The sequence below is a fragment of the Necator americanus genome, chromosome I, assembly GCF_031761385.1.
Source record: "Necator americanus strain Aroian chromosome I, whole genome shotgun sequence".
NCBI lineage: Eukaryota > Metazoa > Nematoda > Chromadorea > Rhabditida > Ancylostomatidae > Necator > Necator americanus.
Window position 1 is genome coordinate 4,347,426 of NC_087371.1, and position 71,127 is coordinate 4,418,552.

Genomic DNA, 71,127 nt, shown 5'->3' on the forward strand with positions numbered 1-71,127 from the left:
GGTAAAAAACGGCCCGGACGATACGGCTTCGTGCGATCCGGCACGCTATTTTCTACGAGTTCGATTGTAGCGCGCTAGCTCTTTGCACGCGCCGCATCTTCCGGACCGTTTTTTTTACGGCAATTAGGAAGAAATTGACGGAATCATCCTCCTCTCCATAATCTACTATCCCGCATACGAATACTCCACCTGAAATCCGTACCACCTCAGATTCGTGGGGTGACGCCTTTGAACCCTCCCGGCTCCATTTACGACCCCCTATAGGAAAATCCCATCACAAGCTTGACGCTGACCGCGTCCCAAAGATTGTAGTAAGTCTCTCTGACAGATGACGGATGTATTCAATTCTCAGCTTCACTGCAAAATATTTATTGCTACAGTTTAAGGAAATTTTTCATATGCAAAGATAGAAGTGTTGAATTGCTTGATTTTGTTCTTTTCGTCATTATTTAAAACGTAGCACAGTCCCCACAAACAAGTCGAATTCGGGTAGAATGTACAGCCGACGCCGCCAACCGAGGAACACGGTTTTCCTGTTGGCTGCTGTTTTTTAGGTTCCCTAACAAGAATGAAAAAAATACATAAGTAATGTTGAGATTTAACGTGGGTTAAATTTTCCGAAAATTATCTTGAGGAAAAACTTACCCATTGTCATACAAACAGACAAATTCAACTTGAAGAGGGCCATTCGGACGAGGAAAACGGAAAATATGTCCCCAACATCCATATGCTGTTGCTTTCGGGTTGGTTATCTGAAATATCCTGGTTACAAGCGGCACTAATTAAAATGTTTTAGTTTTATTAGGCTGGCAAGTAATTTTTGTTACACTTGGCAACATTGGCGGGTAGGGTGTAGCGTAGTCGGTAAGAGATCCACTGTGGCTGCACCGTGGATGGTTCGAAATCGCCTTAGTGCCAACCATGCCCTTCATCCGTGTGGGGTCGGTAAATTGGTATCAGACTTGTCTGGGAGGATAAAAACACTGACTTGATCACCAGTTGGGTTCCGTGAAACGATTCCTAAGTGGATTGATACGCAGGAGACGTGATCCTTTTTTTGTTGCAACATTTCATTTGCGAACTGTTTACTCTCAAATATTTAGTTTTCAATTACTGTCATTTTCAATTACTCAATTCAATTATTCAATTATTTTTTTTTAATTTTCAATTACTTCAATTACAGTTATTATTTTTAAATTATTAATTTTTTATATCTTCCATCGGTATCGAAGACATATTGCGAAGGTCCAGGCAGCTTGTGGGCTCCCTCCTTTTAGAAGTCTGGGGACTTGCGATTAAAGAATGACTGAATGTTCGTTTTGTGCTCATTAATGTTAACGAAGTGGCGTTTTTTCAGGTGACGAGCCAGATATCGGAACAAATCGTAGTTCCCAATGTTTTCCCAATGTTTGATGAGCAGTACCTGGATGATTCCCTCCAAGACCTTTTACATAACACGGAGCGGTGGAAGTCCTTGATAGTTTCTTGGATCTGTCATCGATAACTTCTTGTTAACTTCGAAGGGGAGAAATGTTCTTGCTGTATGGCGGATGGGGAAGAATGGTCCAGTCAAGGCGGGGCAGCTTCATCCCAGTCAACTTCGCGACATGCGGGAGCGCGTAGTTAAGCAAGAAGAAGACTTTCTCCCAATGTAGGTTTTGCCGCCATCCACACCAGCTGCTCGCAGAACTTCTCAGAATTAATGGTAGAACCATATGGTAGAGGTTACCAATAAAAGACTCTCTTGACACTCCACCAGGAGCACCACATGATCTTCTTGGATCCCGCTCGTTGGGCGTTGGGATTCCCTTCACGAGATTGAGGAAAGCACCGCCAGAAGCAGCCATCAAGAAGACGTTAGTGACAGAGTTTGGTGGACTGAGGATAGATTATTAAGTATTGGTGGTTTAGTATTGGGCTATCAAGTCAACTGAAGAAATTTCCAGAGCGAAATCTTTAAAGTGTAACAGAAATTATTGTGGTTGCCAACCTAACAGAATTAAAGGTATCACCCCACGAATCTGGGGTGGTACGGATTTCCGGTGGAGTATTCGTATACGGGATTGTAGATTATGGAGAGAGGGGTGATCCCGTCCATTTCTTCCTAATTGCCGTAGAAAAATGGCCCGGAAGATGCGTCGCGCGTACAGGGCTGACGCGCTCCAATCGAACTCTTCGTAGAAAATAGTACGCCGGAACGCTCGAAGCCGTATTTTCTAGGCCGTTTTCTACGGCAATTAGGAAGAGATGGACAGAATCACCCTCCTGTCCATAATCTACTATCCCGTATACGAATACTCCATCTGAAATCCGTACCAGCTCAGATTCGTGGGGTAATACCTTTAAATGACCAGAGATAGGATCACCTGTTGTAGTTTCTCCTCATCGTGTACTAGATCTTGAATCGCGTTCACCACTTCGATATAGATGCTGGATGTTTTGGGTCTGAAGCATTTGCTGTCCTGTAGACGTTGATCCAAACGATGGGAATAAAGAGAAAAAGTTCTTGACATCTGCTCAATGTAGTGTTGCAGCCGTGTGAAAAAATCTCTCCAAGCATATCCACCGGGACTAATGTTTTCCCAGAACACATATTTCTAGAAGTCCCGACGCTGTGCGTGCGCGTTCGACTGAGAAAGGGCTGAGCGCAGAGCGAGGAAGCGGAAATTACTGGGGAGGCGTCGCGACCGACAAGATGACAAACATAAGTCCCGGCGATTATAGTTACTGGAAAAGAATAACCCAGGAATATAACCTTAAACGAACCTTTCAAAATACATCACATCGTATCTATCGCTGATGGACCCTGGATAATAGAGTTCCTTGCGAGCTTTTTCCTCTATACCACAATCATAAACCTAAAACATCAATATTTAAAATAATCCATTAAACGTCAGAAAAGGACTCGAATTAGGCAAAACGAGGACGCATTGACGTCAAACTAGTTCAAAATGGTTCCTTTAACCCATTGGCAACAGCGCGCTTTTTTGAATAACTGGCACTTACCGACTTTAATAGTGCTATATTTAGACAAAGAAATAATAATAATAATAATAAATAACAGTAGCAAACCCATCAAGCACCAAATTTCCCTTAAAAAGTTAGGAAATCGTAAAAAATTACCGTTGAGAAGTGTGCGGCTCACCTGTGAGAGCTGACGCCTGTGCCAGCTCATCGGTCGTTCAGAAACCCCCATAGTCAAGAACTAAAGAACATCTGAGAAGATTTCACATGGAAATTTCTATGGGAATTTCCTTAAATTTCTGGAATATTAAATAAATATGGTTAAATGTTTATCAAATTAAATGTTGAGCTGCGCTGTTGTCAAAGGGTTAAAAACCTCTATCTCTGCTTCCGGTAAATGTTCTGGAAGAATTCGATGAAATAAGGTTAATTTTATCAGTCTGAGAAAACTCGACGAACAATCGTTTCACGTTCTGGGTCTATTAATCCAGTGACGGGGTTAATCTGTTCTACTAACGCTTGGAGATATTCTCCTGTCTTCTGTCCGCACAGAACAAACTGTGTAACCATTGGATAATGGTTCTTCAACTCAAATTAGTACATTGAGGAAAAAACAGTGTTTTAATCAGGAAAATAGTGAAAGGACTAGGTGAGCTTAAAGCGTCAGTGATGAGATCAAAGAGAGATTGAGGTCCCATTTGTGGATGTCTTAGCACTTTTCCTATGCCGAGCAACCCCTACGCTCCTTCGTCTTCGAATTTAATGAGACCATGAATTTTTATGCTTTCGTGACGTCAAAAAGTGCGACCAAAAGCGAAACGATTAACTTTATGGTTCACTCCGTCATTACCTACAATATCAAACAAAGTGAGCATAATTAGGCAGCATCTCGAACATTCCATCTTCACATTTAAAGGCATCACCCCACGAATCTGAGGTGGTGCAGATTTCAGGTGGGGTATTCGTATACAGGATGGGAGACTACGGAGAGGAGGGTGATTCTGTCCATTTCTTCCTAATTCCCGTAAGAAACGGCCCGGAAGATGCGGCTTCATTCGTTTTGGCGCACCATTTTGTACAGGAGGTTCGATTGGAGCGCGCCAGTCTTGTGCGGCGCCGCATCTTCCGGGCCGTTTTTTACGGCAATTAAGAAGAAATGGACGGAATCACCTCCCTCTCCGTAGTCTCCCATTCCGTATACGAATACTCCACTTGAAATCTGCACCACCTCAGATCCGTGGGGTGATGCCTTTAATGAAAAAAGATTTAAAAACGGTATGAATCGAATGGGGACGCTTTTATATTCCATGCTCTACGCTCTCATGTATATGTTTTATTTTTTTTCTATATTTTCCTACTTTAGTTAAGTTGGATAACAAAATTAGACTATGTGAAACATTTATGAGTAGTCTCCTCTGAGGTTTTTCACCAGGAAGTGAATAACTAAATGTATACACCAGTTCCTTCCTCACTCGTTCCTTCTTCTTCGACAAAGCTGCATTCTAAAATAGAACACGCACGCAAAAATAGTGTGTATAGCTGCCCAAATAGTACTTCCCTGTGCGGATAATCAGATGTAAAATGTTCTACGTCAGGACGATGCTGATTCGCACATCGTTCTCAGACAAGATTAATTAGAATAAGGAAGATTATTACGAATTATCTAAGTAGGATCAGAACGAGACTAAGATTCATGAGTCATGAGTTTTTTTTTAACAGAATTATCCATACTGCCTCTAGGGAATACTACTATGGGATGTGTTTAGTTTTTCTCTTAGAATGAATGAGTAGCAATCCAAATCTTGATCATCGAAATGAAAATTCGTGATCTTGATCATTCAGTGATCTTCTCCAGCCTAAGGTGAGCATATAGTGCAGTCGCTACGTTAGTGATTGAAAAAGTAGCCTCAGTATTGTCTATATGGTTGTAGAGAGATTTGATCGCTCAGTCAATTGCTCGAGGATAATCACTGTAGTGGTACTGTAGGCCAGAACTGGTTAAAATAACTGCACTATAGGTTTGTGAATCAAACTGTCCGCTAAAGGTTCTGAAGAAGACGATTTGTCGAAACGTCAGGCAAAAAACCAATTAACAACCTCGCCTATAGCTCAGTAAAAGTCAGCTCAAAATGGAAATCACCCGCTTTAAAACTCACCAACTGGTAATTTTTCCGTCAAGCAAGTAAAGATAGTGTCGCGGATTCCACGCGACTCTTTTGCCATACCATCTAAAGGACACGTGCCGGCTAGGTCCCACAGTTCTCCTCCTTTTCGCGCGCCTCAAGCTCCTCCCACTTTCGCCTCAACAAAAGGAGCCGGTCCGTGTTTCGACACCTTATTTCAGATCCTTCCCACATTTCACGCTTCCGTTGAGCAGTGACAAAACGGAACGGACTCAAGAGCGGATGCGATCGATCAACCAAGAACAGCACCGCCACTTTCGAGCAATACCATCTACCAAAAGGGAGGAGGAGGAGTTGTTACGAGGTGGAGCTAAACGGCGTCCTAGAGGCTGTCTGGTGGAGTGAAGCACGCGCTCCTACGTCCAGTCTTTGCTCCTACGCCAGCGATTTGTACTTTCTGAGCCCGTAGTGAGTGTTTGGTTAGGCCCAATCCATTTTGTATTATATTGTTGTGTATATATGTAGTATGGGATGAAGACTGAGTAAGTGCTCGGTATTCAGTCGAGAACACACAAGCCACAGGGAATTGACGAAGCAATCCATGTGCATAGTAATATATATGTGTGTTGTAAAGGGAGTCAAGGAGTCCAGCCGCGAGCGCCAGCAAAGCGGTGGCCGGTGCTGCGATGCAAGTGTCAGAGCCTAGTGTATGAGCTGGCTTGAGGAGGGAAGTAAGACTAAAACAGAGGGAATTTGGCGTTAGCCTTAGACCCTCCAAGTGCACCCGCAAGGTAGAACGTGAACCACTGATGCCGACAAAAGCCCAAGTGGCCACGATATCCTTGTGCGTAAACTCTAGTACCTGCGATGCGTACATCACGACATCAGGGAGACAGGGTTCTGGTGCCAGTTCCTCAAGGGACCCACAGATCATCAGATCACAAATCCAGAACCTGCGGAACTGGATCTGGGACACTCTCCTCTCTGAGGCGTAACAGTTAGCGCATCAGGAAATCTTGGGAGTTTGTGTCGGGAAACATGGTTCACTGATCTATTGTACTCCTACAGTAATCGACTTTAGGGTCCCACCACGGATAGAAAAAGGTGGTTCAAGAGTACCAGAGCATCACCACGGTATCAATTCAATCTAGTAATCCAGAAAGGGCGCAAAAGCCCTGCATGATTTATTTGCTACGTTTTACGGGTAATGGGCAGAGGGGAACGCGCTTACGACCTTTCCTGGTGAGATATTGGGTGTCTGCTGCATATTTGAGCTATTTTTATTGGACGTCGAACAACGGAATCCCCTATACTCTTTCTTGTAGTATGTTGCATAGTTAGGTAGACAGAATCACACAAAGCTGTTTTTTCACAAAGAAGTTTCTTCTGCAAAAAAGTCTTCACATTGAACACTTGAAGGATCTGTCACTCCACTACCCGGGTTACTCTGCAACCACTACAACGCTAACTAAAACGCTTTTGCACTCATAGGTAAAGCTTGGGACGAACATAGGTGAAAATTAATAGATGAAAAGAAGTCTCCGCGGTCCCTCGAAAAAAGGGAAATAATCACGGCGAGGACAAAAGTCTCTCAAAGTCTTGTGAAACGGTAGTCTAAGAACTACTAAGAAACGTTTTTCTGTTTGTATTTATGGTATTTTTATTTGTGCTTATCCATGTGCTTACCAGCCCACACATTTCTTGACTCGTGAAGTTCTTCCCCAAGTACGTATGTCCGAAAGCAACTTGCTGACGAAGAAGATTATGTTGTTTATCCATGATTTTTCTGAATTCTGCTTCCATCCTGCATTTGTCTTTATTTCCTTAACAGCACGAGTGAAAAGTTTACATTTATCTCCTTGAAGAACAAGAAACTCACTAAGGATTATGTATGGCTCGGTGTTATTCACATCACCGTAGCTTACGACGAGAGTGACCTTAAATAAAGGCTTGAAATACAAAACGACAAATACAATACGACAACTAGGAAAAGATGAGCGGCGGTTGAGCGAGGCCATGCTTATAATTGTAATCTGCACCACAAACTCTATATTTGCCAACAGAGACCCTAACATCGTCAGTTTCGTGATACGCTGCCTACGCTCCTCGTGAAATTTCTACAATGGTCAGATCAGATTGCTTTTGAGGACATGGTAGTTGCCACGAAACTTACCGAGAGAAGCACGAGAAACATGTGCGCGTGTGCGTTGATGTATGAGGACTTCGACCCTGATTTATACAACTGTTTCATGACTCATGCTACGGTGAATATATTTGCTTACCCTTGTGGGATGATATCTTTCCATTCATGTTTTCAATAACAGTCATATCGATTGAACAAATTACATGTCGTGTCTGCAAACTTAGGGCATCTGTTATTCCTTTTGCACTGATTCGGTACAGAATGGATTGCTATTCGTAAAAGGTCATTTTTTGCGTCGTTCGAAAAGGTGGCAGTATTCCCAAAAAAAAGTATTCTCTTCTCAGCGACGTGGAGTTTCTTCTAAATAGCTTAATACTGAAGTCGCCCGTTTATTGCCTATTTATTTCGATAAATATGGTTTTAATGTGTATTGCATATAATTTCAAAGGCCATGATTCACTGAGTCGTTAAATGAACGCGAAGAACGACATGACTCCCAAGCAATGCAGTGGGAAACAAGCGCCTTGAGGACCGTATCAGAGCACTGAGGGTGTAGTGAAGAAGAACAAGAACATCCGCGATCCTTGCTCCCTGCTGACTTCCTTAACACCAACGTATTTCCTGCTTTGATTGATGCTTCAGAAACTTACGGTCAACGTCATTTAACGTTCAATCGATAGAAGGGTGGTTGGAGGACTCTGCTTCACAAAAGTGAGGGGTGGGATTTGAAGCTCTGCCCTACGTCAAGGTTAGAGACACTGTCACATTTGAAAAGTAAAGTTAAAGGCATCACCCCACGAATCTGAGGTGGTGCAGATTTCAGGTGGAGTATTCTTATAAGGGATAGTAGATTATGAAGAAGAGGGTGATTCCGTCAATTTCTTCCTAATTGCCGTAAAAAACGGCCCGGAAGATGCGGCGCAGCACAAGGCTGGCGCGCTCCAGTCGAGCTCCTTGTAGAAAATGGTGCGCCAGAACGCCCGAAGCCGTATCTTCCGAGCCCTTTTTACGGCAATTAGGAAGAAATAGACGGAATCACTTTCCTTCCTATAATCTACTATGCCGTATACGAATACTCCACCTGAAATCCGTACCACCTCAGATTCGTGGAGTGATGCCTTTAAGTAAGATGAGCAGAACACGTGATGCGTTTCAACGACAACCGTTGAACCAGAGCCGTGAGCGACTGGATATCGCGCGATATTAAACGCACTACAGGAAGACCGCCTCACGAAATCCTTCGAAGAAAGATTTGATGCTCTTCGACTTCACCGCGCCAGAATAGTAGCCAACATGCAGTCCTTGCGCGAGATGTAGAGCAATGGAAGTATTTTTGGTGCTCACAGAACTATGAAAGCGACTAATTCCCATCTTCGTTGGTTGAAAAAATCAAAGGGAAGCGTTGTATCGTATCCGGTGAAGAAATTCTACCGAAGATAGTGGATCGGCTCAGCGACGCGTGACCTGCACTCCAGAGGACTACGCTTAGATCTCTCGGGTGTTCCTGTTGGTCGTGGAAAGTACAAAATGGCGTCAATTAACCCCTTCGGATGCGCAAACGCATTTGACTTCAGTGCAGAATTGATTGAAGTTTACGAACGCGTACGAGATTTATACAATGAATTGCTCACACAACGCCAGTCGATGTCAGTCTAAGTCAGTCGAAGTCAGTCTTTTGATTCTTCCAAAAACGTTTGGTATCGTCGTATCTGACATCGGAGGAATGCTAATACTGAATTTTCCTTTGGTATGAGACATTTTCGAGCCATCGACCTTGCAGTTACAACAGTACCTCTCGCCCTCTACGTCATGTACGCGTATCTTGGGTTAATCTTTGTGTAGATGAAGCTATACGGACGGATTGCTATTCACCTCTATCACCTATGCTCTCGTTGTTTGTCTGATTTGCTCTAGCAAACGCCAGTGGTTGTTGCCAAAAATTCCATGCTCCCTTCAGGCAGTTGACCTTTCAGGTTATGGGCTTTGGCGGTGTGCTGGACGACAACACCTTTTTGCAATGTATGGGAATCTTTCGCCATATAACAGTGCAGCTTATATGGCTCGTTCGTTCCCAATGCGTACACTCGAACGTCTGATTGCGTTTAGTTAAAGCAGGGCCACCACGTGTAGGTAGCGATCAGACTCGTATACGCGGCCGCAGCAAACGCCAGTAATACTTCCACTTAGCCTGATCGCGCGCAGAAGTTGCCCTGTAGCTTCTCTTCTTGACAGGGACTCGAACAGCATCATATATTTCTTGAAAGAACTCCGTGAAAAGGTCCGACCACCGCGTGACCACCACCACAAGTCTTAATGCCGGGCATCCAATATCACGTGGTATCCATCCGCTAACGGCTCTTGTCCAACGATTCTCGCTGAAACGGATTACGTCTCCGTCACACCTAATTTTACTTTCCTTAGCATCAGCATCTCTAATCCTATCAAGACTTATTTACTTACTATTTACGTTTGATTTAGAATGTGCAACTCGCCAGAAATGCGCCATTCCCTAACTTTGGAACGCTTTTCAAGTAAATGTGCTGATAAGTGCTGTGATGGAATTTCTCTGTCCTTCAAGCTTGCCATTTTTAGTACAGGTGGTCAGGGATTAAGAACCAGAGCATGCGCTCAACTATCAACCGCTGACGATCAACGATAACGATAGGGATTAGATACAATTTTATGAATAAAAAAGTAATAATTACAGTACTAAAGTACAATAATGGGATATGAAACCGATGATGAAAGCCACGGTACGATAGAGCTCGCGAATAAATCAGAAATAACAGACGATTACTGGAACTTACAATACCAATACACAGTGATGCACAAGAGAGTGTTCATGTCCATATAAACAAACAAACTGAGATCACATGTATGATGAGAATAATTAATGTGAGAACGACTTTTCAAAGATCCATAGATAACGAAACAAAAATCAATAATTATGCAGTTGATCAATAAGTGCGTAATGATTACTGCAGATTAACTATTCAAATTAATATTTAAACCCGTATGTTGGTAACTAGCGCTCGATTAAGACACAAAAAAGATGCTAGTTGCCTCGAGATTACATAGTATTTCTTTTTAAAACGAGGTTTCAGTGATTTGGTGGTGGCGGAAAGAAACGTAGCGTGGTGCGTCGTACTGGCGTGGTCCACGGGGGTTTTGTCTCAATTGCCGAATTATGAGTACCGTATCCTAGACGTTTAAGCGAAACGATCATTGTGATACAGTAAGCCGAAATCAGTCTCCTTCTTCGCCGTTCTCGCCAGTTTCTGCTACATGTACTGGTGGGGCTTGATGAGGTGGTTTTAGATTATGCGTGCCCTAAAATGGAGGTGTGGCTGGACTTGGATCTCTTGAATATCCTTATATACATACATAAATCATTCGAAAAAAAAACCAAAGACGAGGATTTATGTACCTTGTACTCTTTACCCATGTGCTCGGTGGTACTTCTCCATTGTTCGACCTCCGATTTATCTTGGGCGAGCACTCCCAAATATGCGCATCCAATTATGTCGTCACCAGTGCATGTTCTAAAAAATCGAAACGCGGATTATCAGATCACAAAAAATATACGACAAATTTTTGAAAAAGAGTGAAAATCTCTGTCCTGATCTATCAACAGCCAAGTATCAACACAAGCTCACATAGCAAATTAATCACTACCGGGACTACCGCAGCAGAACAGGCGGGGAACAGCAGCGAACTAGATGCTTCGCACGGATCCGACAACAATAACGGATGTAAAACGTAACAAACTCTAACAAAAAAAAAACTTTTGCGTAGCAATTAAATTTTGTCAAATCATCCCAATAATTCAAGTCATTCAAAAAGTACCTCATACAAGATTTTATGAGGATATTTCTTCCTGATTTTAGGCTGGTGGTTACAGTAAGCAGTATTACAGTAAGAAGTGAAACCACAGCGCAAAAGAAATTCGTATGAAGGAAAAAATTATCCGGTAACGAAAATAGCAATGTTTTCACGGAATCACGATGGATCTGACGTTTTTCCGTTCTCATTCCATGAAAGAACAGCAGCAGTGAATCATGCAAATTATCCGCTTTCTATGGAATCGCATTGTCAAACGATTTGGAAAAAAAAGTCCAATTATTCTTAATTCAATGCAGGATCTTAGCTTTTTTCTTATTTCAGCATCGGAAAAGAAGGAGTCATCTAAAACCATTCACAGTAGCCTTGTTTTCTGCAGCTGTGGTTCCGACGGATTACTGTAGAAATTCTTTGAAAAGATTCTTTTCGCTTTTCGCGATCATCAAAGAGAAACAGAAACACTCCCTTAAAGGAAGCACTAGCTCCCTAGCTTATCCTTGAGGGGAAAAAGATCCAGTAGCCTTATTTTTTTTTGCTAAAGATATGCAATTAATAATGGTTGTTATTGTTATTTTACGGATTTTCCTTGGAGGCTTCCCCGATTTTTCGTCATCACCACATAAAGATTCCCTCAACAAAGGAAGGCGGCGAGAAATCGACAACAACCAACAATTATTAGAGCTGGAAAAACCCACAAAAGTAGCTTTAGTCCGAGTTGAATCGACCCCAGGTGGTCCCCTAAAATGCCCAAAATGACGCCCGATACTATGATGTTTGAAGCTTGTACTGCTTTTATGCTACCAAAGATCAAACATTCAGAGACATCGGGGATTGCGGTGGCCAATTTTCCCGTAATTAAACAAGCGATTTTGCAGAAAGCGTGCGAACGACCACATTCCAACGACTTGAATGAATTCGATGAACAAAGACAACAGTGCAATCCTCTTTTTAAAAAAAAGCGACGTTTGTGATATACGCCGTGGAATTTGAATAATTCGAATCGCAGCTATTTTAATTCCCCAGGTTGTGGATGTCATGAACATGACGGAAAAGCTGCCTATATGCTTTTATTTGTACTTTCTAGCCGTTTTCTGCAATTTCTTACATCCTGCCCTTTACTCCACGACTCGATTAACACAAAAAGAGTCATGAGCTCAAAAAAAAAACACTTTCTCCAGACATATCAACATGTTTTGTTGTACTTTCCGAGTTCTTCCAGACAGACATAAATTCTCGCAAAAATTGATTGCGTCTCGTTGCGAACAATCAGTGAGCACCAAAACCAAAAAGATTATCGTAATCGAATTCCGGCGGCTGTTTTCTTTTTTTCGCGAGGAACTTTCGTTTCGGAATCCGACGGCGTCACGCATCATTATCTTGTTGTTGCCGTGTGTATTGCAACGACAATAAAATGCGATTATTTGTCACGCGGTGATTCAAGCTTCGCCTCGTATGTACGTCTTAGACAATTACTAAACGTGAAAAACAGATTCACGCGGAAAAGATGCTAGCATAAACAACACGAAAATCGTCCAACTCAATGTGGTCACATTTTTTTTTCGTTATAGGTTTAGCGTGGCGTTTTCCCCCTGCGATAGGTTCACGGATAAATTGAATATGAACTTGCACGACCACTTCAAGTTGATGTCGTTGAGAATGGGGAAAAAATGCACCGAGATGTCAATCACATCCATCTAATATGTATGAGCTCGTCATTTAGCCTCGATATGTCACATGAAATGCGCGGTCTTTGATTTTTCGAAACAAACACTATGGATGCCTTGAAGAAATTGTCAACTGTGCAATTGCAGAATTTGTATCAGAGAAGGAAAATTGCAGAACTTCTCTATGTGGATATTCTTTTATCGAGTTTTAAGTATATATTCAGTGAATAAAAAAAACCTTCCAAAGTCAGTCAAAAAAGTTTTTTTTTTTGAATAGTTGTCAATATCTTATTAGAGTACTTCTGAAAGCTCTGCAATTTGTAAAGAAAAGTCAAGAAAAAAAAAGAGATTTACAAACACGATTTGTCAAAGCAGACTTTTTTTTACAATATCCGGGAGCTTTTTTAAGTAATTTTAGTGATTTTTTTTATAAATTATGTCCAATAAGAATAAATCGCTTTTTGCTTGAATTTGCCAGAAATGATCTCAGAAAAGTGGATCACCGAAAGGAAACATTGCAGCTTTACGAAACGCTTTGCATATTTTTCTATATTTGTAGAAAAATGAGTGGAATAAAAAGGCTTTTTACGAGAAAAAAAAACTAAATCAAAGAAGGCTTAATCGATTTCTTTTGAGGAGGAAACAAAACACTGCATTATGCAGCTTTCCCATTCGTAAATGGTAGAATACTACTTTTAGGACTACTCTATTTATAAATTCTTTTTTATTCTCGTTTCTGGATTTCTAACCATTAAAATTATCTGAGACGGAGTTTTTTTTTCCTGGAAAAAATCCTCATTCTACGAACCAAAAATAAAGACCAGGAGAGGTAGCTGGAGCTGTATACAACACCACTAGTTGTGTGTAAATAATCAAAAAAAATATGATAAATATCTGTGCATCTAAACTCATAGCAATAAAAGCCAAGTCCAAGAAAACACTAGAAATAAATAACCGAAAAAAGAAGAGTGGCGAAAATTTTCCTGCTTCGAAACAAATATGAAAAAACCAAGGGGAGGCCTCGTTTGTTATTGGGTTATGATTTCCAGAGGTGGATAAACCTAGTTGATTATTACATTGGAGCATACAGTATATTCATGTAGTTCAATTTTTCAAATTTTTCAAAAAAACAGAGAAAGTTCTCGACTATTCGAGAAAAATGCGAAATTATGCACTAGATTTAGAGGACCAATCATTTTTTATTAGGAGAAGTGAACACCACTATTCAAACAATCGAATAATCGAACATGTATGACCAATTATTCGATTGTTCGAATATATTTTGAAGATATATGTACATGTCGAATCCACGCGTCAATAGGTCAGGAACCTATATTAGTCGTACAAAATTTTTCTAACCGTAATAGTTGTCGTATTTCAATGCTTTGAAAGAAAAAAAAATGAAGTAAAACCTTAGAAAGGCGCCTAAATTATTCAATATTTTCAATTCGTTATTAATTAACAAATCCATCCGTAAACCATTTTAGGGAAGGCTTGAACAAAAGTAGTAATGTCCCTCTTGTTGGTCAAAATGATCCCAATGTATTGCTCGTCACTTTAACGTTCGTCGTAATTAGGTGATTAGCATTCATGCGAGTAATCTCACAAGATTCATTCTGACACAAAACAATGACGTCATCGTATTACTACCTCGATTCGAGTTCAGTTCAACTTTACCAGTCAGAAAGCGTAGAAATTAATCCAGAAGGCAGATTTCATCGGTTAACAATGATCTGAGTTCATCCGGAGGATATTCCTCTACCCATAAGTCATTTTAAGACGAATAGATTCGCCTCATGACATCATCAAGCGAGCCATATCCATTTATCCATTAAGACGGAGATCAATTATCGCATAGCGTCATAGACCATCGTTCTGATTAATTAAGCCAATTTTCGGGAATTATATGCAAACTTTGCGTGGGATAAATCTCCCATTGTGAACAGACACAGACAGTGTTTTGTTGTTTACTCTCGAGTAGGTTTTTTTTTCGCAAGTAAACAACGTTCCCTAAGGCTATGTTACACTTCTATTCATCCTCATAATCCCTTATAATTAGGTATGGGAAACGGATTAGTGAGAGCCTCTTCTTATTGGCCAAAGATGAAGCGCATCGACTATTCATAGCGCTTTAAGTAGATCAAAGATCTGCATTGTTTTTTAAAGTGCGTAGATCTTTGTGGGTCTACAAGGTAGCTAAAACGGACGGAATCTTCGTTCAATACTATTCCCCTGATTCAGGAGAACACAGGAAATCTTTGATTTTTATCATTTTTAAGTGGCGATAAACGGGAAATTCGAAAACGTCATCGATGAAGAGCCTCTACGCTTTAAAAACCTCTTTATCGGTACTTAAAAAAAAGGCATCCGAAGAAATAACAACCTCTGGATTTCTCTAGAAATTATTTTGGTTTGCGTTCTTTGTGCCTGTGAAACCTAATCCATTTCGACTTTTGCACTTTTCTCGAAATTCTACATCACATACCTTTGCATATCGTGCACGGATATGGTAATTTTTGTCGCATCCACCTCCTTCTTCGTCGTGTTGAACAGAAACATCACCGCTTCATTGTAGACAGCTGTCGTCGTGGATTTTAGCACTCGACTCGATTTCGTCTGTTGTTTCTCGCCTTGGATCATCGTGATTTTAATGCACACATCTGTAATACGGTAACTATACAGTATGCTTGAAATGATCATCAATCAAATTAATTTTTAAACAGTTTTTCTGAGGTTTTTCTTTTCAACAAGAAAACTTTGAGAAAATCCCTCCCGAATCCGCAGTCGGATGTCTGATGTTAGAGCATAGGTATCTAAACCACCTTCATCAACCACCCTAACGTATGTGCATAATGACTTCCCGACAACGCAGCGTAATTATTGCGATAATTCATGTTTTCCCCCACGACAATTTATATCAGATAATTCCCAACAACGTAGCGAAAAATAGCAATACGCGTTGCAACAACAGCGATTTATCGCCGTCCTTTTTGTGGGTCAAAAAAGCTGTCGTGAAAATTGGCATCCATCCAAAAGTTCAATGGGCTTTTCCCTGTTGAGCAAAGAAATTTCGAACTACTGCAGTTAAACATCAGTAATTAATTTTAATTCAAATTAACTTAAAATTTTTTGTTTGTTTTGTCTATTTGTTTTAAAACATAGTTTTTTTAATTTTAATTAATTCAGCATGTGCAAAAAAGTCCCCAGTTTAGAGTTTCCAGCCGAGTTAATGTATATTTTTCAATGTAGCCTAGAGCGAAATAGCGTTTGTTCCCCAGAAAAATTTTTATCAATCTAATAAATTACTCTACTATTCGATCCAGAATAAAATTATCTTCCAGATATAGAATTAATCCTAGACTGTTTACGACAAATAAATTTATGTCCAAATCGTTTTATAAAATATCTTCAATAAAATGACTAACCAATTTGTAGCTTATGTCAATTAATCGATTCAGTACAGAAACTGGACCCAAGAACCCTCTTGTAACCTAATAGTAACTATGAAAAATAGGAAATCACCGCGAAAAAACATCAGTTTCCCCACATTTTAAACGGCAGCCGTAGGAAATCATTGTAATTCTCAAATTTCCAAGTTTTTCCCTGCTCTTGTGAATAGATTTTCTTATAGTAATAGACAACAAATCACGACACAATTTCCCTCTACCACTATCTGTTGTTTTCAAGGATTTGGGTAGAAGCAATTAAGTTGCTTACTCGTTTTGTTTACTCGGTTTGTTCTTCGGCTGTTTATTTGAGGGCTATCGGTGTCGTAGTTCCCTCGTTCTCGCGTCCGCGCAGTGCATTCATCGCTCGCTCGCGCGCGCGCCCGCACACATGGCCCTTATCAATCGTGGCCTCTGGAGAGCGGCGATTCCTAGCCTCATTTATCATTGTCGAAACGCTATGGCAGCGAATAGAGACGTCTCGCTAGGATTACACAGCAAAATCAGCGCTGAGCATCGTAGGCGAGACGGAGACGTGCCGGAAAATAAGCCGTAGAAGCGGCGACGTGCATCACAACGACGACGATGACGTCAATCGTCGCCGGACGATGCGCAGCGAAAGGTCAAAGAATGGAAAAATCAAATGGCTACGCATTTTGCAACGACAAGGCTTCGGGAAATTCCCGGCATCCTCCCTTAAAAAGTGTCTCTCACGGATAAGGTGGCGTGAAGTGCGAAGATTGATTTTGGCACGTTGCCAGCACGAATGTGACCACTTGAGTGCACTGCTGCACTTCTGAGAGCAATGCACTTCAAAATTCGTCAGGTAAAAAGTACAACACTTGGCTGAAATATGCAATGCTCAATAAAATCAATTAATCGATCGATTAATCAGTCCAGTTGGATTTTTTGAGAAGAAAAAAATTTGTGGGTAGCGCTGAAAATGATCGAAATGATTTTATTTTCAAAAGTGAACTAGTTTGAATCCGTGAAATTGTTTTCCTTGAATCCCTGAATTGAAATTGCTCTTTAGACGAGAAATGGTCCCCATATGATTATGCTATGCTATGTCTGTCTTCGCGCTTCTGTATATCTCATCATAGTAGTGATGAAGCTTGTTCCTGCATACATAAACTCTGTCTACGAAGGAAAACTCCGCGTTTGCAAAATTTCTAGCATCATCGACGACAAAAACGTAATTTGCACTCGTTTTCGTCCCCATGTTTAGACCGAGTAACACAATTTTGGACGAGTTTTACGAGCTGTGCTCATCAATATTCGATTGCAGTTCAGTGTATGCTTAGAACTGAGTGAAGGCAGGAACAACCATGAACCCCGGACATCGCAAAAATTTGGCTATGTTTTTTTTTTAACTAGAAGAACGTACATAAAGTTAAGCAATATTCATTACCGTCCGTACCGCAACATCATGGAAAAAATTTCTGGAAGAAAAGCGTGCTTTATTGCAAAAACATAAAAGTAGTAAGTTATTGATGTAGCAGTACAGAACACCGTAATTTCGCGTATTCCTACAAAAATCCCTCGCTGACCAGAGTTTATTGACGTCTGCATCAATCATTCATTTTTTAGAAAAAATTGAGCAGACAAGAAAATAATTCTCAAAAAAAAAACAACATTGATATTTGTGATTTCACTGAATGACTAACCCCTGTCATAAAATTTCAACAATTTCTTCACGCCAGCTTCCACCTTCAATCTCTAAAAAAAAATTACCCACATTTGGACGGACTACGGTAGTATTCAACAACGGAAGTCAACATTTCTGCGTATAGTTGAACCAACGTAATTTCCCCCGCTCTCTTTTCATATTTCAGGTGTCAAAGGCTATATTTATTCGCTGGAAAGGGCAGGGGAATCAACGTACAACTGCCACCCACGTAATTACTGCATTCGATGCACATCGCATAACAAATACACATGATTTCTGACCCAGTTAACTGCCTTGTCCATTTTGTGACCTTTGATCTCCGCATAATTCCTCATCTCATTAACCTGCATTCGGTTCTTGCTGCCCCTTAATTATTTTCCACCATAATAAGCCTAAGCTGAGATTTCCCACGACCACAATATAGAGCGAGAGAAAAAAGAAATGGAAGACTAACAACCAACAACCAGGAACTGAGCAAAAATCAATAATTCGATAATTAGCAACGACGATGAAATGTTCTCGGAAAGCATACCTGGCGCGCCGAGAAAGCTCCACCTTGGCAAATCGTCCGCTTTTTTCAAATTTATCGTCAATCGTTTCGCATCTTTCTCGATACATGACGAGATGTAAAGTTTTCCAAGTTTCTGAAAATCGATATATTGATCGATGGGGAGAGGGAAATTATGGTAGAAGAGAGATGAACAAATTGCTTTCTGTAATTCTGATGCTTACTGTAATTGAATAGAATGATATTTTTTGCAGTATACTTTGTTTCTAGCTATTCCGCAAAGTAACAATGTACAAGAGTATATTCTAATTAATTAATCAATTTTTCTGCACTTGCATCTGGATCTCCGTGTATTCGATGCACTCTATTCTTCTCAGGACCACTAAATATGTAGACGGTGGTTCTCGGAAACCATCTAGACTTAGGTTCTGTTTGTTCCGAGCGCATTTCCCCGTGCAGAAAAAAAAAACACATAGCCATCCCCAGCACTTCCTTATCTCTACCAAACACCAATATAACAATTCTCTTGGGTCCTATCACGACGAGTGCCGACTCCGTAAGCAAATCGCCCCTCGTTCAACGCTGCATTCAACGACAGCACCAGCTCGACGACATATTTTGCGCACGTGCATGGTTCTTCTGTGTGTGTGTAGATAATCCTGTTGCACTCTGGATCCATGGTAGACTTTCATTCAAAGAATCCCATCGTAATGGTTACTGTTGGCCGTAAAGAGTTAATATTCAGAAACAAATTCTTCCAGATGCTTCCCTCAATGTTGCATTCGAAGTCCGGAGACATTCGTTGCCCTCCATGTGTGTGTGTGTGTGCCACTCAAAAGCGCGCACGGAATTCTTTCCGCCGGCACTTTGTTCGTTGTTCAACGAAGTGCGCGCATATTTTTTCGCGAATTCTGGACATTGTTTACGATGCCAAAACGGCTTTCCGGCAACGATCTGTCAAAGTGCAAGTCACTAACAATGACCACCTGGTAAATGGAAATAATCATTGAGAGATTTCCTCATAATAGGAGTAGCGGTTGAGGAGGACGTTACTAGTTATGTCCATAAAGTTTAAGTTAAGTTCACATTCGATTCCCTAAGAAGAGAGGCGAACAAAACGGAAGAACTGGCTCAACAAGTGCGGAATAGATGAGCTCCGATGCGCAAAGCTCGGCTAGAAAAAAAAATTACAAGGGAATGAAGGAAGTGAAAAAAAGATGGAGTGAAAAAAGAACGAAAAAGTGAGAACGAACACATAACATCAAAATCTATCATTAAAAGAACAAAGAAGAAAATGATGGAGAAGGAACGCGACCGTTTGCGGGTCCTCAAATGGCACAAGTAGTTAAAGAAAACATTACAGAGATTATAATAAAAAAAAAATTCAGCGGAGAAAAAAGGAGAAAAAAATGCATGGACATGGAAATGCATACAAGAAAGTTAGGATGAAGAAAAAAATCAAAAAAAAAATGATGACAAAAAAAAGAGGTCAGAGATGTGATTTGGGCAGCGAGAAAAGTTACTTTAAAAAAAAGAGCAGGTGTAAGATCTGAAAACGGACAGATTAATCCGGATAAATTAAGAAATGCATGGATTTGTGAGGGAAGTTTGAAAAAAAGGAAATATGTATCTGGAAAAAGAAAATTAGGAAAGAATAGAGGTACGAGTAAGCGAGGGAAAATACAAACAGTTCTTAAAGGCATCACTCCACGAATCTGAGGTGGTACGGATTTCAGGTGGAGTATTCGTATACGGGATAGTAGGTTATGGAGAGGGGGGTTATTCCGTCCATTTCTTTCTAATTACCGTAGAAAACGACCCGGAAGATGCGGCGAGTGCACAAGGCTGGCGCGCTCCAATCGAACTCGTTGTAGAAAATAGCGCGTCGGATCGCTCGAAACCGTATCGTCCGGGCCGTTTTTTACGGAAGTTAGGAAGAAATGGACGGAATCATCCTTCTCTCCATAATCTACGATCCCGTATACTCCAACTGAAATCCGTACCACCTCAGATTCGTGGGGTGATGCCTTTAAAGAAAAACAAAATAGAGGGAACGTTGAAAAAAAAAAGAAAAAAAAAACTAGAGAACAAAATGGTTCAGAGGAAAATTGGTAGGAGTAATGGAAGTAAACCGAAGTAAAACTAAACAAAGTAGCTTTAAATAATTAAAAAATGGAAAAAATAAATACAGAGGACGAAGGGAGAAGTTGAACACTAACATTTAGCAGGCAAAAAAAAGTGGAAGAAAATTCCTAACGGTGCTCGTAAATCCGGAGAAAGTCCCCGGGAATCAGCCATATTCGCTAAGATACCTACGCAGCAAATTATCCCGACTCATCAAGATTCATGACACGAATCTGTATGTTTTTCCGCTCATATCGTATGAGAGAAATATGTATATAAATACTTATCTATGCATTCCAGAACTCATAACATTTCGACGGTAATCCATGCATTTCATGCTGAAATAGCACCAATTTCATTCCAAATGCCATAAGTATAGCGCAAAACATGGCTATAAATATGTAGACAGCACAACTGCACACCAAACTCAGAATATTTTAGAATTTTCTACCAATTTAGCATTTCTTTAGGCCTCCGGAGAGAGGATTTTGAAAATATCCATGAATCTATGGATAATGGTGAAAGATTATACGCCAGAGATATCGGATTACAACGAAAAAACCCGACAATAACAAAGAAAGTAATGCGCGCGCAAGGCATCCATGTATGGAAATGTGCAGCGGAAATTTGAGCCGGCAAATATAAGAACACAGACGAATGAAATAATGATGCATTGCACATGGAATAACTGTGAACGTGGATCAAATACAGTAATCTCTCGCTTCTAAACACGTATTAGTGTAAAAAATATAGTGGAAACGACAGAGAGCGAGAGAGAGAGAGATAAATCGGAAAAAAGTAGATCTATAGAAGAAGAAAAAGATTTTCTAGGGGTTACAAATGTCAGGAATTTGATCAGAATCCCATCGAACAGCCGTATTAACCTATAAATGCACCTCTAGTACACCTTTAACTACATTACCTTTAAAAACAGCTGTGAAGAATACGGTAGTTCTAACAGCAAAAATTTGAGCAATTTGGCAAAAAAAATTTGTGAATTGAGAATTTTTGCGAATGGCTGTGCGAAAAGTGTACAGCATTAACGAAGAGGTCCAGTCCCACGATAGTCTTACGGTCGTCCAGAATTTCTTCTAAAAACCCAAACCTCACAAACGGGTAACCATCTCAATTCCCGCTGTTCTTCGCTGGACCCCGAAAAATTCGGGGAATAAATAAAAATATTCTTTATCACCATTTTTTTATCCGTAAAATTCATCATTGCTCATAGAAATTTAGGGAAGTATTACATTTTCCATATTTCACTGTAAACATCGTGTTCACACAACCATCTGAATTATTTAGTTTAACCCCTCCATACTGTCAAGAAAACAGATTTTAAAGGAATTTTCCGGTTCCATGCGTCCTTCAGGAAATTATCTACAGAATTTCATCAAGATTCCATAAAGAATCTCTTCGTCGAGTGGAAACTCTCGAAAGAGGAGAGAATCCTTGCTCGATGCACAGAAAATCCATTGAAAAACAAATCCATTCAATATGTGTTCCTAGACCACCCAAGAAGGGAACAATGAGGTAGGTTTTCTAACATAAACCAATATTTCAACGATCGTGCCGTCCCGAAATATTTCGAAATGTTTTCTTAGGATACGGTAACTGGTGAATATTTAGATTTAGGGCCGAAATTACCCTTTCCCATCCGTTAAGGTTCGCAAAAAAAAACTTCGCATTTATAATTACATGAATATTAACTATAATTGCATGCTGTACGAATAATGCATGAAGGCATCAAATTTCTGTAATTAACATAACAATTATTGGGTAAATATTGGGATGAAAAATTAGATGAGTGGGAAAAAAAGAACTGCACTAGAGTGCTACAGTATTCCGTAGAAAATGTAGTACATACCTTTGGTATTTGTTGTTTGATCTCTTCGATGATCTTCACCTCCTTTTTTGTGTTCAGTTCACGAATTTCACGAAGCGGCACGATTGCTTCGCCAATCATTAGATCCTTGCCGAGTTTTGCACCACCGTGATGGTATGCGGCTACCGTAACATTTTTCGTGTCCAAATCTTCCAATGTGACATTGTCGAAGAAGAATTCCTAGAAAAAAAAGTGGTGTATTTCCTGGGGATTACTCGGCTTTTTTGCGCGTGTTCTTTCATGAATTTTTAAATCCCTCCGCTTGAGTAGCTGGGAACGAGGATGAGGAGGAGGAGGAGGAAATCCGACTACTACTACTCTACGGGGTGCGTTGAATATCAGCGTGAAATCTCTCAACGCTCTCCATATTAACTGCGCTGTCTTGCAAGAGCGCTTCAATTCAATTCACGACTTCATTGAACCCGCTCCGGCTTTTTCCAGCCATCAAAGACGTTGAAGGAGCCGGCGGAAAGCACTCCACGCTTGTGTTGTGAATAGCTCTGAAGCTTCCCGGGCGCACACTGCTTATTCAACGATTCGCAGCAGGAAATTAGCGCTAAACGACCGTGAAAAACAATGTGAGAACACGTCAGTGTGGAGAAAAAAAACACCGACTATTCGGTCGTATTTTCTGTGATTCTGAGAATAAATAAACATAAATAAAACCACAAACACTCGCAATATTTTTATGTGCGAAAGAAGAAGCACTGCAAAAAAAAAGAACCAATTAGAAACGAACTCCCGATTGGTCCCAAAAAGAAAAATTAAGCAAGATTGTGCGGATGAGGGATTTCTTTTTGATGCTATTTTTAACGCAGTGCTAGGGATCATAAAAAAACACCTATCCACGCACTTTCATCGAATCTTCAAATTAATTTTTAGATAACAACGTTCTTGAGTTCCCAAGAACAACACTGGACCTCCAGAATGCTTTTATAGAGCCGTACTTGAGCACGAGACACTTTATTCAAGAATTCTCTGGCAAGAACACTTGAAAAATCCTTTTTATTTTCAACTTAAACAAGTTGAATATTTCAGTTTTCAGCAATCTATTTTTTTCTTCAACCCGAAAGAAACAAAAGATTAGACGCTAAAAAGTGAAATAGTATAAAATAAACAAATGTAATAATTTTCAAAAAAATATAAAATATGTAATATAAAAAACAAATAAACAAAATTTTATCTCAACCTTCAGGTCAGCTTACACTATGTATATTCGTTTTCCCCTTTAACACCCTAGGAAATCATATTCGTATATATTTTCACTTCACATAACGTCATATTTACATTAACCCTAAGTTATTCACTGAATTTTCTGGGAAAAATCCACATTTCTTTAGCCTTGTTATTGACGGTAGCCCACTCAAACATTCCTCTCTTATTCTCGTATCAAAGGTCTGGTGAAATGTCGTAGGACATTGTTTTATGACATTTCACGACACCTTTGATATCAGAATGTTTACGACATTTCACGAGTATTTAAAGGACGAAAAAAAACAACACGAAAACACGGTAGCTTGTAGTCAAGCCACCATTTTTGAGAGATTTTAAGCGGCATTTTTTCTTACATTTCTATAACAGATGTTTTTCCAAAGGTCCATTTATTTTGGGCCGATTTCTTTCAAAGTCCACCGAATAAAATTGTAAAAGGGTAAAAATAAAAAAAAATAAACAAATTGGCAAGCAACTAGTTGTACACAAAGGAAACCTGTACAAAGATGCAAAGCGCAAAAAATGTACTTACACAATCTGGAAGCAGTTTTTTCAAATTTCCCTGCTTTAAAATCTGGTCATCTTAGAGCTCACAAAAACTTAGCTAAAAAAAAGAACATTTTAACAAAATCTCATAGTTTTGTTAGAATTTTACGGAATTTTATATGCAGGTTTCTGCGCAGCCACTGCCATTCAAATTGTTCTTACTCCTAGAAACCTATTAGATAATTTTCTTTTGTAGTTTTCGTAACATTTCAACGTTCCTTATCATGCCAAAGCATCCTGAAAATTACCAGAAAATTTTCTTGCTAACTTACCGCCGTTGCGCTGGCATTCAAAACCATTTGAACGATATGACTCTGCAAGAAGAATGAATGGACGTAATTTTCCCGTAGCCAGCAATTTTACGTAACGGCTAGGATTTCTATTTTAACCCCGTTTGCAAACGTTCGTTCTTTACAAACGCATTCCAACTATTCCCCCCGGGTGGCTGTTCAAACGTAGTCACGTGGTCATCATAAAATTCTGGTTTTGTCTGGGATTTCGATGAAAACATGTGGTAATGCGCAACGTCCCGTTGTTTTGGTGAAAAGAACATTGGCAAATGATACTGAATCCTTTAATTCGTTTTCCTTCACTGAATCTCAATGAGAAAATTCGCGAACGTTATTGTTTGTACTTGACGACGATAAAGTGCAGCCGGTTCTGCGTCCGAGGTGATCGGATAAAAATATCCAGAGCCATAACGTCTGTATAAGGGTTACATATATATCCGTAATGCTTTTAGTTCTGAATTTTTAAATTAATCAATAATTAGAATTGATGAATCCTCACTGGATAGTAGTACGTCCACGCTAAGTCCATCTACTCGGCAGCGGACACGCTACCCTGTTGGACCAGTCATGCCCGATGTGGGCCTTGCACAGAACACTTTGACTACCGTACTTCACAATTTCGGATAGGTCGTTTAAAAATGAAACAGTGGAAAGAAGAGTGTGTTTGCTGATTTGTTGTTAGATTGCGTGTTTATTTGTTTGTTTGTTGAATCGTTAGTGAATATTTAACACAGGAAGGTGACAACTTTTGTTTTTGTTAGATGTTGGCAAATTTATTCAGGTCTCGTCTGGAAATCAGGGGTGTTGTGTGCTTAGTGTGGATTCGTACTTCCTCATAAATAACCAAGAACCGATTCCTCAAGTCAAATTGTAACGACGTAAACAAATGAGTTTTTGCTTTGATTAAATGGACTTTCTTCTTCGAATTTTCTTCCCGCATCAAATCCCGTTTGGAAGCAATTGCTAGGATTGAATTTCTTTGCACCGATTAATAAATTAACAACTATTACCATAATTACAAGAAGTATACGAAAAGATTGAATATGAATTTAAAATTAATTTCAAGGTAATTTCGGTAACCTGGTAAGAAAACCGAAAAGAGAAAAAGCGTAATATAATCCTTAAGCGTTCAGTTGTATTTGAATTTTGAAAAAAAAAACGAGTCATTCAGCTTTTCAGTGAGAGTTTTCGCTAGTTACTAAAACTGCCATAATTTACTTCTTTTGTTATGCTCTCCTCGATCCAGACACTCCTTATCCATTGATCCTTTAAAGGTTTTAAAAACGAAATAATGTGTTGCGTAGCCTATGTATGAAGACGTTCACTAAGCTAATCCCTTATTTTATGTACATACATCTCATTCGGCTATACTTTAGGCTATACTTTATTTATGGGATTAGTAGAGCACTTTAGCGTTAAAGAACATCACGATAGTCAGGATCAGAAAGGAAGAAAAAGTGCAGCAAAGCCAGAGATGCAGAATTGAACTTTCCCCCTTCATTTAATGAGTTTTCTCTGGAGGGGAAAAAAAAGAAATGAGGATGTATTCTACTTGATGTAAGCGGGAAGAATTTCGGGAAGAATTCGGAGGAATAGCGAAATAAAATGGAATTCACTGCAGTAAAATGTGAAATAAATCCCGAAACCCTAGGAAAATTCCCGTGTCGTTTCACATTTCGATAGGTAGTTAGTTCCATAGCTCGTTTGTCGTTCGACTAAGATATGCGTGGAATATTGAACGAGCGTTGCAAGCGGTATTATAGGATAACTGATCCAGTTGTTTAAAAGAATCAATAATCGATTGATTTCTCTGAACAACCACATCTATTTCACATTGATTTTTTTGTTGTTATTTTCAACTGTTCTTTTTCCACAATTTTCCTGAAAACTTATGCGGAAGCATTTTTGACCTTTCACCCCGAATATTAAGGATTTTTTTTTTCCAAATCCCTTGCATCCACGGCGGTTTATAAATAGGAACATAATCTTAATGTCATGCATTCACGATTTAATGACGCAATTCGCACGAAAGCTATGAATCCTTCATTAAAGTACGTGTGTTACAGCTTTGCCCTTAAACTACAACTCAAAAGAACGCACATCACAGTGAGAGAGTGATAGCCGCTGATCGATACGTATCATTTGCACAGCAAATTATTCTATGTAGTCAGTCTATCATTCGCATTTAATATGTCTTCTATCGAATTTCTAAAGGAACCATTGGACGCTCTACGGCAACATCGAGAATACATCACAATATGCCGTAATTTCAATAGTTTCGTCCGCAAGGAACGGAAAAAAAACGAAAAAAGAAACAAAAAAAGAGTGGGATTTTCAAGCGTGGGTACAGCCCCAGTCAACTGTCGTAGTTTCCCACATTTTCTCCCCCCCCCCCCCCCCCACGAACAAAAAAAAAAAGAAACCCCAACGTAGCGTTACAGCATCGTCATAATCCTCAATGAGGATTATGGGAGATTCTCACATCCCCGTCCTCATTCACAATTGCACACCTCATCGCATAAAAAATGATGCACACATATGACTAATTTATGGTTTCAACGCTAACCAACGACCAACGCGGTTTGTTCAACGAAATGTTGTATGAAAAAATTTCAAAAAAAAATAAAGGTGCAAAAAGAAAAGTCCCCTGTACAGCCCCACATGTGGTCTGATCTCCTCGTACAGCCTTTAATACCCGTAATTACACCTCACATCGGAAGCTCCTCAGAAATTATAGGATGGTTTTGAGTAACCGATGTCAACCGATGACGGTTACTATGTAATTTAGTGTGAAAAAAGTACCGTAAACGCTACCGTAATTAAAATGCCGTCCTGTTAACGCTAATCACTACACGTTCCCAACGAACGCACGAACGTGCTAAAACGCTAGTAACGTGCATATTACGGCGCTCAAATAAATATGCATCAAAAATGAACCTGGACATAAATTTATGAAATTTTTTTGTGAAATTTAAAATTTATCACACAGCAGAGTAGCGCTAAGAGGGGTTTTTAAAAAATCGCTGTGGGGTATCATGGACTCAGCCCTGGCAAGTTTTTTTTTCAGCAACAATAACTCGTCCCTATCGCCATTATTCTTTTTTTAAAACTTATTTCACAGTAGTCAGCACATGATAAAAGAAAACTAAAAAAAACTACTAAAATATTTGTTTCAAATTATTTTTTTTCAATGAACCCTTAAGTGGTTTGCAATTCAAGACCGGAAAAATTATTCTTACCAAGTTTTTTTTTCAACCTTTACCTACTTTGTACTTTTTTTGTTCCAGTTTATTTCAATGTTTTTAATTGCTCGATTTGATTTAATTATGGTTTTTGCTTCCTTTTTTTATATGAAGCGTTTTGGGTACATTTTAGAAACAAAAAAATTCTAAATTTGGAAAAATTTCATTTCTGAAAAACTTTGAAAACATATACGATTTCCTCATCAATACATAACAACTTTTTCTTTCAAAAAAAAAGGACTATCATAGGTCAAAACATCATGTGGTGAGAAAACTCGTCCAAACCTCGTCCAAACCTCACAAAACTAAAATAAGTCTATCCACCCATTCTTATCCTGGAACCTGTAGATGGCTCTGGATGGTTTTGAATAACGCTCAGCCTTAGTCGCGTGTTATAACCTCCTCAGTCAGTAAAACGTAAAATAAAATAAACTCGAATTCCAATTCCTTCTTAAAATAAAAATTTCTATGCGTACTCACTCAGAAAAATGTGTTTTCAGAAAAAAAAAACACATTTTTGTAAAATTTCCCCTCATAGCGTAATCTCTTTAAGTTATTGTAGTTATTTAAGTATATAGTATATATATTCATTTTTTTAGAGCTTATCCGTGTCGTCTTACGGGAATGTTCCAATGTAAACGACGATGCCTACAATTACATAAATCACAAGGCGATCTCGTTACTTATCCATGCAAATTGCTAGCGATCTTTGCTAGAAGAAAACAGACATTTCGCTGAAATACTAGGGACGCTAATGGAGTTCACAAAAAGCTGTAACAATTTCCCGAACGACAACATTCAACAAATTCCCCAGGCGAAGATTTAGCCATGCAATCGTTGCAGATTCGTCGTGTTGATTATGCAAAAATCGTTGCTATCACCTTGGTAACTAATTCATCGCATCGCTTTCCTTAGCGTTGTGTGGATAGCGATTAATTGCCGGATCCCCGTAGTACTTAGATTATTCTCGAATATTTGCACCGTTTTGCTTTCTTCTGTTAGGTTTCTGCATGTTGTAAAGTCAATATCGCCGAGAGTACGCTGGCGGAGAAAAAAAGAGGTAAAGACGAGGAGGAAAAAAAAGACGGAGAGACACTGCACTTGGCAAAAGGTGAATAAAAATTGGGAGCAGTAAGCACTTTTGTGATCGCGTCAGAAATGAAAAAGTCTAGAGAAACAAAAAAAGTGATCCCCCCAAAAGGGGGCAGAATAGGGAAAAGGTGCGGCCCGGTGGCAAAAATATCGCCAGGTAAGCAATGTTACAAAAAAAATCTCTTTTACATCATAAAATAGACTTATTTCCCGGAGAAAAAATGGCTCGAGAGCATAAAATTGTCTAGATTGGCAATATCTACACTATATTTTGTCCCCTTTAATTTTTTTTGTGTCCCCTTTTTGTTTGTAGAAAAGTAAGGACAATTTTCGCTGTTGTGGATTTGGTGCTATGGCAAAACTTAACCAAATCTGCTCCTTATTCATGATTCTATGCACTTCGGTACACTTCATTGCAACAATTTCACAGAGTCGAGTAATTTTCTGCAATTGCGGACTATTAGAGATGTGTGTCAGGAAATTAAATATGGCCAGTTGTACTTAGAACTATCTAAGGAAGTCGTAGTAGTACGGAATAAGATGGGAATCTAATAAAAGTGCTGCAGACTGCCCGCAATTGCAGAAGGACGCCGGGAGTCACATTTAGAATTGCATTCGAGAACTTCTTACTCAATTACATCTGTGTAGGGGAAAGTTACTAACGCAACACGAGACAACTCGTCCATACGTGGTCATGTGGTTGCACTTTTTAGTGTGATAGAATCCTTCCAAGGGACGAGATTAGCCTCATTTTGGAGTGGAGCGTGCTCGCTGCGGCTACGCTACACTCACAATGGGAAGCAAAAACATTTCCAGGAAGAGGAAGTTGCGGACTTAATAACATCATCAGACTCCTTATATTTAACTATTAATAACCTAAAGGTCAAATATTCGCAGACGCAAACAAAGCAGAAAATTATCACTATTCGAAAAGGATCGAATGAATAAGGCAATAATTGTGAAAATATCATGAGGAAGTGGATTGAAGAGCAAAAATCTCAGTAGAAAAAACGAATAAAATTAGAGAAATATATTTAGAACAGAAAAAAAGTATCCGATTACCTGATTGAAAATTGGATCTCGACCACGTTTGATTTCTGACGTTTGTTCCTTGCCGGTTTTTAAGCCAGGTATTGCCACTCGGCACATTGCCATCATTTCCAGATCCGGTTTCAATTGTCCAGCCAAAGCTAAATGCAAAAATATAGAAATTACAATACTTTGTGAGATTTCGCGAGATTGTTAGCGGGATTTCTGGTCACTCATTTAAAATTTTCTGTTTTTTCTCTGCATTGCACATTGTTGGAGAGTGTTTATGTGCATTATTCACCTGCAAAACCTCTAACGACTGTCAGAATGTCTTTTTTTTCAAACGTCACGTCGTGGAATCGTTTGAGTAAGCGTTTATGGTCCTTTTGCACACACATACACACTAAGCTACAGGGTCCCATCAAGAAAAAAAAAAAGTTCACGAGCGGATAGGATCTTCAAGATTTTTATAGATAAAGTTTTTCTTGAAATTTTCCCATGATCCTTTCCTATGATCCTTGCGCGAATTTCGAAATTAGAGAATTGTGAAGATTTGCGCAACAGGCTTTTTTTTCCAAACTCAAAGAATTCTCAGAAGATGAAAATTTGGGGAACATGCAGAAACACGCCTCGAACACGCTTATTATGCCCCATAAAGAACAGAACTATATAATTATTTTGGATCCCACAGAATCCCTAACATCGGCAAATATACGCTGCTATTTCTAGCAAAACGTTGATCAAATATGCCGCCCGCTGAATAGCTGAAATTGCGCAGAACTCAAGCGGATCCGAACTTCCTCGTTCAACAATCTTTCCCCTTAACCGATTTGATTGGATTTGTGCCGTCAGAAGCAAAAAAATTCCAGTAAAAAAAAGATCATCATTTTGATGGAACGGAAAAATTTCGGCACTTCAGATTTTCTTCTCAGTTCTCATTCGCGATCGAAGGTTCTCCATAAGAAACATTAGTCCTCAACATGTCACCAGCTCCTAATGGTTGCGAAATTAATTTAAAACTCATTTAAAAAATTAAATTCGAAAAAAAAGGAATCACAATAGTTCATAATGTGCAGCAGAATCTTTGCCCAAATGTCTTTATCCATGCTAAGAGTATAGGTAAAAGTTTTTCAGATGAATTAAGCATATCAGTTATCGAATCACTCTCTCTCGGATATTTCACCACGGGACCGCTATTGAAGAGAAAAAAAAACGTCTAAAAATAAAAGATCCACTCTTAATTTAGTACCGTGCTGCCCTTTTAAACAGAGACAAGGTAGAAAGCAAAGCTCACGGAAAAACTGTGCTTTTGCAGAGAATCAACCGTAACTTATGGATATTAGTAATAGTAAATATACTGATAGGCTTCGCTTAATTTTAATATTCAGAGATCTACATCGCTTTATTAAGCTACCCACGCATTTTATAGTATCGTCAGATCTGAGATTTTCTCTTCAATGGTATCGGCTGAATTTCAATCCATAACATGAATAACTTCATACTTCATAGTACAAAGCACTAAACCACAAGAAGAGTTTGCTGTTCTTCTGGAATCAGCCTTAACTCATCGAAGTATTTATTACTTATTTATGCACTGCGAGAATTTATTTACTTTACTTTTATTATCTATAAAATTTGTTTTTATTTTTTTTACTATTTATTTACTTTTATTTTTAATTTATTTACTTCGTATAGTTATGGTAGTTTCAACGAAGCATAGAATAGAGCTCTAGAATTCAGACATCCCAATCCCCTCACGTACGACCCGCTGGGTGGTTCCCGGACACATTCCTCTATTTTGAAAGTTCATGTTTTTCTTTTCTGTCGTCACCTTTGTTTTCAACCCAAAACCACCCGTTATTAGCACTTCATGTGATTTTTGATGCGTCACATATTGTCTGCTTTGGTCTACGTTGATGCACCAATGGCTGACCTACTGACCAAAGTTCGACGAACCATCTACGAAGCGGAATCCCTGGTTCAAATCCCGTGCAGACCCGTTCAGCCTTCGTGGAGATTTAGTATACCAGCGACCTCACTAGCGGCTTGTGCTATCACGTACCTCCGCGCTCAAATCGACGTGCTACTAATCCAATTGCGAAGTGTAGTCAACGTAGCCCAAGTAGCTCTACCCAATCCACAAACAAATCCATTCAATTTTTTTCGTCAACACGCTGTCGTAGACCTTCGGAAATAGGCTGATTGAGGCGTTTCGACTGCTAATATTAGAACTTCTCAACACGTTTTTAATATTTGCCTACGCATGGTAATTTTTAGAGACAAAAAAGTACAGAATAGAAAATTTGTGCTTTACAGAAAATGACCAATTTTGTTCGTTCTGTCGGGTGTAGATTGAAGATTTTATCGTCAAAACAAAGCGTAAGAATTGCCTCATTTTATGACCGTCATAAACGTCGCCATATACGGTCGATTCAACACGAAAGAAACGCAATCACCGTCAAGTACAAACGCACCATGCACATCAATTTTAATTACATTCTTGAATCCACATCTCTGTTGGGAATTTCTCCACTCGCTCTCTCTTATAATCGGAAAAATATCCGGATTAGAAGGAAATGTGATTATCAGGTCTGAGTCATCTAAGCGGAACTAATCGCATGAGATTACTTCATACGGTGGTTGCCACGTTGACTAAACATGGTTTTCATGAATTTTTCCTTCTTGGTTTGGTTCCTCGGCTAATTTCAACCAGAAACGCACTCAATTCACTCCGAGCCAACACGTGATCAACACGTGCACAATTCTAAGCTGATAAAAAGTTGACTCAATCAGTTTGTTGCATTGTGCAAAATTTTGTTCGGTGTAATTTAGCAACGTTTCTAACAAATTGGTTGTAGTTGAGCGTTATGTCCTCAAACAACACTAAAAGTTTATTTCCCAATTATTCACAAAATGGTTGGTTGTGGGCAGAAAAAGGGAATTTTCCTAAAATCTAGCAAATTTTGAGAAGAAAAAGAGTCAAAATTCTTAGAGTTCTTAAAAATGATATTTTGAGGATTCCGTGGGTTCTTCCTCACATACAGAGACCATGAAGCTTGCTTTTAACTGATCTAGTAAATACCGGCCATTAGCAAAAAAAAAAAAGAAACTCGTCCACTTCTAGCAGGGGGAAAAACTGAAAATCTGCATGCGCTTGCAGCAGCGTATTATTCCCATTAGAAGGCTATTAATGACCAATCACATCGTTGCAGCATACGATGTGCTTCCGTGTACAAACGTTATACTACTTCCGTTAGGTTCTCCTCAGGCAATTTATGCCTCAGGCATATTAATTGCTCACAACTCCTGCAAAAGTCCTCAAAACCAAGTGATTGCATTAAAATTAACGGAAATAGAATTTGACTGAATTAAATTAAATTTGGCGAGCTTTCATGCAAAAGATCCCAAGAAACTTCTGGAAAGTGTTGACGGTTCAGAGCAGTTTCCTTTCTGAATGCGAAGTCGCGTGATGAGACTTGAATCATCCACACCAGCTCACAACATCGCGGCACATTGAGAAACATCGCTGACAAATCGCTGTGACGTCGTCGACGCGATGAAGACGTCGCGGCGATATGTGACTTGTCAACAACAGATGTGTTCATAAGAATCCAACCAACCACTTAACCTCTAAGCGCACCCATAAAACAGCCAACTCACCTCTCCAATGAGAATTTTCTAATCGCCATGAAACGGGAAATTTCTCATAATCGATTTAACCTGACAAAAAACCTTCCCTCGGATGAAATTCCAAGCATATTTCTGCGTCAGAATGTCATACGAAACGTTGCTGTTTCTTGCAGATAATGCAGAAAATGCACAATTTCTGGAAGGAGCAGCAAAATTCTGCGAAATATTCACAGCTCTGAAGCGACAATATGCATGGAATTCAAAGTTTTCCCAGAAAAAGACGCTTTTATTTCTGGAAGCTTCGCTTCTTTTTTTTAGCCACCTCTTCCGAGTGTTGTCCAGTGTTGGAATACATTATAGTCTATTCTCGTGCTTAGACCTTTCAAAATAGTATTTTCGAGATTTGAAGCTTTTTAGGTGCTTAGCAATACTTACGGGTATCGTTCAACTGAGTGAAATAAAGCCACGCAGCGTTCTAGGCACTTTTTTTTGGTTTTTCTGTTGAACCACTATCCTTGCTTTTTTTTCCGAAAAAGGACATTCACGTAGTCGTGTAGTGTAAGGACTTTCGCATAAAATGTATGAGCAGCGTGGTCATAAAAATGTCTTGAATGACGCCAATTGCAAAAAAAAACGGAAGGACAATGGTGAAAATTGAAGGACTACTAGTCCGTACGCCTACATACACGTTAATCAAAGCGCAGTTTTCAGCCGTGTACGAAACACATGAACATTTGCATTAATTTATTATTCGATTTCTAGGCTACACAATTTCATACATGTCCGTTCCATGATTTTCTTAGTAAAAAAGCGAGAAACACATAGTTTCTATGGAGACTGAGCAAATTCGTTTCTCGCTTAGCTGAGGTGTTAAATATTACCAGTGTAATTTTTCTTTTGCTAGAGATTTTTGATCTTCTGCGTGAGCAGAGATTTTTATCAAAACAGGTGCCTTTAGATCGTTAAGAGAAACGAAACCTTCACATCCAAATCCATGAAATACATTCAAAAGAAAAAAAAACAAAAGAAAAGGTAATCTCACCTTGAATTTTTTTTACAAGCACACATCAGTTACAAACTTGAACATTGTAAAAGAACAGTAATTCTTCCGAAAAAAAAACACAGAGGAAGGCCTATTTTTAAAGTTTTTTTTAATGAATTTTTAATTTTAATTTTTATTTTTGTTTTCACAAATACACAGAAATAGCAGGATCACCGAAATCGAATAGATTTCAAATAAATCCACACTACTGTGTGCATCCTTCTCCTATTTCAGCAAAGTTTTTATACGAACATGGGGGAAAAACGTCCTGCATAGGTAACGTTCGCCGATGAATTTGTTCGCGGACTTACAGTATGAAAAAAATATCAAAGAAACACAAAAAACTGGCATTTATCCAAACACACATCAAAAACCTATTTTTGGATAGTTTACGAGATGTATTGTATGAGGATTATGTTCGTTTATAGACGTGAAGACATTAGTTCCAAGCAGATGCATGGAAGAATGAAGTTTTCATCAATGATCAAATCCAAGGAGTCTTTTGGAACTTTGCTTGAGGAAAAGCACGATTAGAATAGTTTTTCTCTCGGAATTATTCTTTTTTTTCACTTTAAATCTTTTTGCCACCATGTACATATACATTGTTCTATTGTTACTTTCCCTTCATTAATGCCTTGAGGTGATAAAAACCTTTTAGAATTGTGAATGCAGATTGCTTAGCAATCATAAACATAAACATCGTTACACAGTGAAAATTTCCGATTCGACGAGATGAAGCGATTTTTTTTTTCGGGAACCTTGTTCGCTTCGGACCGCGCTATTAATAGAAGATTGTTTGTGTTCCGCATCAACGTTCAAAGAATGGCATTCATTACCTTAGGGCAAACAACGTCACAGCACCTTGAATAGGGGAAACCTGTCGCTTCCATTCTGGATCATATGTCATATCTCATATATCCACCTTTAAATCATGTTAATCACTAATCATTAGGAGTTAAAAGAACGCTAATGACATTTTTCCGGCTCCATTTTTTCCAGCAAATGTTCTACACAAATAAAAAACAACATCTAATCTGAGAAACGAAGGAATTCGCACGTAAATCCAGCTGCTATCGACATATGTTTGGCTAAGCCAGTAATTGACATTGAAAATAAAATGTGTGAAGGATTGAAAATTACAAATCTGGGAAGAAATCATACCTTCAATCTTCAGAATCGAAACTCGTAAACGTTTTCGAACTGGAAAATGTTGCAACGTGCAATGCAGCAGTCCAAGTCCCGTCGGTCTCGGCTCCGAGCCGCTAAAATAGGGGAAAAAGAGTAATTTATCGTAAAGCAAGCTCAGCTGATGAATCTGACCCATTGAAGAATGATCACATAAAATTCTGTTTTATTATGAACTACATAAATGGCTATAGGATGGGGTTCTAGGCGCAGGTCCCTATATTGAAGTGAAAACTATTGAAAAAAACGGAAGTTGTCGAAATTTTCCAGTTCAACTGAGATGAGATTATCGTTCAAAAACAAACTAACATGCATTTTTCATTGCATTTCGGGAACATATCATAAAAAAAAGTGGAGCGAAAATTCATTTCGAATATTGAGCTAGACTGACAATTTCTTCATCTGTCAGGTGAGTTTTTCCGCTTTATGCGCCGGCCTTTCGTTAAAGCTCAGCAAAGTGAATAGAGTAAACGGTAATATAATAGAGTAGAGCATTTTTCCTCGGCTATGAATCGGTTCACTTCAAAAAAAAATGACTGCTCATGGCATAGCATAAATTGAATTCACAATTTAGCAAGGTTTTATAATAAATTTACTCTAGCTAGTTTTGAAACAGTTTGGTATCCGTTAAAGACCTTCGCACGAAGATCACAGCGTTTTTTCGGTTCTCACGGGAGAAAAACACTGATTATCGCGATTTCTACGAGGTTTTACGCGAATACGTGATCCCTTCCAATCTTCTCATCTGATTTTCTTCAAATCACCAACAAAACATCCGAAAAAGTAATCGCAGCGTTCAGAGAACATCATCAAATGAGCATCGCATGCACTGCAAACAAAGCCAGATACCCAATTACAGCGTCAGAAACATTCCCCGACAGCCGCCGAATCGGCAGCTCGGTGGCAGTGATTGAGTATTGCAAATATTCCCGGGATAGGGCAGATGGATGGATTCAGCCGTTATGCTGCAGAGTGTTAGACGGATAGGACAAGAAAAAAGTGACTGATTTGTAGAATGTCGTCTTCTATGCTTTTGTTTTTTGTTTTTACCTGAACGATGACGACGATGGTACTGCTCCGGGATCGCTTGCGCACGGTGAAGCACAGATGACTGGGGCGTTCGGCCCGTAAAGGGACGGGTCCAAACCGTGAGCCAACGGGTCCTCGGCATCACTGCTGGACTTGCTGGCGATCTGAAGAAAAAACAAAAAAATAACAAAAAAAAATTAGAATCTCTAAACCGATGCAAGTTCTTATGTAGTTCTCGCTCTCTCTTCTAAGATCTGGTTATTTTTGGATATAATTAAGGCTGTACGCTGTGGAGTATCATAACCGGCATGACCTCTTCTCAAAAGCGATAGTTAGGGCACTTAGATCCATCAGCCAGCCGAGGTCTACACTTCCATTCATAGGAATCCCCTCAGGTCTCAAGTCCTAGTGATCGTTAGCTCTCCTCCCTCTAACCTTTTCTGCCTTGCCCTCAAACGACCACGTGCTTGAGTGGTCGTTGAGGGAGAGGCAGACACTTCGCTCCACACCCGGACACATACGCTGCCATATGTAGTGATTAGCGTCAATATATGCACTATTAATCGAATTCTCCACACGAGAAAATACACATAGACGAAGTGGACGAAAGCTCACTCAATCCCGACAACCACCAAATACATTTATTTTCTATTTGTGAATAAGTAACATTACAATTGGTAATGTTTTGTTTTGTTTGTTTGTTGTTTGTTAGTTTTTCTTTATGCATACTTTTTTTTGGTTGTGAAACGATGTCCGAAACACATAATTTGTAGTCGTTGCCGTGCACTTTACGTACATGCATCGAAGAAAATGGGAATATATTCAATAACACTTCTTTTCAACGGCATTCCACTGTTTTAACAATCACACCGCGACCTACTTATACACGTGATTCCAGAATGGATATACGGACGTTTTGATACTAGAGGAATCTCCCCAACGTTGTCGTCGAAACGAGAAGAACGTGCTTGTGAAGGAACCGAATTTGTGCTGCGCGCTTGAAGAAGTGGTGTTCATCATCGACGGAGAGCGCAATGGTGAAGAGGCATACGAATTCCTCCATACTGATTCGGAACTATGTGAGGCTTGAACTTTTTCTCGCGAAATAAGCCTTTTATTGAAATATTCCCGGACAATTTACGGATTTACAAGACTCCATCAATAGCACTGAACTCATAGAGCACTTCCTTTCCTTTTAATTGCAGCCAAATTCCCAAATTATCAATTTCCTGCATCTATTTTCTATTCAATCATTCAAATAGAGCTCCATCGTAAAGCCGGATTCACTCAAACTCGACTTTTATGTGATCTTTGCTGTTTTTCAGGAAGTGTTCAGCTTTCCCAAACTCTTCCCGCAGGCAACAGCAATAAATGTTCGATGTCTGTGAAGTTTTCAACGATCATGTGGTTTCTGCTACGTCCACAAAAGTGGGTTACGACTTAAAAGCGAAAGAAACACATGCTTACGCAGTTCCCAGATTCCACGAGAATAAGAAAATTTTTCATATTTTTGTTCGTGGTCCATAGGTGGTGAGAGAATCCTGCTTGAAATTCCAAAACAAATGAACAAGGAACGCTTGTTTACAGCGACTTTAGGATCTTAGGAAAAAAAAAGACACGTTCATATCAATGTTCATGAAACGTTCAGGAAAAGCAGTGCTTAAACAGGCAGTCCTAAAATAAAAATTAAAATGGTTTGCCAAAATTTTCAAATAGTTCCTGAGTTTTTTGCCGAGGTGGTTCTTTATAAAAACAGGATTTGGGGATTCCAAAAATCGGTTCATTTTCAAATAAGCGGACAATATTGCATATCTTTTCCTCATTTCATTTCATTTCAAAACCTTTTTTTCCACGATCGAACGTCTAGAATTGACTTTAATGACATTTGTCTAGGACTTTTCTTTAGAGGATGAAGCAGCTACATAAGAGAGGTTGCAAATTGATGAGGTCATATCATATTTCTAGCCTTGTGACGCTAGCCAAATTCTTTTTTGAAAATTCCTGGAAATTAACTCCAAAAAAAATAGCAGCGCATAGCATCTTCAATATTTCCGCTTCTATTTCCACATTTTAGCATTTATTTTATGACAGTTTCGCTTTCATTTCAATTTTTTCATTGGCTTAATGAATAGTCAAAAACCAAGGTAAATTTCCGGGAAGACATCTAGATCAGAGGGAATTTTCGTGGTCACAAATTGCTCTCCTTGCAAAACTATTCCCCTGGCTTCCTGAAAGAAACTTGAAAACGTTCCTCATCAGAGCATTGTTGCCCTTTCAAAGACGGTAAATCTCTTCAAAAAAACATCTTTTGGATGCCATGTCACATCTCAAAATTATACACTGCTGTACTTTCTGTTTTCTGTTCAACACATCATTTATTTCGCTTCTATGCTTTTTTTTTCCAACAAACAGGGGAGTTGAGAAATTTCCAATTCGGCAAAACAAGCTCTTTCCCTATGAGATGATAAATTTTTCACATGTTTCATACATAAAGAGCTCGAATAATCACAATTTCACACCATAAATCATTTATTACACAATAATTTTCTGTTCAGAGCTCAACCTCAGAGAAAACACCTGCCCACAGCACACTTGTCAACAACTGCTCCGGGAAACCACCTACAGTTTCATGATTCATTTGTTATTTTGGAAGTTATGCGTGGTTGTGTGTGTGTGCACCTCCTGACGCCGATTCCCCGACGACGACAGCCTTATTCTACCAAGGAACGAAACGAAACGGACGATGACGTAGTGGAGACTAACTTAATCCTTGCAATATCGATCGCCACACACTACACAACAGCACTCGAAGCCTTTCAGGGTGGATTGTTTCCGCTATTCGTAAACTTTACGAGAACGATTCACATCATTATTGGCAGCAGAGCGAAGTCATCACATTAGGCGCCGCCCTTTTAGATAGGAATCCCAGCCGTGGGTTCCGGCGCTGCACTGCTCTAGTGTACGCGAATCTATGGATTCACTGGGTGTTTGCAACGGATCTCCTCGTCCTCTGTTGACTGTGTTCTCGTGTACATGAGTACATGTCAAAGATGACTACTAACCAGTCTATCTCATTGTTCAATATGTTTCTATCGGCTACAGTAATCCTTTTATCGGGAAATTTCCAGACTACGCTAATCGTAGATATATAAAATTGGAGAGTTTCTGATTCTAATCGATGACAAAATCCGAAATCCTTTGTTTTAACGTAAACTATTGGCAAAAAAAAAAGATGCGACTTCAGCTAAAGAAAAAATTTACAGAAGTACCGCAACAAAATAATCGCGTTTCTGTTGTGTTTCCATCAAAGAAAAAAACGCAGTGAAAAAGACGTAACCAACATCAACAAATCGTTACTCATTAAAATAAAGGTTTAAAGGTTATTAGTCATTGAAATAAGGCAAATATTTTCACTGTCAAGAAGTCCGGAGCTCTAGCATGTGAACTGTTCAATATATGGATTCAGAGCATCGAATAAAAACCATGGAATTAGTTCTGGAATCTGGTTCTCGGCTATAAATTTTATTCTTATAAATGTCTACTAATTGTTACCGTAATCTACGTTCATCAACTATACAAGATTTCTAAAAGGTTTTGAACCATTAGGAAAAAAAAAACTGCTTAATATTTATGAGAAATGGTCTCGCATATCCAACACACAATTGAGAATTTGCTTAGAAAAAAGTCAAGTTTCTCTCAGCTCATTTGGAGGAACAGAAAAAATCGGAAAAAAATTCCAGGCATATTAATTGGCACTTATCGAAACTCCCATAAAAAATAACAATTCGCCCCTATGTACAAATTCATCGCAAGTAATTGCAGAAGTTATTAATTTCATATTTAAAAAAAAACCTTTAAAACCCCATACCGACTTCTCATGTTCTCTTTTCTTTTGCGGTGATGGTGAGAAATTCAATTTATTCCAAACCAATCTATGGTGCGTCTTATAAACCGAAGATATACTGCCTTAAATCCTAAGTAATTACGAACCCTTAGAAAGAACAGCGAAGGCTGCCACCATTTGATTTCTGTCTCGGACTTATAGAAATCACGAATTCTTTCCAGGAATTCTAGAAGAGGAACTGATCACGTGGCGGCGTCCGCATCGTCAGAAACTTCCCACACAATTTCAAGTTCGTGGGCAAAATTTTTTTCCCTGTGACCCGGTGACGGAAAGACACCAACTGCTCGCGGACTGCTGGATGAGCTACGAAGCGAATTTACAGCACCACACACTCCTCGATACCTCTTTCAACACAGTTACAGTTGACTCATAGCGGCTCAACGAAACGGTAATCGTTAAGATTTTCGGTATATGGAGTTTCCGGGGGGAAAAGGACAAGGCCAATACGTGTTTATAGTTCGTAGTGGCGTGTTTTATCGGTTGAATGTCGCTGGCCAACTCCACAGCAATCTCTGTTTCATGTTAAACGTGCGGCTAACCGTTGCCGATCGAACCAATTACTCATACCAATTACCATTCTAATAAGATATTCTCCCTTATTTCAACGTTGAATTCACGCTCTAAATGCACTTTTCAGTGCGTAAGTGTACGTGCATCTTAGAAATGCACTTAACTACGGAAAATTTAATAAAAGGAACAGCTTTGAAAGCCTAAAATGGACAACGGACAGACAAGTTCCCCTGTCTCATACTTTTTTTTCGGATATTTCGACTTGTAATTCTCGGAAAAATTCTAGAGACTTCCTGTCTTCTGTCCTCGAAAAAACAAAACAAATGGAAGCCAAACCATTTTTTTAAACGTCAAAACGTGATTCAAAAACGCTTTGATGTTTAACCATGAGATTGGACCACGTTTTGAGGTTTCCTACAACGGGGTTTTCCTCGATGAGCCGCAGACAACCAACTACGTTTCCAGATATGATATAATTACTTGAAGTGCTGAGCTTCACCGAATTTTGAAGAAGGAAATAATCTACATACATTTTATATACATTGAGTCTTTCTATTAGTCCTTTTTCCTGAAGAATCCATCTAGATTTTCTCAGCTTTCCATTTTTTTCTCCTTTAAATTCGTTTTCGAACGCAATAAGAGAAAAATAAAGAAAGCCAGAACTTCTACATAAAGTATTTAACGAACAGCTGGCTGTCGAAAAAAAAACCAGCAGGGAGCGGACAAGTCCATGAAGATAGACTATGATTCGACTAATAAGTCCTGACTTTCTACTAAAAGCATAAAAGGATCTGAAAGCATCGGAACAAGCACTTTATAAACGCTTATTTCCAAGCTTATTCACTGAGATCTGCCCTTCTTTGGGAAAGTAGAGATTCCGAAAGAAGAAGAAATCCAGTGATCCAAAGATAAGAATAAAGAGAAGAGAAAGAATGGTGTTTCTCAGTCATCCAGTACTTTTTTCGATCCCTTTTAACCTCATTCATCGGAGATTTCTATAAAAACGCTGCCTGGTGCCATTACAGCTTTCCTATCCCACTCAGCTCATCTATCGAGCAGTTTTTTCCACGATCCACATATCTTCCAGCTATTCCGGAAACCGGAAATTCATTTCCGCCCATCAACGGCGTCGTTGGCGTATCGCATCGCGAACTGCGGCTCATATAGCCGGCACCTATTCCACCCTCGCTCTTATCGCTACGTAGAGCATTTCTGAACTTCTGGTACTGTGAAATGTTCGCCTCGATACTCTGCTCTTGAGGTTATTGGTGGTTAGCGAAAATAAACGTGCTGCGATTACGAGGGCGATAGAGTCTATCGCGGCGATTTTGCGATTCGAGTGAGCTTCGCTTCTGAACTCTTTCGAAACTGCTTGAAATTAGCCGAAAACGCTGTCAATACTCCGAGCAGTGGATGTTGGCAGGCATGCAGCGAGAAAACACGGCACATCACGAAAAACTGAAAACATTCGAGCCGCGAAGCTTTACCGCTTTATTTGTAGCGTCCGAAAAGGGAATATTTAGAGGTTTTCCACAAAAATGACGCAAACTTTGTCGCTGAAAAGAGGTGTTCCGTCACGAATTCCTTACGGAGTGTGTTTTATAAACCGATATTATCTGCGCAGCTCATCAGCTCAACTCATGCGCACTAAAACCCCTGTGCTCACTAGAAATCGCCCACTGAAAAGCGTCAAGTGGAAAATCGCTGCGTGAAAAACATGATTATCGCATAGTCAGAGATCACCGCCACAAAATCAAAACTATTGAAGAAGACCAGCAGGAAATCTCTGGCTTAATAGCGATTTTCCAGCAAAATTGACAGCCTTTACGGGATGCAAACGACGGATCTCTCAAGGGAAATGAGATAGACTTTTTTTTTTCTAAACCAGAAAAAAAACACTTATAAATCTTTTCCCGCTACTTTTATCGATGTATGGAAGAACATTTTGCACTTGGTTCGTAATTACACTAGAGCCTTGGGAATACTTTTTACATAATAAATCAGATTAGGGAAATTTTCAAGATGTAAAAAAAAGAGTTAGGGGAACTGATTGCAGGAATACTTCTCACTCAGTGAGAAGAATGGTAAACTCTCAAATCTGGGTTTTAAAGAGAAAAGATAGAAAAAAAACGAGTTAACAGTAGAAAAACAGCCGAATTTATCAAGAAAGACGACAAAAAGCCAGGATGGGTAGTTGAAAACTCGCACAGAAACCAAAATAAGAAATACGATTAAGGCTTAAAAGGTGAATTATTCGATATTCATGTAATTTTTTCGCACACTTGAAAAAATGATCACGTTTTGATCACGTCACAATGGAAATTCATTACGCGTAGCTGAATGGAATACTGAAATACGGATATGGAAAAGATTTGAAGGCGCAAAAAACGTGGAAATATCAAAAACTTTCCCTCAGAATTCAATTTGTGATAATATTGTGGGCGTTTGAAGTTTGAGTTTGTTGAGTTTTCCATTCCAGGAAATCCAGAGCTACCCATAGTGACTGTGTTCCTGGCTAGTTCTTTAGTAAATGGGTGCAGACTAAAGCAATGAAACTTGCTAAAAAAAAAAAAAAACGACGTTAACGTCTGTGTGGCAGCGATTTTTGTCCTTTTCATGAAATCTAGGAAACCTCCCTCGCGAGAGAAATCCCCCTATAGGAAGGCAGACATGCGGAAACATCGTTCCAAATATGTGATTAGTACGATTTAAAAAAAAAAAACCAAAAAGGTTCTGTATAAATGAGTTTCTTTAGGGTTCCGTAGAAAAAAAAACCTGTTTTTAGTTCGAGAGTGAGGTAATTTAGAGGTCAAACCACAACTATTTCCTTTTCGCCATGCTCCATAACCCTATGGAACTAATTAACTACGAATAATTATAGCGTTTCATGAGAAATATGTTATGTTGTGCTGGTAACGAATTGCTCGCTATGGAAAACTCGGTCAACATCCGACATAACCCTTATTGGTACCACCGGACAAGATCGAATAGCAGCAATCAATTAAAAAATGAATAAACAAGCGGATATGAGCGTCTGCATATGTATTATTCATGGATTCAGATGAGATATATGTGCGGCTGGCACATATACCAGGAAGCACCTCTCCAATACTTGCCATACGCAGCTTTAGATACACCACTGGATCATATTGCTAAAATCAACGGCTGTGAAGACTCATAAGCAATTTAGCCGGGATTTGTGCCGGATGACTAAACAAGGATTAAATGCAGGGACCACGAACGAACGATATGTCAGCGATAAAACAGAGCTTCTTCACTAACACAAACAGAAAAATTCCTTCGAGAAGAAATAAAAGTCGGAAAAGAAAGCCAATGATTGAGCGTGAAAATAATATCACAAGTAGGCCCAATTCGGGGAAACTTCACTTTAGAAAAACGTTTTTTATAAGCAAGGAGTCTAATCTCAGGCCCGTAAGCCGGATTTTCCCAATCCGAAAAGCTTTGCTTCGACGAATGAAAATATACTCCAAAAAACAAAAGAAATCCCACAAACCATTCGAAAACCAAAAATTTCTTAAATTTCCTCCAAATTTTGAGCAAACCTCCTCTTTTCGGCAAATTGACCATGCATAAGAACAATTAGGACAACTTTCAAAGATCACGATTTACCCTAATTGCGTTCAAGTCAACAAAAAACCCAAAGAAAGTAAATGAAGGAAGCAAAGAGAATTAAAATAGATCATCTAACTCGTGGAAATGTTAATTCTCGAAAAAAAAGGAAAGAAAACCGTAACTGGTGACTAGTCAGGGATTGGATTTTTCACGTTTTCAGCGTACATGCCCTATAAAAATCTGAAAATCATGAGAAATAGTGCACACAAGTGCACAAACAGTAACATTGGATAATAAGTGCACTTCAACTAAAATTACGAAGAAAAAACACTAGATAATGAAAAAGATGGTATCTAGAATTGTTGTGATAGTGTAACAATAGTGAAAAGAAACAATATTTACATTCACTGCAATTCGGCGAATCTCGAAATGTTTACAGTAATCTCACACTGTACTACTGGTCCCCACTCATTGCAATCTCTCTGCAACCATATCCCTGGAAGATTTGCTGGAGCTACGCGAAAAGTGTAACAGTTGTCCGTGAGCTATCGCTTTTTCTCTGTCTGTCGCTCTCGCTTTCTCTCGAATTACCGCACATTTTGTCATGACGAGCGAAGCCGATGGCGCCTACCTGTTCTATGGACGGTGAAAGTGACGAGGACTGCGATCGAGTGCCGTCAGGGGTGTCATGGTCAAGCGACGTGAAGTCGCCAAATCGCTGAATTACTGGTGATTCAGGCGCGTCGACTTCCACAGGCAGTTCAGGGATTGGGTCCGGAGTGAGAATCGGGGATGGAGAATTATGGGTAGAGGCAGGAGTTTGAGGTTCGGCTGTTGGTGGTCGAGGCAACATTCGGCCTGATGCCCTCCTCTCCAACAAAGCCGATGGACATCTGTAGTCAGCAGATATAGGTGAAACCGGTGGTGGCGTAGGGAGAATGCGTGGACTGCTGGATCGCCTTATGGGTGAGACGGGGGTAGGTGGAAGCTGACGTCGCCGACATACAGGCTCCAGCAGCGATGGATACGTGGACATCGCCGAGCTGCGTCGTTGATGCATGGAATTCAGTCGTCTTTGTATGGACATGGGCGGAGTCTCGGCACCTCCTCGCCGGTGACAGAGCGCAGCGTGGCATGGGTGCGCGAGATCGCGGCGCACGGACGCAGGATCGTCGCGAGAGTGGGGGCGGCGGCGAAGCGACGTCGCGCTGCGCGGCGAGACCGTGAGTGCGGGGGGAGGAAACGACGACGACGCGAGAGCAGAGATATTTCGGGATTCGAGCTTTACAGCGGGTACGGCCGTGAATTGTGCCTCAGTAGCCCCAGCCAGCCAGCCCAGCAAGCCACAGCCAGCCTGCCTGTCAGCCAACCAGCGCAGTCGTCAGACGTGTCGGGTGTATAGAGCGTGCTAGCCCTCCGTGTCCCTCTCTACCTATTCAACTACTACTACTTCGAAACACTAACTGTCGTTAACTGCTACCAACCATGTCAGCCAATCTGTACAGATCGCCGTCTCAGGCCGCTATGGTCTACAAGTCGCCATCGATGAGCGCCTTTGGTGCTCCCTTTGGCAGCATGTCTGTCGCCGATCTTGGCTCGCTAACTCGTCTCGAGGTCCGATTTTCAGCTTAAATATCACCTTGTTTACGTTTCATCCAGACAATCTCCCCACCACTGTTCAACGTAGTGACGTTCATACTTCTCAGAAATCGCCGTTAATCTCTCTTAATTCGTCATAATAGCGTTTCTTATGTACACAGCTGTACACACCATAGTTCCAGGAATTCTTAAGGGCCTAATACGTCCAGGATTTTCGGATTTATACTGTCTGTAGACGAATTTTCCGTAAATTTAGCTGATCCGTTTGTTTTCAGGATAAGATCAGACTTCTCCAGGAAGACCTCGAATCCGAGCGAGAGCTCAGAAACAGAGTAAGTTCTTTGGTTCTTGGTTTTTTTTCCTCTTACAACGTATTGCACTTTTGCATAGGTGTGGTCGTACTTAGATGCACACACAGCAAATTCATTTAAAACTGGATAATTTTCAAAGTCCAACACTCAGTAAAAGATAATTTCCAAAGTTAGTAACTGATTGTTCGTAGGGCTATACGGAACCTTTCTTATTGTGTTAGATGCATGTAAGGTTTTCGACCATATGCACCTAACACAACAAGAACATATTTAGGATTAGGACTTAACATATTTAGGAATAAATTCACACTAGATAATGTGAATCCGAAATGAAATCATCCATGAAAAAAGCAGAAAATAGTACAGAGAAATCAGGCAGCTCCAGTTTATGATGAACCTAACACATAGCCGTTGCAAATTTTCACACGCCACAACCAACCAATTTGATCTACATTTGTAGATGACTCTTGACTGGTAGCTTGATTGGTGATTTGATTTGAATTTGGATTTCAGATCGAACGCGAACGTGCTGATCTCAGCGTACAACTAATCGCCCTTACCGATCGTCTCGAAGATGCAGAAGGAACCACTGACAGCCAGGTATGTGCAGGAAGAAAATTTCCGACAATCCACATATTCCTAGTTATGTATCTCCTGGGCTTATATTACGGTAATTTATGTGCTTATCTTCAATATTGGAACGTTTCGAGCTTTTTGAACCTATGGATATTGTTAGTAGATATTTTTGAGTAAAGGGTATTCCACCTCCAGCAATAATTAATGGCGAGGATATCAGAGGATAATTTCGATGAATACAGAAAAATACTTTAGAAATCGATAATTTCTTGACCACAATCAAAAGGTGATTATGAAGAGGATAAGTCTCTGATCTATCAAATATTTTTTGTTGAAAAAACTACACTGTATAAAAGCATTGGAACATCACCGTCATTCATTTTTGCTTTTCCGAGAACCCGAGAAAAAGAAGATCGAGGGGACGGGTTCTCGCCGCATTTTTTCGACTAAAACTTCGACGATTTCAAGGGGAAACCTTCTTGCTGACTTCTGAATTTCTTTTTTGGACAAGATTTTTTTCTGACAAATTAATTAAAGTAGTCAGCAAATCGTCCTGCTTCTGTCCATGACCTTTCGGGAACGTCAGCTAACTCCGATGCACTCTATTCATTTTTCTCGGAAACGAAATCTGGCATGTTTGAACACTCGAACACGTTGTTTTTTCATGTGACAAGGTAAACACGCCAGGACGAGTTGATACGCCCACATTTTCGAGTACTCCCACGATACTTTCGTCGGAGTGAATTTTGAAGATGTGAGCCATCTTTGAGCAAAATTAAGATCATCCATGAAAATTATGGAATATAAGCACACATGTAACGAAAATTGAGAATTTCTGTAATTTTCAAGAAGTAGATAGTATTGCCCAGAAAAATCTCTGTAACCCTTCAAACCACAGTTTGAAAATCAATACATCGAGATTTACAGATCGAATCGAACCGCAAACGCGAAGGCGAGCTGATCAAATTGCGCAAGCTGCTCGAAGAATCGCAACTCGAATCCGAAGATGCTATGAATGTGCTGCGCAAGAAACACCAGGATGCTTGCCTCGACTACCAAGACCAAATCGAACAACTCCAGAAGAAGAACGCAAAGTAAGGCGCACCGCACCCAACGACTTTCATAGTTTCACAAAAATTCAGGGGAATTTTTCTCCTCTTCATTACTCCTGTTACTGTCATCACTCAACTCTCCTCCAGTTTTCTGTCAAGTCAATGTTAATGGCATGAGTGCCGTAATGATCCGAGTCACTCAGCGCTCTCTGAGTGCTGCGTTCTCCTGCGCTGCTTTTTTACACTCCGTTATCCGCGGCTGTGATAAGTCCTGTGCGAGTGGGTGAAATAGTATGCGGTACATGGAGCTGCAGAGAATGTGTTCTGTAGCGCTCGATCCCAGCGCTTAACGCCGGGCGCCGAGGCGCATACCTCGAATAACGGGTGTAATGATGGCGCATACATTTATAAGATGACAACATCATGCCTAGCATCAATTCTCATGACAGATCATATGAGTTCGCGCATTGAGTCGAACTCCCTGGAGAATTCCAGAAATGGAGGCGCTGCTGCCGCCGCGAACACCAACAGATCACTTCACTTCATAGCGATGAGCGAAGAAGAACACATGCATTTACATAATGGCAGCGAAGTTTTGTGGTTGATTGGGTGCACTTAGATCGGGATGATATGTTCGTTATGAAGAGTCATGGTGCACATGCAAGAGATGCTCATCGATTGAGAACCTCACTATCCCTTCCATCCCTAGTTTTCTATTCGGTTCAGGATTCGTGGTTTATATTACAATCAATACTCCTTTGCATTAGTGAAACATTGGTAAATACTGAAACATTGACATTTAGGACCAAATTTTGTGCGTATAAATAGATTTGCTCAAGAGGTTGGGCTCCTCATAGTGGTTTAGATCATAGTTAGTCGATTATATCTTTAAAGCACGTCGGTCTGTCTCAGTGCTCAGTTTTTCGATTCCAAAGACATCCAAGGCCTGCAAGTGCAGACGGATTGCAGAGGTCAGGGAAATTTGCAGTAATAAATTTATCCACTTTGCAAAGGAAGTGTCCGATAGACTGATTTTCAAGTCTTTGAAGTTCAACTTCGGCTAATGTACCCATACTCCTGTAGAGAAAATGACTTCTTCTTGTATTCCTAACCATGAAGCCCATGCTAAGCAATGTTTTCTGCTTTGCAGTTCACCCCAGATCATTTTCCACATTCCGATTTCTTCGCTTTCTGCGGAAAAATAACGCTAATTATCGACTACCTGCACATCAGAATAGCGGACATCGTTTGATTCTTTGACATTTCTCATAAGATTTTCTGCGCCAGAAAAGGTCTTCCATAGAAACCTAACTTTCAAAAATTTATATAAATATGTTTGTTTGAAAGACGTTAACAATCCAAAATCAAAATAGTGGGGATTCCACGAAGCCGGAGGGATTTTTTTCTCACAAAAACAAAAATCTCTTCGAATTGATGAACCCCTTGCAGAACCTGGGTGTTTCAGCACTCGTGGCGTTACAGCACAGAATTCCTTGTGTTTCAGGATCGACCGTGAACGCCAACGTCTTCAGCATGAAGTAATCGAGCTCACCGCTACCATCGACCAGGTGCAAAAGGACAAGGTACTGTTTCTGTGCTTTCTCGATCCGTTCTCCTTCATCACTGAATCTTTCTGCTCTGTTTCATCTGCTTTTTACATCATTCTCTTCTAATTCTACCAATCTATCAGCTTTAATTGCGTCACTCTTTTCCGAAATTCCGTCAGCTGTTGGCGATAAGGATTGAATCTGCACAGCAGAGAGACTAAAATTATTGAGCCCTGAGGATTAGCCATCACCACGAGTCGGTAAATGCAACTACGGATGGCTGGCTTAATGGTGTCGGCGCTGTATGTTTAACATCTAGTCGAGTAGGAAAGAAGAGAAAACCGTGGTCTTCGTAAATTTTCTCCAGACTAATCCCACATTTCATTCGTACTTTCCCCGATAATACAACTGCACAGCGCCATATCAACAGTATGCCGCATCTGCTGGATATCCAGCACGCTTTGATAACTAAATCATCAATCACAGTCCACCATATTTGTTCTTTTCTCTTTTCCAACAACTACAGCCTTCAATTTAGCAAATCCTATTTCAACCAGCCTGGGTGTACTGTAATAATTAAGCTGGGTGAATTTAGACTACTGTAGTTTCGCAACGTTTAAATTGATGAAATTTTCCGCTAGGTTTCCACTATCCAAATAACAAATTTTGTCAAAGACTGACCCACTGAAAAACAAACTGGAAGAATTTGATTTTCGCGCCCGATGACGTCCATTTCTTGAATCGGATTTAAAACGGGGGAAAACAGTCAACGGATAGCTTTCAAGCAATTACAACTAGGGCGCCTAGTTGTAATTCTCGAGCGAGGCGGCGAGAATCTACTACAAGAGAACGGATGGTGCCATTTTTGCCAGAAGTTTCATTTTTCCACCACAACCACTTCATCCTCGCAAACAATGGCGGACGGAGAGCGTCGGTGCTTATCTCAGGTGAAATGCGTTCAGTTGAGCGCAGCTGTTTATTGAGTATGGTTTCGGAGTCGATAGTGCCCAGAGAAAAAACTGATGTCATTCGGGATGCTATGCTAGAAACATTGAATGTAAACAACGAATAATTAAAATGTGTTTGACATCGGGCGACGCCTTCGGAAAAGGTGTTATAATCTAAAAGCTGCCGCATAAATTGGATCTTAACATTTTCTTTCGCTGTAGAAACCAAACATCACTTAGCTGCCTATCAGGTGGAGTTGTTTTTCACGATGGAGACCTGCTGATCTCTACAAATTCTAATCTACAGCTACGCAAAAAAAGAAGATATCTTTTTACATAAGGATTCCACTAAAATTCTATAAGCATCCTTCATCCATCCTTTCGAACAGCAACAAAAGAAATTCTTATGCGAAGAGTTGGATAGAAGAAAAAAGCCAACAATCTTCTCGAAGAAAATTCTCTTCCTCAAAAGAAAATACATGGAAATTGTGGAATTTTGGTCCTCTCACATATCTTTCGTCGTGGTATGTATATTGAACAACTAGTGGACTATAGACACCGTTCTAACGTAAGTCCATCCATAGAATAAAGTAACGCAATAGGTTCAAGAATACAAGCTACGACAAAACAGAAAAGCTTACTGAAACTACAACTACAACTGCATTTTCCTAGCTCTTCTTGTACTCCATTGATTCTTGAAAAGAGGATAACAAAAATGATTTTGGATTTCCTATGATAACAAAAATATTTGGAAGCCATATCAAAAAGCAGTCCTGTTTTTGCTTACCGGAGGTTTTCTTGGGATGACTCTGTCGTGGCTGTACTTAAGTGAGTCGGACAACTCGTCCTTCTGCATAAATTCCAATTAACATCAGTAGCACTTTAAAAAAGAACAGATGACTGTTAGCGCTTCCTTTTCTGTAAATGCATGCCAATGGCTGTCATTTATTAGGGCGTGTTAGATCATGTGTTACAAAAGTATAAGTATAAAAAAGTATAGTGTAAAAGTAAAAGTGTCCAAAAAAAGCCGTCTCGGACTGTACGTATATATTTTGAGAGGGATAAGAAAACGTCAACATTTACAGCAACGGAATTGTCGCGCATAAGATGAAGGGCTAAAAAAGCCACTTTTCAAAGAGTGTCGAGAAATTTCCCGGCGAACATCTCTTGATCTTCGCAGCGTCGCTATGTACTCGTTACGCCGCATACGCGTCAAAAGCTCTCAGCGTTTCTCGCCTGTGCGTGACAACTTTCACCAGGAAGCACAAACAGGCAGAGTAGACGCACATACACACAAATGTACAAACTTTTTCACTTCAAACACTAACTCAAGATCAACTGCATAAGTTGGTGGCAAGCTCAATTCAAAGAACATTCCATGCCTAGGAATGCACGAAAAGAAACATGTACTCAAAATGAATGATATGCACAAAGCGCAACTTTGGGCTATTTGACCTAATGAGTTTCGTTATCGTCTGATTTCATGAATTCAGCTGTATGTTTACAGATTCGGAAAAAATGCTGGAAGTTTTTCGATCTAAAATCAAAGATCAACCTGGAAAATTATGCTCAAGCACAGCCGTTTATAAACTTTCCTTTCAAACACTGGGAACTTTTGACAAGATGTACGGAATTAAAACAAGCTTTTCGTAGTAATGCGATTATAGTAGGAAACGGTACTTTTTTTGAAAATTTTGCTATATCGTGTTTCAAAACAACCACGTACAGTAAGTAGCATGCGCTGTAATGCAAAGGTCACATCAGAACATTTTCATAAGAACGTGTTTGAATTAATGTCAAAGGAATTAAATTTATACGCATGTCTCGCGTTCTTTTGTTCCGTTAGGCTTCAGTTGATAGGCTTGAATTATGCAAAATTAAAAAGAAAACAAATATCTCATTATAAAATAAAAAGGGGAAGACTTGAAAAGGACACTGATAAGAAGCATTAAACATGCAAAACAAGAAGGAGGAACGAAGATGAAAAACTACGGAAGATGCAAATTTTGCAACCTTTTTGAATCACTTCATTCCTTTAATTCCTTAGAAACTCCTTCGCACATTAAACAGTACAGTACCTGCATCACTAAGGTCCGAATATCTGACTTCAGCCACTTCCCGTTTGTCCACCTACACACCGAGAAAATTCACGTGCTATTGTTTACGGAAACCACGCCATAATCCTCAGGAAGGAATCCGAAGACTCAGATGAGTAGGGACTGCGACGACACTCACACATACACAGCTAAAAATGACACACTTTATGACAATGAATCATGATTCAGCGACAAAAAAGAGAAGAAGTGATGTTAACGATTGTGTTCATACTGCGGTAGTGTATGCGGATCGAACTCCGTCCGCAATTCATGCCACTACGTAATTTAACACCGAAAAATACGCCAGTTGCTTTTTTTTGTCGTTTTACGAACAAAATAACATTTTTGCGTGTGCCAAAAGCACTGTAAAAGTGTATATGTGATGTGTTTAATGGATAGCTCGTGTTTCTCAGTAAATACACATAGGCAACGGCCCAGTCGTAACTTGCTGCTGACTCTGCTCCACGATCGCTGTCGGATATGGTGTCGTTGTAAAGCGCAGGCGGCAATCTTACACTATACGGACAGCTCAGCGCTCAAAAACAGCCCACACACTCACGCCACGACCACCTCAACTACCTCACCGAACCCCCGTATGACTACGGCCTCGTTGCCGACAAGCCTCAGGGATCGACGAGAAAACAGGAGTTTATGGGAAAATCAGAAAGAAAAGAAAAAGCTCAAGCGAAACTCGTTCCTGTGAACAATAGACTTTTGGATGTGAGGAATGTAGTGAAAAGACTCCCTAATTGCTCCTAGTGAATATTTCAAGAGGTTTGATAGTCGGCAAAGTAATTGCTCGGCGATAAATCTTTACTACTCGGTTTAAGGAGTGCTTTCTTTGCAGAAAACCGAGCTCGTTGAGGTGCTAATACTTTAAAAGCCAACAAATACGCACAATTATTGCCCATTGGGACTCATAAGAGAACACAAAAAAAGCGCTAAAACAACTTGTCGGCTTGAAGGGAATTCTCAGACAGAGATAAAGAGATCATATAAATTAATTTGCCTACTTTGATCTTATCGAACACGATAAAAAATAGACGATAAAACAGAACGTTCGGATTGTTGTGCTAAAGCGTTAAGGCTGCGGATCCAAATTAGAATTCCCGTATTACGGTATGCGGGAACACTTCTTTAGCACTTATTTGCATTCGTGTTTAAAGCGTCTTTGTTTCTTTGTTTAAAGCGTCAAACGTTTGCTTTATTGTAGCTGTATTCTGCACTTATTTCTCACGTTGCTCTCAAGTTCTCTAAAACTAAGAATCAAGCGGCCGCGCTACTATTACACTTCGCAGACGAAGAATTAAAAAAATTACCCGCATCGTTTTCAGGATAGAATTTGCTGGCGAGCAGTTGCTAATCTTTCCCTTCCCTCTTTTTTTTCCTTTTTCTCTGTTTCTCTCCAACTCCGCTACCTCTTTTTTCTTGAGCGTTTCTCAAATCACAAATCTAAGAACACCACTTAAAATGAATAAAAATAATTTCAGCACGCTGCTGAGAAGGCCGCCGAACGATTTGAAGCTCAAACCATTGAGCTGTCCAACAAGGTACATTATATAGTTCTTTTTCCCCTACCGTTTCGTTCAAAGAATGAAATTATTTCAAGAAGAGATCACCTTTTACCTTACAGACTACGTAATAATTCTTTGAGATTTAGGTCGAAGACCTCAACAGACATGTGAACGACCTCGCCCAACAACGTCAACGCCTTCAGGCTGAAAACAATGACCTTCTCAAGGTTTGACATCCCCATATTGTTTGTTTATAGTTCCAGCAATAGCGACAATAATAAGTCAGCCGACTAGCTTACTACCTCTAATTATGTATTATTACCAGCGCTATCGTCACAAATTGCATTCGTTGTTTTTTTCCCGAGGTACAGAGTAGTCGCTTCGAAGCGTGAAATCTCATCACCGTTATCGTCATTCATATTTCCGCTTTAAATCATTTCCACGTTATTCTGGGAGGGGATTTTGAAAACAAAAACGCAGCTAATTCTAATCGGTGACGGAACAAGATTATATTTCATGGTGTAACTCCCTATAATCGCTTCTAATACCATCTGAGAAGGAGCTCCAGTCAACTTCGAATGTGTTCAACCGAATGAATGTGATGCGCACTGAGAGGTGGTAAAAAAAAAAGAAATCAGACCTGCAAAGCAGCGACAGTACGTAGACTTGTCGCATTCAGACGTTTGAACACATCCGAAACCGACTATAGAAAAGTACAGGTGTACTTGCCGCGGAAATTGAGACAAATTTCTGGGTATCATTAATTCTAATTTCTAATTTCGCAGAAAAAAAAACACGGATTCTTGTTCTAGACGAGAAAAATGTGAAAAACAATGTCTTACGCTGCGGCACCTAAGTCTTTTCATCTTCGTATCGTAGCCCTTCGTGGTTCTTTTTTTTTCTGACCTTTACAAAGTTTACTTACTATTACTGGTAGTTTTAAAGAAGATATAGATGTAGCCTACAACTTTGTCTTCTGGTCGCACGTTTCAGTCTTTTTCTAAGCACGAGTTCTAAAACACCTAGTTCTAGTCGGACACTAAGGACAAAACTTTCGTAGATAGATATATCTCGAATTTTTCTTAGTTGCCGTCCCCATAAAAAAAATTATTAAAAAAAAATAAAAAAAAAAAAAAATTTTTTTTTTTTTTTTTTTTATAAACCCCCTTTTAAAAAAAAAATTATACACAATAAAATAATATTTTTTTGAATAAAAAAAAAAAGAATTCCTTCTTTGAATCCGAAATGAAGCATTCTTCTTAACGTAACGTTCTTATCTTAAGAAAAAGAAACCGCTGAGACCACAACTTGAGCAGATCATTTCTGATTACATTCTTTTTAACAAATACTTGCACACTCAAATGATATGGGAACGAAGATTAAGCAAACATATTCTTCGTTTCCTCGCACACTTGATTACTTTAGATTCTCATAAATATTTGCACGCCTCCGGTTGTTCTTCATACACTTTTTTTATTTAAGTGTGCACTGTTTATTTATTCGTTACCATTGTGCACAGTTAAGACGTGGCGGCACTAGAACACGTGACATCACGCAGAAAAAAAAACGATCGCTCCTCATTCCGGTTTTATGCCGTAGAGCATGAAGCGAGATCGCGCCATTCGTTTGGTGAAGAGCACCGACACACCAGAACAAACATGCGACTGCGCACCACTCCAAGCTCAGCGACAGATCCACGTTGATCCGTGAACATCAAATGACTATTGATCGGCGGTTCGTTCATAGCCGGAGATAAAATTCTGCAATTTCAGGAGGTTCACGACCAGAAGGTTCAACTCGACAATCTACAACACGTTAAGTACACCCTTGCTCAGCAACTCGAAGAAGCTAGACGTCGTCTGGAGGATGCCGAGAGGGTGAGTGTCGAGGATTAACGTGCACTTTCAGACATCTGGTGAGAACTGCATAAAACTGTGTACTCTATACGCGGGGATAACGTCTTTCACATTCTGAGAAGCAAAAAGCGACCTCAGGAATTGCACCTGCTTAGGCAAAACTTTTGAAACTATTACTTTTTACATCGGGATCTTGCAATGTTATGGCACTCTTGGTAATCCACAATTCACGCTAATATTGGAACGACAGGTGTGCATAGAAGTTGTTTAGCTAAATTTCAAAATACGACTATTTTTGACCAAACCTACTGTATAATCTTTAAAAGAGGTAGACGATAGCGCTAAACACCTGCTAAGACATGCATGAGTAGCATCCAGGTTATAAGTGCGTATTAGTGGGTATTTTGTGCGGTATGTTTGAAAAACAAGCCAGAACTATGCTGAATTTAGCTTAGAACCCTCCTCGTAGAATTTTTTTTGCCGTCACATGATATCACTAGGATGTTTTCAGCAGTTCGCTTTGTCTAGATCACTACTTTACGCCTTTAGTAAAGGAAGTGGTTGGTGGGTGTAGCTACTTCCGTAGCTGTTTCAGTTCCTTAAACTTTAAAATTACTTTGATACTTTAAAATAGGAGAATACTATTTTAACCAGCTTAGTCTTACTTACATACTTTACACTATAGATTTGATTAGAAAACACTTTTCGCTAATAGAGCACACTAGGTACCAAGGTTTGTTCTGTGTTACCAAGTTACAGAAATAAAGCGTGATGCTTTTTATAGGAATTTTTAGCGGGTTGCAATTGGAGACGCTTCTAGCCGGCGACGGTGTAGATTTTCACGCTTGCGGCGATCGTAAATCGCATCCTTAATTGGGACGAAATCCAAGAGCGCTGCCGTCGGACGCATGAACAAACTTTGACTCTAGTGGCTTATGGGGGATGAAAGAGGTCATGAAATGTGATGGAATCAATTTCGATGTACAGTAGAGTCGAAGCCAGCTGCAATCGCGTAAAAGGTTGCGCTCAGAGTAGCCCATTTGGGGCCTTACTCATAGGAGCTAGCGAAGGCCCAACCTCGAGTGCAGCCGTTTACGCTATTGCACCACGGTTCAAGTCGCTTGGACTCTGTTGTTGCCCTTACTCGTTTACGAAGGAGCCGTCAAAAAAATTCCATAAATTTCCACGAAGTTGTCCAGACAAACATTTCCCACGTACGACCACTTACTCAAATGCACCGATGTATAAAGGTATTCTATCTTCGCTTTCCCTGTAAATAATAACAGGTGGTTGTGAAAATATATTCCACTAGGTTCTGCAGTGTATGAATCCCCGTGAATGCAGTAATTTTGTAGGGACTCAAAGATGCACAAAAGGTTGGGGAACAAAGAACTCTACATCCTTACTATGATATAAAATACCCACGCTGATATAGCGCATTAATTTTTGCTTAAGTTTACAAGCTGTTAAGTTCTTGCACTCTTTTATCCCTATTTTAACGCGTTCTCATTCAATTTCATCTGTAAATGCACCTTTCTCCACACAGACTTTAAGCAAATTATACTTCTTACAGGCATTCACGGTTATTTACATCACTGGGCTCCCACATAACTTCCAAAATATTGGATTTTCATGCAGAAACCTCATAATGTCAAATTTAATGTCAAATTATGCTAAAACGCTAGGATTAGGTTACCCACAGACATAAAAATCATCACTAATGAGAAATATGTAAACATTACATGCTTTGCGCATCAAATTACGTATTCGCTGATTCGTGGGACCACTAATTAATTACATTTCATGCTCTACTTTGCAGAACAGAAAGAAACAAAACAATGAAATGTTTCCGTTCGAATAGCTACAGTTAGTTAATTACACGTTCTCGAGAAAACATCGTGGTTTGAGCTGTGATCCTTAAGGGAACACGAAGGCCATTTGCCTTGTTATTCAGTTATCTTATGAATGACGACATTGTTGAAGACAGCTATTCTTGGAACATGCGGAGGAAGAAAATGATGCAGCACGGAAGCTGGTTCAAAACGTCGGACTTAACGAGTCCCTGCAGACGTTTGCAACTTTGGGATATTCGCCACATGATGGCAGATCTGCAACATGTTGATTGAAACGTTCTTTTTCCAACATTTTGGACTTCACGCGACCACAGAGGAGTGCAATTCAACGGTCGTAGTTCGCTAATAGAATGCTCCTTTATATGCGGTGACAACATCGCATCTACTGATGAGGAATTCGAATGAAGGAAAAAAAAACCGTGTGACTCGAAAAAATTTGACGGGAACGTATCCCTACGACGGTATTTCGCAATTGCGTAAGCCGTGCGTTCGTAGTGGTGCGGCGGAGCATAGCGTCTAGAATCTGGATGGGACCCCCGCTGACACCATTCTGCGCTGCAATGAGACCACCTCGATTCCAACCGCCTTCTTCACGGCGCCGTTTCGAGCGCAGCCGCTTACGCAACTACACCGTGCTTCATATCGTTTTGATCCTGCTATACACTCGAAAGCTGGATAAGCGCATAGGAAATGTTCATGCGCACCATTCGCTACATGGTTTGTGAGCCAGATTGCAACTTTCGCACCCATGCTAACCTTTCCCTCCCTTGTTTCGACGCATCCTGCAACGGAATTCGATATAAATCTCATGCGGTGAAGTTGTGCATAGTTTTCCGAACTACATGGAACAACGCATAACAGAAGCATGACCCACACGTCGCCGGAGAGCATTCCCTCCTCGAATTTCCTAGAAACTTTAGTATCTCCAGAACGATACATGTATTCTAATTTTCGAAAAGGCAATTCAAGTAACAAGTAGACTTCAATTCGAAAATAAAAAAAAATAATTGCTTGCTAGGACATTTTTTAAATCGGGCCTCAATCGACACTGTATGTCATCGATCGATTCAGGAGCAGTAGGGTACTGAAAAGAGTTTGTCTGAAAATGCACTATTTATCGGTGGCTATTGCTCCGTCATTAGCACATAGTCTCGTTCAGGAACGCTCGCAGCTCCAGTCTCAACTGCACCAGGTGCAGCTTGAACTCGACTCCGTGCGCACTGCTCTCGACGAGGAATCGGTTGCTCGCTCGGATGCTGAACACAAGCTCAACCTTGCTAACACTGAAATCACCCAATGGAAGAGCAAGTTCGATGCCGAGGTTGGTGCTTTGGTCTTCATGGGACCTTGTAATCGGGATTACCATGTTTTACTTTCAGGTTGCTCTCCACCACGAAGAAGTCGAAGACCTTCGTAAGAAGATGCTACAGAAGCAGGCTGAATACGAAGAGCAGATCGAGATCATGCTCCAGAAGATTAGCCAGCTTGAGAAGGCAAAGAGCAGGCTTCAGTCTGAAGTTGAGGTTCTGATTGTCGACTTGGAGAAGGCCCAGAACACTATCGCAATCCTCGAAAGAGCCAAGGAACAACTCGAGAAACAATGCGCGGAACTCAAGGTAACTCACAGTTCTATTTGTTCAATATCTATCTCATTATCTATCCTGTCATGATAACCATCCACTATTTTCCTTGATGTTAGGTCCGCATCGACGAACTGAATGTCGAGTTGGAAGCCGCTCAACGCGAACTTCGCGCTGCCAATGCGGAACTGCAAAAGATGAAGCACCTGTACGAGAAGGCTGTGGAACAGAAGGAAGCACTTGCCAGAGAGAACAAGAAACTCCACGGTCAGAAAAACTGGTTTCGAAATACAACCCTAAATACTTTCTTTTTGGAAGGATAGATCTCATTGAGACTCGTTCCAGACGAGCTTCACGAGGCTAAGGAGGCTCTTGCTGATGCGAACCGCAAACTGCACGAGCTTGACCTAGAAAACGCCCGCCTCGCTGGTGAGATCCGTGAACTACAGACCGCTCTCAAGGTATAGGTCCTGCTAAAGTGCTAATACTTCGGTGGATTGTTCAATTTTTCCCGTTAAGGAAGCCGATGCCCAACGCCGTGATGCCGAAAACCGCGCCCAGCGTGCTCTCGCTGAGCTCCAGGCGCTCCGTATTGAGATGGAACGCAGACTCCAAGAGAAGGTACTGTTGCTAGTAGAGGTTACGGTTGGAAATAATGAAATGCACTGCTTAAGGAAGAAGAAATGGAAGCTCTTCGCAAGAACATGCAATTCGAGATTGACCGCTTGACCGCTGCTCTGGCTGATGCTGAGGCCCGCATGAAGGTTAGCCACGGCTAGAACCACAATTTGTCTCCAGAATTTTGAGTACTTCGTGTAGATTTTGTACGCGTTTCTTGTTTTAGGCGGAGATCTCTCGTCTAAAGAAAAAGTACCAGGCCGAGATTGCCGAACTTGAAATGACCGTTGACAACTTGAACCGTGCTAATATTGAAGCCCAGAAGACAATCAAGAAACAATCTGAACAGCTCAAGATTCTCCAAGCCACTCTCGAAGATACTCAACGCCAACTCCAACAAGTCCTCGACCAATACGCTCTTGCTCAACGCAAGGTGAGTGGTTATTTGATTCTGACATGTTTTTTTTTAGATTCTTGCGCATCTCTCTTTCTTGCGTAGCTTGATCTTGATCTTGATCTTATTTCTCAGTCAACGAGTGCATTTTCATAATCTACAATGGATTTTGAATGTTTTTGTGGGACAAATATTCAAGTTCTCTTCTTGTCTATAAAGGAGTCGTGTCCAACCTTTCTTCATACACTGCGCAGCGTACTTTTGCCTATACTGCTATCGCCACCTGCGTTGTTTTGTGCAAGTTGTGGGTTGCTTCCAGCCAGCTGCTGCATTTTTCTGCGATTATAAATCATCACCTCGGAGTTATCGGTGTGGTGATAGACCATACATTCTTCTCTTCGTGACAATTCGATGAATGTGTACTCAACATGTATTTGAGGGAACGAATGTCTGCATCAACTGTGCATGGTTTTGCAGGTTGCTGCACTTTCTGCTGAACTTGAAGAAGCTAAGACCGCCCTTGACAACGCTATCCGTGCACGCAAACAAGCTGAGATCGATCTCGAAGAGGCCAATGGACGCATAGCCGATCTTACTGCCATCAACAACAACCTTACTTCGATCAAAAACAAACTCGAAACCGAACTCTCCACCGTTCAGGCCGATCTCGATGAGGTTGGCGATATTTGTCATCTTAGGAAAATCTCAGTTCTCAGGAGAAAAAAAATATGCCTCTCTTCAGGTCACAAAGGAACTGCATGCTGCCGACGAGCGCGCCAACCGTGCCCTTGCTGATGCAGCGCGCGCTGTCGAACAACTGCACGAGGAACAAGAACACTCGATGAAGATTGATGCCCTTCGCAAGTCTCTCGAGGAGCAGGCAAGCTGAGAATCATCGCAGACGTGGAACATTTTGAACTGCTTAGTGACTTGCATTTCAGGTGAAACAATTGCAAGTACAGATCCAGGAAGCCGAAGCCGCTGCCCTTCTCGGAGGAAAGCGTGTTATTGCCAAGCTCGAGACCCGTATTCGAGACCTCGAAACCGCTCTCGATGAGGAGACCCGCAGGTAGTACTGAAACTTTTAGGGTTCACAACAAAATGATTTTTTCGAGGTACACAACACATCGAAGGGCCTTTTTGTGTCTTTCTCTTTTGTTTTGTTCGTACATTCACTTTTCTTGAGGCGATCAAACTAGTAATGATCAAAATTTTTCCTAACATGTCCATTTTTGTTCCTGTGCAGGCACAAAGAGACACAAAACGCTCTGCGCAAGAAGGACCGCCGCATCAAAGAGATCCAGCAGTTGGTGGATGAGGAGCACAAGAACTTTGTCATGGCCCAAGATACTGCCGACCGTCTCCAGGAGAAGTTGAATATCCAGAAGAGGCAACTTGCCGAAGCTGTCAGTACTTAGTGCTTTTGTTTCGCACTGTTTTCGATCATCTTGAATATCTTCTTCATCTCTGTTAAGTAACAGAAGCTTCCAGATGTTAATTTTTTGTTCAGGAATCAGTGACGATGGCGAACCTGCAGAGAGTGAGACGATACCAGCACGAGCTAGAGGATGCCGAAGGACGTGCCGACCAGGCAGAATCCAGCCTGCACCTGATTCGCGCCAAGCACCGCTCATCTGTTGTTACCGGAAAGGCCGGAGCTAGCAAGGTTCGTGTGATCCTTAGTTGAAGCTGAATCTCTCTGAAATCTATTTGTTTATCACGAACCGTTTTCAGGTTTACGTGATGGAGGACGATTTCTAATCAGCTCGACGCACTCTTCCCAAACCCCCCATCAGCCGTGTCGGTGATGCTCAACTAGTGAGCGCCACCACACTCTGCTCTGTATATTGTTGGATGTTGTAGTGCTCTAGTGTGCGCGTGGCCACCCGCATCGTCTTCCGTATGTGCAAAATTCTTTCTTCTTCTTTACTCCATTCTCGTTCGCGATCGACTCTGTTATGAGTGGCGCCTTGGCGGCGCCAATGTGGCGTCTCTCAACATACGCATTTATGTTTTTTCTGCCTTTTGTATCGGTCGGGAGTGGTGTGAAAGCGCTTTCCGCGAAATCTGTGCTCCAGCACTCGCCCCATCCACACGTCCCCAATATGTTATGTATTTCGTGCAAGCAGATATATCATTATGAAAAAAGGGATTTTTATTGGAATTGCCTTCAACCCGTTTAGCTACAATTCTTTCTCTCTCACTCTCTGCCTTATGAAGTGTTGAACGAGTAAATGAAAATTATGTGAAATGTTATTCCTACAGAAGCATGAAGTATGATATGAGACAAAAACATTCTATTGACACAAAACCGTAAACAGTGGTGTGTTAGTGCATGTCCTTGGGTCCTCTTTGTGGGCTAGGACAACGCAGCTGGACTGTAAGCTGAAGAAATGACTATCGGTCTCAAATTCACACAAAATAAATCTGCAATGTACTTAAAAACATAAATAGCGGTGCAGTTAGTGATTGCATCAAAAACGTGTCGAAATAATCGAACTGGTCGTTAGATCAAACATATAGGCAATACTGCCATTGTATTCGGGCACTGCCAAGAGAAAAGAAATTTCCACTATTTTAGCTGAAAAGATAAGTCCATGGGGTTAATGAGAATCCATAATAACGTGTTACGAATCGACACACAGCGTATGCTCGAAAACCTGGCCAGAAATCCCTGATCTATGTGTTGCGATCTTTTGCCGAGTGTCGGTGCCGTAGACAACCGGCAGAAAAACTTCCATAATTCGTCAGTTTGGATAGAATTCAACTATAAAAACTTACTTCTGTGAGTACAACCATTGAGAGATCATGTGCAATCAAAAGGATACATGATGAAAAACTTATTGATTATATACGTGGCTGTTTACGCCACATTGCACCATCGATCAGTTCGTTCTGAAAGGACTATGGTGTAGTAGGGTCAAAACGACATGGACCACGTACGCAATTGCGCACACGGCTTCTCTCGAGGCACTTCGCTGGAGCATAGCGGCTGGGACCGTGGTGAAACCCTTGCTGGCACCACCTATCGCTGCAGTTTGCGACGGTCCCACCTCGGTTCCAACTGCTGCCTCCACCGCGCCATTTCGAGCGCGTACGCAAATGCACCGCAACTACACTCGTGACTCATGTGGTTCGGCCCGACTATGGAATTAGTACAGCTCTGCCATGTTAGCTCCATCTCTTGTGTGTAGGAGAAAAGCTCTGGCATTTTTGTAATGTTCTATGCAGTTATCCTTGCTGGTAACCTTTGTAAAGCAATTAGTGGTGAATTTGATGGTTCGAAGCCGCCCTGCGCCAACTAATCCTACGTCCTTCTTAATACGATAGATTGGTGCCAGACCTATCTGTGAGAATAAAAACACTGACATGATATATCAGCTAGGTCCAGCAACCTATTATGAAGGTCGCAAACGCTGAATAAATAAATAAATAAATACTCCTCAAACGACTATAAATTTACGTGGGAGGCTTTGACTCATTACTGCAGACGAGTTGACGAGTTGATAAACGCCGGAAACCTTTTTTTTATTGGAATCTCTTTTTCCATGGAACACGCCGAACCATTTGTAAGATGTGCATTTTGCTTTACTGTAACTCAGTAGCAGGTTCCCACAACGATCATTCCGAAAAGTCTGCAGGTTCCTTCATACAATCCGGCTGCTAATTTAAAGTTAAAGTTTGTGGCGTTAATCAATCCGCTTGGGATGCGCCCCCACGTTCACTTCAATTCAGAATCGTTTGAGGTTTACGAACGTGTATCTGGCCTATACAATGACTTGCGGTGGCTAGCTGATGTGTCAAGTCAGTGTTTTTATCCTCCCAGACAAGTCTGGTACCAATTTATCGACCCCGGAGGGATGAAAGGCTTGGTGAGCACTAGGGCGGATTCGAACCTCCGATCGATCGTGCAGGAAGCGGAACCTCTAGCCGCTACACTACACCCGCCCCGGCTGCTAATTTATCGACCAATATCATGTGCTCCTTTATGAAATATTGTTGGGCTAATGTTTTTGAGTTTTCTTTTTCTTTTCTTCGAACGATTTATTTTATTGTTGTAAAGTGGTTGATGTGAACATCGCTAATCGTCCTTTAAAAGCTACACGGGCATTTATAGGTGACATCTTTTTTAGCAGAGCTCATTTGTTTTAACACTACGTGCAGGTCTTCGCCGCATCGGAGTGTCCAGAGTCAGAGTCGGAGTCACAGAGTCGATTAGGTTGGTTAGGTTCGCTGAATGCTATCGACCACATCATTTTTTCTGCGTTAATTTCGAAATATCCTTGTCTAGCTAGCTTTTTTCTTTCTTTTCTTTTCTTTCTTTCACAATCATCTCCAATGCCCATATTTTCGTTACACTCCATAAACTATAGCACTTTTCTATGTAGATCTTGCTGATGTCGACTTCCATTTTTTGTTTTACAACTAGTGACAATTACAAAAAAAAAGCAGAAGAAAAATTTATTGGGCAAACACTAGTCTACTCATGCAACATTTGTCGCAAATTATTAGGGTGTTCGGAAAGTATCTGCCGAAAATTTCGCAGTAGCGCAGATTTTTTGAGATGTTGTGGAAGTTCCCGTTTTAAATATATTATATAAGGACACTACCGCTTGTATACACATAACATATCTGGTTCCCTCTTCCTTGCCTATTTCGTCCTACAATGGTCGAACATTCCACCCATATTCGACATGTACTCCTTTACGAGTTCGAATATAGCCACCCCGCTGCTGCTCATCGAAACTTATCTCATGTATTCTGCACTGAATCCCCTTCTGAGCGGTTTGTGCGCGCCTGGTTCCAGCGTTTTAAAGCCGGAAACAAGAAAGTCGAAAATGAGCCTTGCTCTGGTCGACCGACTGCAATATCATTCGACGAACTAAAGAATCTGGCGGAGCAGCATCCATATGAAGGTGTGTGGTATTTTGCTGCCAGTCTTGGCTGTTCGCTGTCCACCGTGAGTAATGGACTGCGATCTCACGGAATGGTGAAAAAGCTCGGTCAGTGGCTCCCACACGCACTGAGCGACGGCAACCGCCAAAGTCGCTTGGACATCTGCACTCAGCTGCTCTCCAGAAGCCACAGATTCGACTGGCTGGACACCATTGTCACTGTAGATGGAAAATGGGTCCTCTACGTCAACTACACCCACAAACGTGCGCAGTGCGCGAAATGATGTCCCTTTTCTTTTTTTGGGGGAAAAACTTGAAAAAAAAAGTTTTTGGGGGGGTTGGGGGGGTTTTTTTTGTTTTTTCTTTTTTTTCCTTCCCGGGCAAAACCACAGTTTTTTTCCGGGGTTTTTCTCCCCCCAACCGGGAAGAGGGGCCGACAAGGTCTGCAAGGAGCATCTGAAGTTCGACAACGTTCGCCTGCTGCACGTTAACACGCACCCACACATCGCGAAGAAGAGTTTCCAGAAAATTCTGCAGCTCGGATGGGAAGTTCTACCGCACCCACCGTACTGCCCGGACCTGGCCCCGAGCGACTACCACCTCTTCCTATCGCTTCAGCATCATCTGAAGAGAAGCGCTACGATGATCGCGACCACCTCGAAAATAATCTTCGGGCTTTCTTCGCCTCCAAGTCGCCGGAGTTCTACGCCAAAATAATCCGTGATCTTGTGAGACGTTGGCAGAAGGTTGTCGATGTTGATGCAGATTATTTCGTCGAATAATATGATGTTAAAAAGTTGTGTTGTTTCGAAGTTTTGCCGTATTTCGGCAGATACTTTCCGAGCACCCTAATAGGTTCTTCCAATTTCCCTGAACGAATCGGACATTTTCAGTAAACAGCATCACCGCTCGGGTAACTCGGTGATCCCAGTAGGCCAGTGGCACCAATCGCACCCGCAGCACCATCTTTTCCGGTAGATCCAACTATTCCCAGCGGACCCGTGAACCCGAAGTCCTGGACCTCCTTGCATTCCATGGCGTCCACCTTCGCCTGGCGGTCCGACCATACCTACCCGTCCACGCGGACCTGAAAAAACCAGGAACAAAGTTGACCTTGACAAAATAAGTAATAATTCAAAAGAAATCTTTAACAGTGCAAAATATTTCGAAGGATTTCCTGCAGTAGTATGCTACAACAATGTACAGTCGGGCTAAAACGAGCTGAAGCTTTGTGCAGTTGCGTAAGCGGCTGCGTTCGAAGTGGCGCAGTGGAGGTAACCGCCGCCGTCAAGGCGGAACCTTCACTCATCTCTACAGTCGGGGTGCACTAGATGAGGGTCTCACCTCGCTACAGCTAGCTCCGTTCACCACAACGAGCGCAGTTGTTTACGCAATTGCACCAAGCTCCAGGTCAGTTTAACACAACTGTTGAAAAAAGCAACTAAATTTTGTTCTGCGAAAAATAACTAAAAATAACATTAATTTTATTACCAATCATAATTTAATTTTTTCGGTGCTTTACTAAACCACTTTTACCGCAAATTTCTTCAAAGTTTGAGATTTCGCCGCGTTTATTTCTTGTATGTCAAACTTGTCTTGATGTTTGATTGTCCAGAAAATTTGCTCTCCAGGATCAAAAGAGACGAAGATCGCGAAGGAACTACGGTGCGCTTGGAAATACCGAAGAACTGTGATACTATCTTGCCAGTACTACTAGGACATTCGGAAATTTTAACAAAACTGAAACAAAATATTAAGATGTTTGAGCGATTTTTTTAATCAAGGTATTATAGACAGAGAAAGCAAAAGATCCTTTTTTGAAAATTTCATAGGATCAGTAATGTTTGCTCCGTGTTAAATATCATATATTCGGTTAAAGACTTATTCATGAATGTTCTTTTCAAACTGGGCCGCGTATACGAGTCTGGTTGCTACCTGCACGTGGTGTCCCTGCTTTAACTAAACGCAATCAGGCGTTCGAGTGTACGTATTGGGAACGTATGAGCTATATCCCGCACTGTTATGTGGCGAAGGATTCCCATACATTACAAAAAGATGCTGTCGTCCAGCACATCGGCAAAGCCCATAACCTGAAAGGTCAACTGCCTGAAGGGAGCATGGAATCTTTGGCAACAACCATTCGTTTCGTCACGCTGATCTGCCGAATACTATCGGGTGAACTCCAACAAGCCGCCCTGTATAGGCTTCTGCGATATCTCTGTGTGCCTTTTGTTGTACTGCAGGAAACACGCATGAGAGATCAGCCTGTCATCGACATCGAAAATTATACCATATACTGCGGTGATGGTGATGAGAACAAAGTAGGTGGTCGCGCGATAGCTGTGAGGAACGATTACAAGAACCTGGTGGAGGAATTTGGATAACGTCGTCTACCTTTCTACGACTGCTGGATCGCAGAGGACGTAAACTCTGGATCGTAAGTTCGCACTCACCTACGGAAACCGCTGAGGACAACAGTAAGGACGCATTCTACGTAGAAATCCTACATATGGTTACTGGATCCTATGTCCTTGAAAAATTTATACCAGACTTGTCTGGGAGGATGAAAACACTGACGTGACCTATCGGCTAGGTCCCCAAGTCATTGTATAGGTCAGTTACACGTTCGTTAGCCTCAAACGATTCTGAATTGAAGTGAACGAGGTGAAGCACCCCAAGCGGATTGATTAACGCCAGACGCTATCCTTTATCCGTGGCCCGCAAGACATCGTGTCTCTTACTCCCTATCGCTTATCGGCAACGAGTGGCCCGGGTACTCTCAGCTCGACAATGTCTGGCAGTTAAGCGTAATGACAGGAAGTACTTATTAAATATCCCATGATATTCTAGGTATCTGAGGCCTATCTTGGTTCGAATTTTTCGACAGCAATGAGCCTTCCTGCAATATCTGGCATAGGCGCGATAGGGAGAAGCTGGAGCCTCCTCAGGCAAAGGGGGTTTAGCTCATGGTGTGCAGCTCAAGTGAAGTCGGTTGTCGGCTCAAGGGGTCCTTTCGCCAACCACCCAAAAGTGAACGGGGTAATTTCGCCAAAAGGTCAAAAGTGAAGAAGCTCCCTTTCTCAATCGTTTAGAAATAAAGAGGGTCAGAGCACCGGCTCCGACTATCGCATGTGTGATATCTGGGTATTTTCCGCAGTGACTGTACAAATTGTTTAAGTAGTGCTCGTCTTGTCCTATAGTTCCTATAGTCGTTATGTGTGATTACATTTGGTGCAGGCTCAGCCATTCCGATGAGACGGCAATCACACTTGTACATGCTGCCCATAGTTATTATTGTGAATTCAATTCCTGAAGCTCGGCAAAGTTGTGTAGGCGGCTGCGCACGAAGCGGCGCAGTTGCTTGGCTGGTTGCGAGCGAAGCCGCTCGAACTGTGGACTATGGCAATGAGTGGAACTAGCAGGAGGGTCAGGCCCGACCCTATCCAATAGGCTCACCGCACAACTTCCAGCGCGGCCGCTTACGCAATTGCACCGAACATCACGTCGTACCAGTAGTGTGGTGTGAACGCTTCTGTAATGCGTCTGCGATCTGTGCTTAACGTGGTATGTTCGCCGGACAACTTAAAGGCATCACCCCACGAATCTGAGGTGGTGCAGATTTCAGGTGGAGTATTCGTATACGGGATGGGAGACTACGGAGAGGAGGGTGATTCCGTCCATTTCTTCCTAACTGCCGTAAAAAACGGCCCGGAAGATACGGCTTCATTCGTTTTGGCGCACCATTTTGTACAAGAGGTTCGATTGGAGCGCGCCAGTCTTATGCGGCGACACATCTTCCGGGCCGTTTTTTACGGCAATTAGCAAGAAATGGACGGAATCACCTCTCGTAGCTCTCCCCATCCCGTATACGAATACTCCACCTGAAATCTGCACCACCTCAGATTCGTGGGGTGATGTCTTTAAGCATCATCGCTTATTTACTCTTAGCTTTCCGTTTGTTCAGTGACCAAACGGAAGGCTAAGAGTAAATAAGCGATGATGTTCATAGATTCCATTAAGCACCTGGATTGGACGGAACGGATGTGTTTCCGAGATAGTTAATCATCTTGGGAGTCTGCTGCTAGTGCTTCTTTTTTCCTTAACCGTTGCGACTTTCTTGTTTCTTCTGTTTCGTACCATATTAAATGGAGTTCATCGTTGTTTGCAAGCATTTCTTTTAATCGATGAACTTTTTCGAAATTCTGCTGCAAGAAAAGAAACACAAAGGGCAATTATCTAGTTCACTTGCTTGAAATCCTCTTTTTCTTGTGCCTTCTCTAGGTTCAAATGGATGGAACAAGAAGCAAAAAAGGTTTATTGTGTTCTTTAAAACGGCAAAACTTCCATGCCCATATTTTCGTTACACTCCATAAACTATAGCACTTTTCCATGTAGATCTTGCTGATGTCGATTCCATTTTTTGTTTTACAACTAGTGACACTGACAAAAAAAAAACAGAAGAAAAATTCATTGGGCAAACACTAGTCTACTCATGCAACATTTGTCGCAACTTATTAGGGTGTTCGGAAAGTATCTGCCGAAAATTTCGCAGTAGCGCAGATTTTTTGAGATGTTGTGGAAGTTCCCGTTTTAAATATATTATATAAGGACACTACCGCTTGTGTACACATAACATATCTGGTTCCCTCTTCCTTGCCTATTTCGTCCTACAATGGTCGAACATTCCACCCATATTCGACACGCACTCCTTTACGAGTTCGAATCTAGCCACCCCGCTGCTGCTCATTGAAACTTATCTCATGTATTCTGCACTGAATTCCCTTCTGAGTGGTCTATGCGCGCCTGGTTCTAGCGTTTCAAAGTCGGAAACAAGAAACTCGAAGATCAGCCTCGCTGTGGTCGACCGACTGCAATATCGTTCGACGAACTGAAGAATCTGGCGGAGCAGCATCCATATGAAGGTGTGGTGTATTTTGCTGCCAGTCTTGGCTGTTCGCTGTCCACCGTGAGCAATGGACTGCGATCTCTCGGAATGGTGAAAAAGCTCGGTCAGTGGCTCCCACATGCATTGAGCGACGGCAACCGCCAAAGTCGCCTGGACATCTGCACTCAGCTGCTCTCTAGAAACCACAGATTCGACTGGTTGGACACCATTGTCACTGGAGATAAAAAATGGGTCCTCTACGTCAGCCACACCCACAAACGTGCGTAGTGCGCTAGCGATGAAATGCCGGATCCTTTCGTGAAAGGTGAAATCCATGAGAAAAAGGTCATGCTGAGCGTCTGGTGGGGATTTCATGGAATCTACCATTTCGAACTGCTGCCGGACAACACGACAGTTACTGCCGAGGTCTACTACGCTCAACTGCGAAGACTGGCCGACAAGGTCCGCAAGGAGCACCTGAAGTTCGACAACGTTCGCTTGCTGCACGTTAACACGCACCCACACATCGCGAAGAAGACTTTCCAGAAAATTCTGGAGGTCAGATGGGAAGTTCTACCGCACTCACCGTACAGCCCCGACCTGGCCCCGAGCGACTACCACCTCTTCGTATCGCTTCAGCATCATCTGAAGAGAAGCGCTACTATTATCGCGACCACCTCGAAATGAATCTTCGGGCTTTCTTCGCCTCCAAGTCGCCGAAGTTCTACGCCAAAATAATCCGTGATCTTGTGAGACG

The 71,127-nt window shown here is 40.8% G+C and overlaps 9 protein-coding genes across 11 annotated transcripts in view; 5 read left to right on the top strand and 4 right to left on the bottom strand.

The window, feature by feature from the left end:
- Nucleotides 1–381: 381 nt before the first annotated feature.
- RB195_004437 (uncharacterized protein) lies at nt 382–7,281 on the bottom strand (the record flags this gene model as incomplete). Its single annotated transcript, XM_064182284.1, has 7 exons — nt 382–559; nt 646–752; nt 2,367–2,445; nt 2,767–2,858; nt 6,774–6,910; nt 6,967–7,024; nt 7,261–7,281. The coding sequence occupies 7 exons, from the start codon at nt 7,279–7,281 to the stop codon at nt 382–384; spliced, it is 672 nt and encodes a 223-aa protein (XP_064033551.1).
- A 3,195-nt stretch (nt 7,282–10,476) lies between these two features.
- Nucleotides 10,477–37,179, bottom strand: RB195_004438 (uncharacterized protein; the record flags this gene model as incomplete). The annotated part of the gene is made up of 9 exons (XM_064182285.1): nt 10,477–10,560; nt 10,658–10,772; nt 15,220–15,394; nt 18,382–18,493; nt 22,346–22,543; nt 29,808–29,935; nt 35,608–35,708; nt 36,682–36,824; nt 37,096–37,179. The coding sequence occupies 9 exons, from the start codon at nt 37,177–37,179 to the stop codon at nt 10,477–10,479; spliced, it is 1,140 nt and encodes a 379-aa protein (XP_064033552.1).
- A 7,982-nt stretch (nt 37,180–45,161) lies between these two features.
- Nucleotides 45,162–45,707, bottom strand: RB195_004439 (uncharacterized protein; the record flags this gene model as incomplete). Of its 2 annotated transcripts, none has more annotated exons than XM_013439550.2 (1): nt 45,162–45,707. In XM_013439550.2, one exon carries the CDS (start codon nt 45,705–45,707, stop codon nt 45,162–45,164), a length of 546 nt encoding a protein of 181 aa, XP_013295004.2. The 2 variants fall into 2 exon arrangements, with proteins under 2 accessions (XP_013295004.2, XP_064033553.1); XM_064182286.1 differs by having other exon boundaries at nt 45,162–45,683.
- Nucleotides 45,708–45,781: 74 nt separating this feature from the next.
- On the top strand, nt 45,782–62,351 carry RB195_004440 (uncharacterized protein; the record flags this gene model as incomplete). 2 transcript variants are annotated; one of them, XM_064182288.1, is made up of 23 exons in its annotated part: nt 45,782–45,870; nt 45,938–46,043; nt 46,166–46,261; nt 46,522–46,578; nt 47,071–47,157; nt 48,061–48,227; nt 49,690–49,768; nt 54,266–54,325; nt 54,436–54,516; nt 56,062–56,166; nt 59,158–59,319; nt 59,378–59,614; nt 59,698–59,845; nt 59,924–60,039; nt 60,098–60,199; nt 60,253–60,342; nt 60,423–60,629; nt 61,068–61,265; nt 61,333–61,470; nt 61,532–61,659; nt 61,837–61,996; nt 62,101–62,256; nt 62,325–62,351. In XM_064182288.1, 23 exons carry the CDS (start codon nt 45,782–45,784, stop codon nt 62,349–62,351), a joined length of 2,796 nt encoding a protein of 931 aa, XP_064033554.1. The 2 variants fall into 2 exon arrangements, with proteins under 2 accessions (XP_064033554.1, XP_064033555.1); XM_064182287.1 differs by lacking the exons at nt 45,782–45,870; nt 45,938–46,043 and having other exon boundaries at nt 46,133–46,261.
- A 2,905-nt stretch (nt 62,352–65,256) lies between these two features.
- RB195_004441 (uncharacterized protein) lies at nt 65,257–65,769 on the top strand (the record flags this gene model as incomplete). Its single annotated transcript, XM_064182289.1, has 1 exon — nt 65,257–65,769. One exon carries the CDS (start codon nt 65,257–65,259, stop codon nt 65,767–65,769), a length of 513 nt encoding a protein of 170 aa, XP_064033556.1.
- Nucleotides 65,770–66,027: 258 nt separating this feature from the next.
- RB195_004442 (uncharacterized protein) lies at nt 66,028–66,267 on the top strand (the record flags this gene model as incomplete). Its single annotated transcript, XM_064182290.1, has 1 exon — nt 66,028–66,267. The coding sequence occupies one exon, from the start codon at nt 66,028–66,030 to the stop codon at nt 66,265–66,267; it is 240 nt and encodes a 79-aa protein (XP_064033557.1).
- A 1,218-nt stretch (nt 66,268–67,485) lies between these two features.
- On the top strand, nt 67,486–67,869 carry RB195_004443 (uncharacterized protein; the record flags this gene model as incomplete). The annotated part of the gene is made up of 1 exon (XM_064182291.1): nt 67,486–67,869. The coding sequence occupies one exon, from the start codon at nt 67,486–67,488 to the stop codon at nt 67,867–67,869; it is 384 nt and encodes a 127-aa protein (XP_064033558.1).
- A 2,369-nt stretch (nt 67,870–70,238) lies between these two features.
- RB195_004444 (uncharacterized protein) overlaps nt 70,239–71,127 on the bottom strand; it is a gene marked incomplete at both ends in the record, with an annotated part of 1,213 nt that continues 324 nt past the window's right edge. Inside the window, 2 exons of the mRNA XM_064182292.1 lie at nt 70,239–70,847; nt 70,957–71,015. Coding sequence (XP_064033559.1) covers nt 70,239–70,847; nt 70,957–71,015 — 668 coding nt within the window. The remainder of the gene's footprint in view (nt 70,848–70,956; nt 71,016–71,127) is intronic.
- RB195_004445 (uncharacterized protein) overlaps nt 70,934–71,127 on the top strand; it is a gene marked incomplete at both ends in the record, with an annotated part of 240 nt that continues 46 nt past the window's right edge. The window contains one exon of the mRNA XM_064182293.1: nt 70,934–71,127. This exon is cut by the window's right edge and continues 46 nt beyond it. Coding sequence (XP_064033560.1) covers nt 70,934–71,127 — 194 coding nt within the window.